The sequence below is a fragment of the Spinacia oleracea genome, chromosome 3 (genome assembly GCF_020520425.1).
Source record: "Spinacia oleracea cultivar Varoflay chromosome 3, BTI_SOV_V1, whole genome shotgun sequence".
NCBI classification, from domain to species: Eukaryota; Viridiplantae; Streptophyta; class Magnoliopsida; order Caryophyllales; family Amaranthaceae; genus Spinacia; species Spinacia oleracea.
In genome coordinates, this window is record NC_079489.1 from 65358453 (window position 1) to 65430541 (window position 72089).

General features: G+C 39.1%; 1 protein-coding gene across 6 annotated transcripts; it reads right to left on the reverse strand.

Moving 5' to 3' along the window:
* Nucleotides 1–10995: 10995 nt before the first annotated feature.
* LOC110783566 (uncharacterized) lies at nt 10996–28760 on the reverse strand. Of its 6 annotated transcripts, none has more exons than XM_056840401.1 (11): nt 28380–28760; nt 23880–23945; nt 23382–23484; nt 17453–17506; nt 16781–17341; nt 16442–16701; nt 14508–14726; nt 14332–14433; nt 14140–14238; nt 11524–11574; nt 10996–11438 (listed from the first exon to the last, which is right to left on the reverse strand). In XM_056840401.1, the coding sequence occupies exons 5-8, from the start codon at nt 17334–17336 to the stop codon at nt 14395–14397; spliced, it is 1074 nt and encodes a 357-aa protein (XP_056696379.1). In that variant the 5' UTR covers nt 17337–17341; nt 17453–17506; nt 23382–23484; nt 23880–23945; nt 28380–28760; the 3' UTR covers nt 10996–11438; nt 11524–11574; nt 14140–14238; nt 14332–14394. The 6 variants fall into 6 exon arrangements, with proteins under 6 accessions (XP_056696379.1, XP_056696373.1, XP_056696375.1 ...); XM_056840395.1 differs by having other exon boundaries at nt 16442–16707; nt 28380–28758; XM_056840397.1 differs by lacking the exon at nt 28380–28760 and adding an exon at nt 24233–24896 and having other exon boundaries at nt 16442–16707.
* Between the last annotated feature and the right edge of the window lie 43329 nt (nt 28761–72089).

Here is a 72089-nt window from a genome sequence, read left to right on the forward strand (position 1 = left end):
ATATTTATTTTAGGAAACACACTTGACGTCCATTTGGTACAACTTAATTTCTGTAAAGGCTACAAAAACAATTAAAGTTCTTATAGTTTCTAATCTAGCAACAGGAGAAAAAGTTTCTTCGAAATTAGTACCTTCATGTTGATCGTAGCCTTTAACAACTAACCTTGCTCTGTTCCTGCATATTGTTCCATGTTTATCAAGCTTGATCCTGTACATCCATTTGAGTCCTATCCCCTTTTGGTTATTTGGCTTGATTATGGAGAGGAACGCATGGAAAGTACAGAAGTTCCTGAGTTGAGATCTTGTGTGAATTCCTCTTTCAATGTCGTTGACTATCAGATCCATTGGAGGGGAACACTGATGTTTCCATGGCTTAGGGTGAAATTCATCCACAAGAATATTTAAACTTTTCTCAGTTCCTTATGCTTCTTGAGTTCCTTGAGATCCTCGAGTTCCTTGTTCCTGTTGAATAATAGGGTGATCCTCAGGAATCGGAACTTCTGGATCAGAAACTCTAAGATCTTGTTCCTCTTGAACAGGAACTCCCTGATTCACTTTGATTTCTTGAACTCCTGATTCAGCCGTCTCTTTATGTTGTCTAGCTAGAGAAGTTTTCTCATTGTTATCTGTAAAGTGAATCAAACCATTTACGAAATCCTTCTGTTCCTGAACTTCATTAATGTCATTAGTTTCATTGAGAATAATATGTACATTTTTAACTCTTTCAAAGGAGTCTTTAAGAGAGGTGTTCCTGTCAGGAAATTCAAAGAACTTACCATGTACATCAGATTTAACATTATCAAGGTAGGTTATGTGTTCTTTGCTAAGTTCCATTGCCTTATCACTTTGAGCCTTTATTACGATAAGCTTTTTAAAATTGTCTAGAGTTTCTATCAATAATTCCACTAATTTAATTTTAGACAGAGATTGAAGAGTTGAGGAACTTACTTCACTTGAATGGATCTTGGGTTGATTCATTGATCTTTGCCATAAGACAAAGGTTTGCTGTTTCTTCTGGTTGATCCTCATCTTCTCCCGAGTCAGTGGCTTCTTCCCAAGCTTCGATCATTGCCTTCTTGAAGTTGGGTTTGGCAAAGGTAGATTTGTTGAATCCTTCCTTGTATTGATCATTTCCCTTGCCTTTCCCTTTTTAATTTTCCCACTGAGGGCAGTTTTTGATTTGATGGTTAGAATCTCCGCACTTGAAACATCCTTGGTCAGACCTGGAACCACTTGATTTTCTCAATGAGTTCCTTCCTTTTAGATTTCCAGGTTTAGAGTTCCTGTAAAATCTTCTTATTCTTCTGACCAACGTGGCAACCTCATCTTCATCAGGTTCTGAGTCCTCCTGTTCGTCAGCCTTGAGAGCAAGGCCTCGGTTCTTAGGAACAGTTGCTCCTAGATGTAATTCGTGAGTCATCAAGGATCCCGCCAATTGTTCAATGTTGAATTTGGTGAAGTCCTTTGTTTCAAACAGTGCCGTGACCTTGGTTCTCCATCTATCATCCCGTGGCATGCTCCTTAGGATCTTCCTAACCTGTTCATCAGAGGGAATAATTCTTCCAAGAGAAACTAGTTCATTAGTAATGTTAGTGAAACGAGTAAACATTTCCTGTATTGTTTCTCTTGGTTGCATTTCGAAACTTTCATACTTAGACATTAACAAATCAATTTTTGAACGTTTGACCTCATTAGTTCCTTCATGAGTTATTTGAAGGAGATCCCAGATTTGCTTTGCGCTCTTGCACCCCATAACTCTATTATGTTCGTGAAGTCCAAGGCCGCAATGCAAGATTTTCACAGCCATTGCGTTGATTTCAAATTTCTCAAAATCTTCCTTAGTAAATTCAGACATGGGTTTAGGAACTACCTCATTTTGAGCATTGGTCATTGTTACCTCGAAATCACCGACTTCTATGACTCGCTAGACTTGATAGTTCTCTGCCTTGATATATATCTCCATCTTGTTCTTCCAGTAGGTGTAGAATTTTCCGTTGAACATTGGAGGTCTTTGAGTGGAATAACCTTCCTCGAGTTTCTCGTAAGCGTTCATACTTTCCAGGAACTTTTTCTCAACAGGGTTTCTTGTATTTTTGTGAGATCCTGCTCTGATACCAACTGATAGTTCAGTAGGAACACTTGACAAGGGGGGGGTGAATTGTTTCTTGGGAACTTGAGTAAGTTTCTTGCGGAATTTAAACAATAAAGAGACTGAGAATAATGAACGAAAAAAGATATAAAACTGAGGAACCTTCTTGATCCTAATCAAGAAGAACCTCACAACTCTTTTGTATTAATGCAATAACTCTATTACAAATACACTCTTTAACTCGAGTTCCTCTCGAACACGAATTCCCCACAGCAATCCCCTTCGATTACTGTGCTACTCTTTCTCTCTCTGACTTAACTCTAAGTCGCTCCTTTTCTCTTTGACTTAACTCTAAGTCGCTCTTTCTCTCTTTGACTAAACTCTTAGTCGCTCTTTCTCTCTTTGACTTAACTCTAAGTCACTCAAGGATCACTCAACCCTTAAACCTAAAATACAATATGATAGATAGATTCTAGTACATAATAAAGCTTATAGTAATAAGGAACTCAAGGAACACTCTATTTTGCAAACTGATTCTTTTAAAACGTTTAAGCTCTTTAAGATAGATTTTGTAGAAATCAGTTTTAGTTTGAAAAGCCAAAACTCTTCTCCTTTTATAGAGGAGTTTTACCTAAGGTTGGATACCCATGTTCTCCTCAACTACCCACTAACTGTTACTGCTCAGTAACATGGGCATAGTTGGAGAGAAACAGGGAGACCAAATCAAAACACTACTTGCACGTTTAAACAGAAATATGTGGGATAGTTTTAAGGATCATGGAAAATCTTTTGCTTGAGAAACAAGGAGAATGAAAACAGAATCCTATGTTTACATTTATTAATTAAATTCATTTTATTTATTAACATAGATTTTCCAACTTAAAACTCTTTTATAATTACAGTTAATATATTTCAATTTAAAACGTATCAAAATACTTAGGTTCCTTTCGTTCCAAATTACGTATAAACAATATTAAATGCTTACAGAAATCCTAAACATAAACTCATATGTTGTAGTCTTCATGTTGCACCTTTAGAAGCTTCACTCGAAGTCTTCCCGATTTGTTCCTTCTCTGGAACATCAAGGATCCACATAATATATGAGGATCTCGCCTTAGGAACTCGCCTAAGGATCTCGCCTTGTAAACTTTCTAGATGATGAATTCTTCAACGTAGTGTCTGACATGGATCAAGTGTCTTGCACATATTCCACTTTGCTTAGTTTATCCAACTCAGGATCTCCCTAACTTAGGATTATCCCTCTAAGGATCTCAGAACCTATTATGCAACATAACTTAACCAATAGTCAGGAGTTTGCTTTGTCATCATCAAAACTTTAGGGTCAACAGGTTCAAACCTATATCTTGTTCTTTCATAGCAAGGATGGTACACTTAGTAAGGAGTTGGAAAGGTTTGTGGGTATGCTTTGGGGACTATGGGTAACCAGGAATGCTAGAGTGTTTAGAGAGGTGGGAGGCCATGCAAGAATGGTTCTTTCTCAAGCTAATGATGGGATGAAGCAGCTACATGTGTTTCAACAAATCCCCCCCTTCTATTGCTCGATATCAAGAGCAAAGGAACAGTGATCCTCAAGCACCTCCGCGGTTCCATCTAGTCCAATTGGGGAGAACAAAAAATCTTTTCACTAACTGTGTTTTGTAGGTGGATGGATCGTGGGAAAAAGAAAACAAAGAGAGCAGGGTGGGGATGGGCTTTCAAGCTAGAAGACCACAACCATTTTCAGGAAGGAGGTAGGGGCTCTGGTCGAACAACAACGCCTCTACAAGAGAAAACTGGAGCTTGCCTTTATGGCCATAAATGGGCGAGAGATCATCATATCCTGGATATATGGTGTTCACCGACTCAATGAACTTGGTGACAGCGCTGAAGCAGAGGTCAAGACAAGATATCTACATCATTTGGGATGCGCAGGAAATTAAGTCAATCGCTTCAACATTCAACGTCTGTATGATCATTAAAACCGACAGTACAAAGTAGATAAATCTCATATCATCGCCAACAGATGCAGGAAGGAATGCTTATCGTTTCTTAATAGTTTTTAGCTAGTTCCTTTTGTCAATGTGAAAAAAATAAAACAAAAATATGAGTACACTTATTTCAAGGAATATAAGGTTTATATAAATTTAGTTAACTTAAGATTTTGTTCTATTCAACTTATTTTGTCTGAACTTATTTTATCTGAAAAAAACTTATTTGATTGAAATAAACTTATTTGTGTGTTAAATGTCTGAAAAAAACTTATTTTTACGGACTTATATTATCTGAACTTAACTGAACTTATCTGAACTTAACTGGACTTATCTGAACTTAACTAAACTTATCTGAACTTATTTTGTCTGAAATAAGTCAAAATAAGTCGAACAGAACATAGCCAAAGATAGGTTTTTTTTTAAAAAAAAAAAGTAGCTATCAAAGTACATATTATATTTTTAAAAAAAAAGTATTACTAAGTTCAGATATAATTTTAGATAAGATAAGCTAATAAAATAAGTGAAAAATCAAGGGAATAAGAAACACCCTAAATTAATTTAAAACTGATTGCAAAATCAATTTCTTTGATTTTGTGAACAATATGATTTTTCATTCCAAAATTATTTAGGTGATCGATTTTGTAAGGAAAATATTAGGCCGAAAAAAATGAGATAAATTGAAGGAACTAAAATAGGAATTTAACATAAAAATATTGAGTTATTTTTGTGGAAAATACTACACAGATATTGTTGTGGAAGTTTTTCCTTTAGTCCATGACGATGAGGTATTCCGTTCCACGTAGAGCTTAGTCCGAGTCACGACCGGTTACGTCACCTGCAAAACAAGAATATTTCCGTAGGAATATTCCCTCTGATGCCTAAGTAAGATTATGTTTTTATGAGAGAGAAAGAGTATTAAATTTAGAGAGAAGAGAGAGCAATCAATGTCATGAATAGTGACGTATTCAATGCATCGACAATCCCACCCCTTTTCCTAGGGAAACGGGGATATTTATACCATTTACCTTTAAGGGGAAACCCTAAAGTGGAAGGCCTATGATTGGCTAATTGCTGTCAAGAGGACATGTGTCCTTTGATGAGATGTATAATGAACCTTTCTTGGGCCTTGGGCCATACGAATTAAGGAGTATAATATTTATCCTTCAACCCAATGGGAAAAGGCTGGTTAGACTGATCAATGACATAATCGACAAGTGGCGAATTACGTGCCAGGCCAAGACACGTGGCGTACCTCGATTGGCCCACGTAGGTCGGGTAGCTTTACCCACATCATTTTCCCCTTAAGGAGGGTAATAGGTTAAAGTCACTTACGTAGTACCATACTTGATTGTTCGTTTTTTGAAACATAATTCTACGTGCCGTAGATAGAGTGTCGCGTGGAAAACCTTTCCACTTTTGCCCCCTTTATATATACATGCAGGGTTAAATATATTTTTACTTATTTTACCCGTATTAGTAAATTTGTAGAGAGAGAAAGTTCCAGAGAAAATTCTGAGCTTATCCCTTGTTTGCAGTAAAAAAGAGGTTGAATACCCCTCTTTTACCGCCGGCCGGTCCTTTTTCTTGCCTTCCAGATTCGCAGTCATCTTTTCTGTCATTTTTAAGGTAAACTTTACTTTTCATTTTTCCCTTGAATTCCATTCTTTTATTCTATGTACATTTTCTTACAGGCCCTGGAGAGACATCCTGCGCGTTGAATTTAGTGTCGTTACTTATGGTGACGGTACGTGGGATCGGGGGCCAAAAGTTTTACAACTTTTGGATATGGTGGTCTGATCTGCGCCGCACCAATATCCCCCTTTTCTAGCCTTTCGTTAAGTTCGGCCACCCATGATGCCTCTTATGCAGGATACGATGCCGAGGACGAAAAAGACAACAAACATAGCTGATTTAAGGCTAAGGGGTCAACCGATGGATCCCTCTTTTTCAAGAGGGAGATACATCCGGGTGCCGGCTGGAGAGTTAAGCCATACTCCTACAGGCGAAGCTCAAAGCTCTCGTCATGAAACTACCTACTTTGATGAGTTTTGGATGGAGGAGAGGGATGATATAGGTCCGTTGCCAACTCGCTCGAGGAGTCGGAGCAAGAGGAGAGTAAGGATGAGGCTGAACCGGAGGCCGAATATGAGGCCGTAGAGGAGCCTCGAGCTGCAGCGGCCGAGAGGATAGGGGAGAATGCTGACTTCCCGCCGGCCCAAATTCAAGTACATCCCAAGTGGATGAAGTGGCTTGAAAAACATGGCGAGGATTATGTCGAACGTATGAATAGCGGCTCTGGCTATGAGATGAGGTTGCTAGTCGGCGAAGCCTCCACCATTCATGATGTTGGCCCTTGTGATTTTTTTGTATATAGCGGTGCTTTTAAGAGCGGCCTGCTCTTCCCTGTCCATCCCTTCGTGGAGAAGGTTTTGGAGGGATTTGGCTTTGGCTTAACCGAACTGAATCTTGATTCTTGGTCGAGCGTAGTAGGGTACGTGGCTAAGTATGAGATAAAAGGTCTGAAACCATCTTTTAATGCCTTTCTTAGATTGGTGAGGCTTTAGAAGACCAAGGGAGCCGAAGGATGGTTTCAGCTTGCCAATAGAGGCAAGTATATGACTACTTTTGAACAACCGTCCAAACATCACTTCTTGAGGTTAAGGTGGGTGGTTATGTGGACAAATGATGAGGAGATGGAGCTGAAATTTAGACGGTGGCAGATGACACCACGGTTTATGGGAGGAAGTGAGGATTTGTCGGCCCTAACTGGACAAGAGTGGGACCAGATTGCGGCCTATTTCCAGGCCGAGTCGTTGAATGTAAGGGGTAAAACACTTAATATTCCCAAGTTCTGGCTTCCGTTCTGCTCTTAGTTCAAGGATCTGGTGTTTCTTGCGGCTACTGGTCTAGATCATGGGCTAGACCAAGGTATTTTGGGACGATCTATATTTTGATCGTCTAATTTATTTGTTATTATGCTCACTACTTGTTTGTGCAGCCCTTGCTATGCCGAAGATTTTGGCCTAGGAGAAGGGTGAGATCAGCACTAAGGAATGGTGACTCAAATAATGGAGCAGAAGCTGAAGGGAATCTTCGGTGGTCAGCCGACAAAAGTGAGTTTCCAGCTTTCGTCCTTAGTGTAACTACTTATTTCTTTGGTATTTCTTTTGTCTTAATTTCTTTTTACCTTATTTTCTAGAAGGGTGAAAAGGGTCAAGCCGGTCCCAAGCGCAAGGCGGGTGATAGGCCACCTTCTGCAGTTGGGAAGCGGCCAAAAGTGAAGGCGGGAGTGAAGCGACCCGAAAAGGAGGACGTCCCATAGGAGTCGGAAGAGACTCTAGTGGAAGTGGTCCCAATGGAGGTAACTCCCTTGAGACGGCATCCTCCGGAGGGTTCGTCAAAGCAGACCGAGGCCAAGAGGGATGCAACCCCTAAGAGGGGTGTCGCCTCACCTTCCTCCGTGGAGATTTTAGACGGAGCAGGTGAGACGGGCAAGACCCTTGCTCCAGAGTCCTCCCGCTCCAGAGCCAGAGAGAATGCCGGTAATGTTTGCACAAACCTATTATTTTGCCGCTGAATCGTTAGTCGTTTAATCTCTTTTTTGTTTTCTCAGCTTTTGACAAGCAGGCCATGACTTACGAGGAGGTTCGTCATATTCCTCCTTCGAAGATTTTTTCTTCGAGGGATAAAGCCACTTCGAGGGATAAAGCCAAAATCATTTCTTCCGTCATCAAGGCTATCCCCAAGGAATATATGGACCAATTTTCACCGGCGGCCGAGGCTCCGTTCGGGGCTATGCAGGCATCTCTTTTGGACGTAAGCGTCGGAGTTAGCATACTACTTTATATTTTAGAGTTCGGTTTTTCTTTACCTAACACTATTTATATTTACACAGTTGCTGATCAAGGCGGAGGAATGAAAACACTGGCACACCGATGTGACCCATCAACTGCAGAAGCAAGTACATCAGGCAACTAAGGATGGAGACTATGCCATGTTGACGGTTGAGAAGATTCGGCTGGAAATGCAGGAGACGATAAAGGCTCAAAGCAAAGAGCTAGCCATCATGCGGATTGATAACAAGAAGTCCTTGATCAAAATCCATGAAGAAACACTTGCTATCGATACTCTAGCGGCCGAAGCCCTTTCGTCTCAATCGTTCCTCAAGGAGGCAGAGGCCAAGGTCCAGGATTTTGCGTCACTATGGTTGGAGAAGCCTTCCTTGGAGGAGCGACTGTCTGCTTGCCTTTCCGAGCTAGACCAAGTTAAATCTTAGGCAAAGGAAACATATGCTCTGGCCGTGGATTAGACCGGGGAGAAGACTCGTCGAGCCTGGGATGAGTGCATAGATGAGTTCCCCTTCTCTTGGTTTGAGAAGCGGATTGAGCGGAAGGGAGATATACTTGTAGCTGAGAAGTTGGGCCTTCCTCCTCCCGCTTTTGAAGATTCTGATCTGAGAGCGAAGAAGTCAACTTGCCAGTCTAGGAAGGGGAGATGTCCGCTCAGCCTGAAGGAAATGTGTCCTTCACCCAATGTGCACTAGTCTAATACCAAGGTTCAGATTAATTACGAACAATTAATTCAGTGGGATCAAGTGATCGGAACAACTGGCTGGAGAAATGCTTCTGATCAGTGAGTTCTAATTTATATTAGGCTCACAACTTACTCTTGACTGAACATATAAGGTCACACCATTGGCATGTAACAGATCACCGGATTAAATGAATCAGAAATTCATTTAATAGCTTTACGGGAATATAGTTCGAAAAAAAATACGATATGACGTTGGATCGGAATCGTGTATCGTATTGCGTATATTCGTAAGCTAGGCAAAACAAATAATCGTATCGTACGATGGTGGATCGTCAAGTACTATACGATAAACAATCGCCGTAAGGCATTGGACGCAAATACGAGAAGGCAACGCTGTCGGCCGGACGAGCCAAGCGCGCAAGGCCTATCAGGTGCAGCAGCGCACCAGCGCCACGAGCAAGGCCCAAGCCTTTGGCTGGGTGCGCGCGGATCGGCAGCAGAAGCAGTGCACACAACGCGACCCAAGGCCCAACGCCTGTGTGGCTGTGCACGTATGGGCTTGCGAGTAAGTGTTGGCCAGTCTTGGCCTTGTTCCTTGGCCGGTTGGTTTTATAACCGAAAGGTTATAACACTAATCAACAACTTATGTTTTTACACACAACTTAACTAATCAGTTTCTAACCTAAGTACAGAGAAAGCCTAAAATCTCTTTGTTCCTCCGTTAGAAGTGTTCTTCCCAAAAGGCAAACAATCTTGAGTGACTTCTAATCCATCGATCTCAAGAAGGATCTGAACGTGTCGGTGAACCAAGTAGAGGAACGACATCTGGAGTTCTTGTTCGTGTTCGTGATTCGTTGAACTAGGGAAAACACCCTATAAACGTAAGTATTGCTTAATCTGTATTTTATACATGCTTCACGGCTTTGAGGTTATTCCGCTATCATGTTATGTATTTAACTGTAATTCTCTACAGTGGTATCAGAGCTACATGTATTCAAAATACTTATTATCATGTTTTATATGTTTGTGATTATTGTCGAATTTTCTGAATATTTTCGTGAATTTTTCGAATTTTTCAGGATTATTGGATAAGTCTTAGAAATTAATTCTGAATTCGTAATATGTCGGAAATTAGATTTTTCTGACCCTAATCTGATTGGAAATAGCGTTTTAAGATCAATTAATGAGAACAGAATCTCAAAAACAGGCCCCGAAGTTTGAGTTTTTGGGCATTTTTGTTAATTAATGAATTAAACCGTTAAATTTGGAAACTTTTTCAATTAATTTCTCGACCTAATGAACCTGGAATAAATTGAAATTTTGCCCTACTGTTCTTGGGAATATTATGGACTTTTTGTAATTTTTTCTTCCATGAATATTAAGTATGAACCCTAATTTTATTTTAACCTAATTTAATGAATTTTAGATCAAAAATTAATTTTATTAATTTGGTTAGATCTAAAAATTTATTTAGGTGAGAAGGGGAATATGATTTCATGTTTAAATGGAAGATATAAAAATTCATGGATTAAAATTTGATTGGATTCGTTAATTTTAATCACCTAAACCAAATTTGATAAAAATCTAATTTTTAAATGTTTCTAACGATTTAAAGTTTTGGATTTGATTATCAAAATCATTCAAATTTTTGTTGATGTTCATCGTACGTTAAATTTGAATTTTTGTTAGCCAAGATTTATAAATTTCTCAAATTGGATTGTTGGAAATTTAATAAAATCACCCACTTTATTATTTTTCGTGATAAAAACGATTAAATTTGTTAAATTTACGAAAAATAATACACTACTAGAAAAACGACATTTAACGACGAACAATTTCGTTGTTAAAAGCCTTAATTTTCGTCGTTAAAACCTTTAACGACGACCATGATGTTCGTTGTAACAGGTTCCGTCGTTATTGGCTTTAACGACGATGTTCGTCGTTAATAATTAATGTTTCTTAACGACGAATTACCGTTTCGTCGTTAAGTATTAACGACGGATTATCGGTTCGTAGTTAACAATTAACGACGGATTATTGTTTCGTCGTTAACTTTTAACGATGAAATCATAATTCGTCGTTAATAATTAACGACAAAGTTAAAACTTCATTGTTAAAAGTTAACGACGAAACAATAATCCGTCGTTAATACTTAACAACGAAACTGTATTTCGTCTTTAATTGCTTATTTACTATGATTAATTAAGCAATAACGACCAACATATCCCTTGTAAAATGTCCTTTCCAACGGGCCACAAATTTTAATTTTGGCAATAACGACCAACTATTCTGTCGTTAATATTGCAATAATAATAATATTATTTGCGCTTTTCAAAGCACCTACATTTTCCCTGTCCAACAATATAGATAACTATAAATCAATTAAAAAAATTAAAATTTCATTACTCAAAATATTTTTGACAATAGAATTTCAAGTTATGTTAAATCAAAAATCACATCCCTTGTCTTTAAATTCCAATAAAGATAAGTAATTCTTGTTCAATCTAAAAGAACAAAATAAAAATTTAACTAGTTGAAGCATTCTGTCTTGGAGTGCCATCTTTTGAAAAGCGTTGTAAGAGTACTTCTTTAAATGCATTAAGCTCTTCTTCAACTAAACTCATGCGACTCTTAAGTGCATTGTTTTCTTCCTGTACCGTATCCACACGATTGGTAAGAACATAATTTTGTTTTTTTGCCTCATTCAACTTAGATTGAAGTTCCGCCCTACTAGGTTGTGGTCCTGATAATTCTTTAAGTGTTATTCCTCCTCCAAAACCCAAAACCCGATCACGAGACTTCGACTTAAACACCTTTTGTGCTACCTATATTAAGAAGCAAAAAAGTTAAATATCATGGCATGGGAAAGTAAAAATAAAACCAAAAAACATATAAATGAAGAAAAAGTACCTGTACATGGGAAAGTGTTGGTTCTTCTTCCATTATTTACTGAATTTCCTCCTACAACATATGTAACCATCTCAATTAGTATCATACACGGGTGGCTCTAATTAAAGGCCAATTGTCAAAGTTCTAATCTACTAGTTAAATTTCAAGATCCAACAATATTCTTTTAATTTAGTTCATTACTTTTGATGAGTCTGAGTGAAAATTTCAGGGTCATTATTTACCAACATGTTCTTATAAGTTGTCTCGTTGTATAACAAAACAAAAATTTACCGAGTTACACCACTGAACATATGATTCCGATCCGTCTAATTTTCTCGCTAAGTTTGTGCTTTGACATTTGTGGAATAAACTCAGTATCGTTCTCCTAAATCTTTTGTTTTTTATTCATCTCTGCAGTTTTTCTCTCTTAGGGTCTGTGAAAGTCACATGTCATTATCATTTGTAACAACGACAAAGTGTTGTGGTCTTTATGGAATCAATTCGATCTTGGGAGATAGTATATCCAACATCAACAACAATGGGACACCTGAACCTGCAACAGCTCTCCTGGAGCGGTTGTTTGCACAGACACAGAAGTTGGAAGAACACTTGAATGGGAATTCTCCTTTTTTTCAAGATGTTGATCTAGACTTTAACCTTGAAAATCTCAAGTCTGGTATTGAGGCTGCTCTAACAGCCTTGAGGAAGAAGGAGGAGGATCTACAAGAAGCAGAAAGAATGGTGATGTTGGAACATGCTGAATTGAATCAAGCAAAGGAGGAATTAGAGCGTCGAGAGAAGGAAATTGCAGCAGCTTCTTCCAAGCAGGAGAAATTGGAGGAGGAGTTAAGACAGGCTAATTTGAAGTTGATTTCACAGGCTGACATGTAGAAGATATGAAATTTCTATTGAAGGAAAGAGAATAGGAGATTGCTGCATCACATTCCGTATTGCTGTTGAAACAAGATGAAATGAATTTTGTGAATTGACACGAAAGAATGAAGAAGCTGCCAAGAATGCAATGTAGCTTATATCCAAAGCTCAGCTCTTGGACGAAGCCAACGACGTTGTGAAAAAGCAAGATATTGAAATTCAGGAACTTGGAAATGTCCTCCACGGAAAACAACAAGAGATGGAAGAATTGTTATGTACGCAACAGCTTAAAGGAGAGAAGTTAAAGGTTGCGGAGACCAAGTTGGAGAAACAGACAATGGAGTGGTTGCAAGCACATGAAGACCTCAAAAAGCTTGGTGAGGAGGCATCCAAGCACGTAGATGAGAGCAAGGAAACTATGAAAGATTTTCGGAGAGTTAAAAGGCTTCTTGCTGATGTAAGATCTGAGTTGGTCTCATCCCAAAAGTCACGGGTTACCTCAAAACAGAAAATGGAGGAACAAGAGCTGGTTCTTGAGAAGCAACAACTAGAACTGGATGATCAACAAGAAACAATTGTGTCTTACATGAGTAGTCTGAAAAGTGCCCAACTAGAAATAGAAATTGAAAGAGGAAAGCTCAGAGTTGCAGAGGCTCTGAATAAGGAATTTGAGCTTGATCTATCATTGAAGAGGGGTCTATTGCAGAATCTACTGGGGGAATTGGATGAGGAGAAGTGTTCTTTGCAAAAAGTAACCAGTGAAGTGTCTGCTCTTCGAGAGGAGCTGAATATGAAGAACAGTGAATTTGAAGAAAACAACAATCTTCTGGAAGTGAAGGAAAAAGAATTGGTAGAGGCTAAACTAGAAATTCAGCACTTAATATCTGAACATAAGTCTCTATTAGACCTATTAAGCAATAACTGATATGTTACAGTTGGGATGATTAGACCTATTAAGGTTTCTTTATTGCAAAGTCGCATAACAGCAACCAATACTGGGAAATAGATGAGCAGATAATAGGTCTAGTCCTGCTTTTACTAACTTCTGCTCAATTGTTTTCGTTGTGTAAATACCTGTTGTAAGCTGACTGTAATTCCAGTATTTAGATAAGGGGATTAGTGGTAGTGAGCTATGTACATTGTTAAGAACTAGGTTTATTCTTTCAGGTCAATGCAACTCTAGCGCCCGACTAATTTCATTTTGCTCATGTATTCATATCTGTAAGCTAACTGTTACTGAACTATAGGTTAAAAAATCAACTCGTTTACCGGTTTAATATAACATGAATGATGAGAAAGATAAAAAACAACTGAATGAAACTTTAAATACCAACCAGAAAGAAAGAAGGCAGCATTGTTAGATAATTACAATTCTCTTCAAGAAATACAGTACCTTGTTCAATATTATACTCCAACAATAGTATATAAATGATTGTTAACCCACTATAATAGCAGTTTTATGTAAACCACATTCAATATTGATCAGGAATACCTTTAAAGCATCGTCAGTGAATATATAGCTTAAGGCTTTCATAACTACTCATTCCATTTAGCTCATGCTATTTTGATACAAAATTTTCAGTTATAATGTTGTAGCATGTAATCCACTAACCAGTCTACGGAATATATCTAACTATTAGCAGTTTGCAAAGCTTGGAAATCAATAATCACATTATATCTAACTATTAGCAGTTTGCAAAGTTTATTCTAATGAAAACATAGTTTATTTCACCATAAAGCTAACATAGGTGAGAAAAGACATACGTATTTTTGTGTCGTTTCTGCATTTGGGAGGTTAGTGCCTTTCTTGCGAGTTGCGTGGAATACATCTACCAAAGTTGGTTTTTTGCCCTTATTCGCTCCCTTCCATAAAACAACAAAGCACCAATAGTCAAATATACTTTATCCACATATATCTCAAAAAACACAAAATAATACTTTAATTATCATTCTCACCAATTCATCCCAAATGCCTTGTCTAGTAGGCTTGCTCCCTGTTCGATGCATTAGCTCTTTTGCCTAACTGCGCCTATTTTCAGAGTTCCTTGCACTCTTTTCCTGTAATTTATTTAAATATTATCATCATTGCATATATAAGAAAAAAAGCATATCATGTAGTTAAGTGAATTTACCTTAAACTTTTCGTCAGAATAAACCTCCTTTATAAGCCACTTCCAATCCTTACCGTCAAGTCCACTAGGTGGCTCACCTTTGTATGCAGCTTCTAAGGTGATTCCCTTTTTAGTGACATTATTCCTTAACAAGTCTGACCTCCAGTTTGTCCATAACTCTCTCATATGGCCAAGGACATGTTGCGTGTAAATGTCCATGCTTTCATTAGTGAAGGCATCCTAATGTAAAAGAAGTTTCATCATCATCATCATCAGTAAAGAAACAAAAGAACAAGAAGAAGAACAAATAAATCTTTGGCTCCATCAGAAATGGACATTCTAAAGTATGAAAAAAAAAATCTTTTTCTTTCCAATTTCCTATTTGGACCTTGGCATACTCCAAAGGGTAGGTTTCACGAAAAATAAGCTCTAATTTATCAGAAATTAAGTTAGTTTAGCAAAAATAATTTTAATTCAGTATAAAGTATAAACAATTTGAAATAACAATCTCTGATAACTGTTAAGTCACTGCACTCAGCTCATCACAGGCAGCTTCCACTGAAACTTAGTCAGTTAGCTTATTCCACATCACCAGAGTAATAGGTCGAGTATACAGAAGTAGGTTGTTAGCTTGGTATAATGAGATTTGCGTAGAAGCTAATTAGGAACAAGATTAATATTTGTCTACATTTGCTAATGCGGCCAACCTATAGAAGATGGGTAGTTTAGAAATAAGATTTCAGTTAGCAGTAACTAGAAAATTTTCTCCTGCTGTATCTCCATATAATTACTCATTTAGTTCATCTTTGAGTGCATCTTGTAACAAACACTGAACTCTATGAATAATGGAAAACCCCAGCTAAAAGATGAAGCAAGAATGAAGTTTCAACAAATGTCCTTCAACAAGTACTGTAACTGAAAAATTATAAAATTTATTCGAATCTTTAGAAACTTTGACAGGCTAACTATAACTAAATGAATTTTTGGTATCTCTAGGTCTATGAATGGATGAGTAACAGAATAGAGAGGTTCAGAATAACCAGCAGTGACACAACTATCCAACTAGACCTAATTGCCAAAGTTCATGGAGTTTCGAGTGCGGAAGATTATTTTGTGAGGTTACCTGACACACTTAAAGACAACCAAATATTTACCTGACCAAGTTGAGAAGCTGGTTTATGAAATGAAGCAGAAAAGAATCCGGCTTGATTTATACTCCTATAATATTTGGCTATCTGCACGAGGCTCTTACGGTTCTGCTGAAAATATGGAGCAAGTTTTTGAAGAAATGAAGTTGGAACCAACAATTGTTCCTAATTGGCATAGTTTCAGCACTGTAGCTTCTGTTTATATCAAGATAGGGATGCTTGAAAAAGAAAAGAATCCCTTAAAGACCTTCAGATGCGAATCACCGGGCGGGACAAGATGCCATATCATTATCTTATAAGTCTTTATACACAAACCAGCAGATGACCAAAAACCGATACCAAAGTTACACCTCCATGGATGTAAGCTTCTAATATAAGCCATTTTTATTTTTTAATTTCATATAGTTTACAGCTTTGAAACATATATTTCTGCCAGGAAAAAACAAAAAACTGATTCATGTTATTCTTTTTGAATGAATATCAGGAATTGATGGGATTGGAGATTTGTGGGAATGGAGATGAAGAGTGCTTGAAGAGAAGACTGGTTTCAGAAGTTCACTTGGACTACATTTACACACAGCATCAAAACCCTTAATTTAAACCAGAACACCTTATTTCAAATGAAGAAAACAAAGTCTGATCTCAAACCTGAATAGGAATATTTAATATAAGAACCAAGTGATATAAATACTCTCAGTCGCTAACAAAAGATTTGACACCACTCTAGGCCAACAAGTTAAGAACAATAATTCACATGATTTATAAGCAGGCCAAAACTGAAAGTTACATATCTAATTAAATTCTTACCGTGACGGCACTCCACATGTGTTCCTTTTCTTTATCTCCAATATCATCCCATTTGCGCACTTTCACCGGGCAGATATTCGTATCTCGCACTATGATCCCCAAATGTCGTACAAATACTTTATGATTTGTAACAACAACTCTATTGTTGTAGAAAGTAATCTCCAACTTCTCATCGGGTTTAAGCTTGGCAATTTCCTTGCATTTGTTTCTTCCCTTCTTTTTCTGATTCACGTTCTTCTCAGCGAAAGAAGAGCCCCCACCTTCAACTAAAACAATTAATCAATAGAAGTATTAAGTATGTAGGATAATCAAGGAAATTTTATAAAGATAAACCATTACCGTTCACATCTTGAATTGTTTGAGATATCTCTATCTCATCGACATGAACATTTTCAAGTATGTCTTCACAAGCCTCGTTATCATGGTTATCAAAATTCTCGTTTCCATTTTGAATGTGCATATCCTCATCTTCTGATGAGAGCTCATCATCCATGTTTTCCTCATGAACTGGCTCAGGTGATAACTCCCAGCCTTCTATGTTATTCCTTGTGGCAGAAGGGTAAGTAAATAATGGATCGAAGGAAGCTCCATCAACGTTAACATCAAAATCATCCCCAGTAAGAAGCCCTTTGGAATTATTCTTTTGACCTTGAATGGGCTTTAATACCTCACTGCCTACTCCAGCGGATGTTTTAGCCCCAACTCCAATTCCGATTAAAGAACCGGTTGTAGCTTGTTTTTTGAAAGTATACATATCCGCTAACCTTTGTCCACGTCCCCTAGCCAACAATTGCGGTGGGACATAGTTCCTTTTAGATCCCAGCAAAGAGGTTTTATGTGATGGCTGAACCGTTTTCTCATGTAGACGGACTACTTCCTCCTTTGAACGAACCATTTTCCCTACAATAAATGAATAAATATTTGAAGTATTCATAAACAATAGTATTATCTCAATAGCATGATAAATAAACCTAGTAATGTATAAAGGAAATAACAAATCGAGTATCTTACCGCTAACATTCTGTATTATGTGCACGAACAGGAAGAATATCAGAAAGTGCAAGTCTGCACGAACAACATTCAAAACACACATTAAAAAAAAGGAACACAGGGGAGAATGATCAAAAGGCATATTATTAATCTGATGTCAGCCTATGTGAGCATGCATTACAGTTGTGTGAGCATGTATTTTGTCCCTTCTTCACTATACTTTGCTGAAAACAACCATGTAACCAAACTAGAAAACCTCACTTATGATATTATACAAACCCCTGACATTTGAAATATCAGATGAGGTGCAAATGGAGCAAGGTACCAAGGCAAATCAGAAGCAGTAAGTACCACCAAGCAAAAAACATAACTATTTAGAAATGAGCAGCAAAATAACAATAATTATGACAATAAGAGTCATAATAACAATAACCAGTTGAACAAAGTCGTGGCCAAGCTTAAATGTGAAAAAAATTCAGAAACTATAAAATCAAAAAAATAAGAATTAAAAATAACTCAAAAGTTTAAAACAAATCCTAAAAGAAAATCTTCAAAGAAAAAATAAGTAATTTCACTATTCTGATCTTAGCCTCTTCATGGGTCCTTGCTCTCCACTTATTATATCATCTTTCACAATAATTGGATCCACGCCATCCCTGCTTCTACAAACTTCAGCACTAGCGCTTGTCAAAGAGGATGCTACATATGTAGGTTTGAATAATTCATCGTGGTGATACGCATCACCTTCCTCATTATCATCATTTTCATCATAGTTGCGCGGTTGAGTCTTTGAAACGAGCTTCCAACTCTTATTTAGGTTGTCAACGGCATAGAAAGCTTGCCTGGCTTGACTAGCCAAAATAAATAGTTCATTAGTTTTTAATTGCTTATTGCAATTAACACTAACAACTCCATATTAATCAACTTTTACTCCCTTTACCTTATCATAAACATACCACCATTTGCAACGGAATAACACAACTCGGTTTCGCCCAAGATACTGGATCTCTATTATATCTGTTACTACTGCATAATAATCAATGTTCTCATCTCCATCCCATGTGTTTCCTATAACAACCACCCCACTGTTTTGTGTTCTCAAAGACATTTCACGACTTTCTATGTGAAACCTATATCCATTAACAATATAACCAGTAAAAGAAGTAACATATCGTGTTGGCCCACGTGATAATGCAAGCAAATTTTCCATTTCCATGCTTTTATTATTCTCATATAACCACGCAACCTACTAAAAAGAAATATTTAAGAATTTATTTATTAATTTATAAAGATAGTTCAGGTTTGTTCGTTCAGAACTTATCAATTCTGTTCTAATCAGATCAGAACTATTCAGAACTGTTCTGTTCTGTTCTAAACAGTTCTGATCAGATCAGAACAGTTCAGTTCTTGATTAGTTCAGTTTTGTTCGTTCAGAACTTATCAGTTCTGTTCTGATCAGATCAGAACTAATTAGAACTGTTCTGTTCTGTTCTGAATAGTTCTGATCAGATCAGAACAATTCAGTTCTTGAACAGTTCAGTACTTACTTCCATCTTGAACCAACTTTTAAAGTTTTTGCACCATTCCTCTTCAGAGATTCCAGGATTCGTCAATGCTTGTATTTCAGAATACTCTCTGTGAATATATTAATAAAAATTCATTTGAAGTGACAAACTTTATAAAATAAAGGAAAGGAAGTTATTAAGAAAAGTGAAATTAACTTAATAAAACTCGTTCTCTTACCTAAGAAAAGGCTGAACCTCATCACAATTCTTCAAAATATAAATGTGAGTGTCATCCAATTCCCCCTTCTCAAGATCTCTAACACTTGCAGCCCCTAGGCTTCGACCAGAATGACTAAAAATAGGCAGGGTATCATCATGACCTTGGCTATTTTCATAATTTTAATCAAGTCGATTAAATCGGGTCTCTATACTCTGCATATACCTAGATCAACGATTCATGCACTCTTCTGCTACATAGCCCTCCGCAATCGAAGCCTCCGGATGAGCCCTATTCCTTATGTAAGACTTCAGCTTATACATGTATTGTTCTATTGGATACATCCATCTGAACTGAACTGGCCCTCCCATTAAGCTTCGTTAGCTAAGTGGATAGGTAAATGCATCATCACATCAAAGAAGGAAGGAGGAAAAACCTTCTCCAATTTGCAGAGAGTTATAGGAATTTGGGACTATAGTTGCTTCAAATCATCCACATTAAGTACTTTCGCACATAATAAAGTAAAGAACAATGACAACTCAATTAATGCTTCACGTATATGTGGAGTGAGAAGACCATGTATTGCTAAAGGAAGAAGATGCTCAAGTATTACATGACAATCGTGGCTCTTCAAACCCGAAATCTTAGCTTCCTTCGAGTTTACACAATAAGATATATTTGATGAAAAACCATCTGGGACTTTTAGCTCTTTCAAAAAGTTACAGAATGTTTGTTTTTCGGAGGAGGAAAAAGTATATGGAGCTGGAGGCATCTTCCATTTGTCCCCTACTTTGATAGGGTGCAATGTAGGCCGCAACCCCAAATCTTTCAAGTCATGACGTGATTTTAAAGTGTCTTTTGTCTTCCCTTGAATATTCATTATTTTCCCAAGAACACTATCACATATGTTCCTCTCAATGTGCATCACGTCTAAATTGTGTCGTAAGAGATTTGTCTTCCAGTATGGAAGTTCAAATAAAATACTTTTCTTATTCCAATTGTCACCCCTAACTTCATGAGATATTTTTGTCTTCACACTTGGATCCTTAGACAATATAATGTTCTCTAGATCCTTAAGTTTATTAAGAATATCATCTATTGAAGAAGGTTGTGGAGGTCCTTCACGCTCGACTGTTCCATCAAATGATTTCTTATCCTTTCTCCATCTTTCATTGGCAAATAGCAGCGATGACGCATATAGAATTCCTTACCTCCGTGAGGTAGCCTCATTGACCGAGTATCCCTAAGACAACAAGGGCATGCTAGATACCCCTAAGTGCTCCAACCAGATAACATCGCATAGGTTGGAAAATCATTAATGGCCCACATTAAAGCTGCACGTAGCTGAAAATGACGTTACGTTGCTGCATCAAAGGTCTCCACACCAACTTCCCACAGATCTTTCAATTCCTCAATTAGAGGCTGCAAATATACGTCAATTGCATCACCAGGACCATTAGGACCAGGAATAAGCATTGACAAAGTCATATTAGACTGCTTCATACAAAGTTCGGGAGGCACATTATACGGAATAAGGATAACAGGCCATATACTATATGATGTTTTTGAATTTGCAAAGGGTTGAAAACCATCACTAGCAAGCCCGAGCCTGACATTTCGAGGGTCTGATGCAAAATTAGGATGCTCTGTGTCAAATGACTCCCAAGTCGTTCCGTCAACTAGATGTCTCATTGTACCATCTTTCTTCTTTTTCCCATGATGCCATGTCATCAAAGAAGCAGTCTTAGAGCACATAAATAGTCTTTGCAACCTCGATTTTAATGGAAAGTATCGTAGTGTCTTCTGAGGTATTCTCTTACCATTCGATTTACACTTCTCTTCCCCATTGTGTTTGTTACGTACTCTTCCATCTTGATGCACCACATATGTCACAGGCATTCAACTTCTCATTCTCCTTCCAATAAAGCATGCAATCATTGACACATGCATCAATTTTTTGATATGACAAACCAAGGTCTTTCATTACCTTCTTAGACTTATTATAAGACTTGCAAATTTGATCCCTTGGGAAGAAGATCCTCCTTTAAGAAATCTAAGAGCATAGTAAATGATTCGTTGGTCCAACGACCCAAAGTCTTATTATGAAGAAGTTTTAAGAGGGCAGACATTCTAGAACTCTTGCAACCTTCATAAACCGGATCTTGAGATCCTTCAACAAGTTATAGAACCTTTTGGCTCTTGCTCCAACCTTTCCCCATGATGAAACCAAAAGGTGTACCTTTTGACTACTCCATAAACTAGAAGATGTTGTCTCACTTTTTCTCGGTCCCCAAACTCACCATTCACACATTCGCTACAAGGACAACGAATATTATCGGTTCCCAACTTTTGAAATGCATAGTCTAAAAAACTATTAACTCCCACTTCAAATGATGGGTCATTAACGTAATCTTCAATCGCCATCCAATCCTTACTAGGAGTCATTTTCCCAAAGCGAAAACAAAAAAGAAGGAAAACAGATAAAGGACCTAACTCAGCTGCAAAGAAGAAAAAAGAACCCAAATACTAATTAAGTAAACCTTAAGTGGGGATAAACCATAAGTATCTATATAAAACACCTATATCAAATGCCATAAAAAATATTAGTGACACCAGAATACAAACTATAGAACACGCAAGTCTCTACTACCCATTATTCACACACAGAAGAAACAACTTAGAAACTTTTAACTTAAAACCGATCAAAGAACACTGAACATAAATACTAAGAGAAACTAGAATTAGGACACGACAATGAATTAAACATTGATTTTTAAGGAGATAATAAGTTCTTAAGGAGATAAAAGAAAAGATCTATATGCTCTTTTATACACAAAGGTCTAATCACATAAACCCCAACAATCATATCTCGATAAATAGGCGTAGATCTTGCCTAGTTCTCCAGTGTTAATTCAAGCACCATTAATCTAGACATATATTTTTCTTTTTATTATTCTTTTTATTATTCAAAGTTTCTAAAGTTCTGGGATAGATATTTGTTGTCAATTAAATTAGTTAGTGGCAAGTTATTAAGAAGTCAGTTTATTTGTTTAGTTGTGTTAGTGGGCTGTTAGTGGAATATCAAACATGTAGGTTCTTAAGTTTTAGTTAGTCAATAATGCACTTAGCCTAAATAAAGCTTTCTAATTCAGATTCCGTCTTATAGGACATACATATTGGTTCTATCTTTCTAATTATTGGGTAATCTGCTATTTTTTGACTTAATAAGTTTAGGAAATAACAACATAATGGAAAGGTTTGGGAAAATGATAGTGGGCATTAGGAAATGAATAATAGATTTTCAGCATAAGCTAGTTGTGTATAGTGTTCTCAATTAGTGTCTGCTTAACTCATGGTAAAGCAATATACAAGTATCTGCTTGTAATTATCCATAATATGGTAAAGCAATATTTAATTTTGTTTTAAATATAAGCTCCAGGTTCACTAGCTTTTCACTATTTAAAATAGAGCCGCAAACGGTACTTTTATTCAACACTTTATATAGAAATTATGGTACATGAAAAATTAACTTAGTTTGGCATTTGTACTATGTATCTAACAAATATATTTAGCATCAAGATTCAAGAGTAGTCTTTATTGGGAGTTACGGCTAATAGTTCAACTTAAGTCACCCTTGCTTACACCCTTTGGTTTTCTTAGTCGGTATATATAAGCCTATAGTATGGATTTTTTTTACCCTGCATATTCTTAATGGATAAAGTAGTGGACTTTTACACTAAACTAATACTATTGCTTTGTTTTCATTTCCCCATCTTAGTTTCTTATTTAAAGGTGCTTAAGTCAGACCTATTTTTTTGTAGCTGTTTGCAAATGCTTTCTTCAGAGTTTAGATGTATGGTTTGCAGCTGTTTGTGAAATTCTACAAAGCGAATGGCGTGTGAACAGAACCTTGCAAACCAACTGATGTATGGTTTTGGACTACAATGTTGAGCATATTTATCTGACATTACAGGTGCAATTTCATTTACTTTGTGAAATATGGTGATATGAAATATTGTAAGACACTGGTTCACAGCTGAGAATTAAGGAGACAAAAATGCAATTAATTCATTATTACTAGAATCTACATAGATGAACACATTGCAAAGACATATCCATTTAGAAAGAAATAGAGAAACACATGAATGATCCAACAGTATCCTTAAAATGAATTGAATAAGGAACTTACAAACAGACCAGCTTAGAATGAATTGAATAAGGCACTTACAAGTAATGCCTTCTCTATTCCAAGAATTAGAGATCCAATTTGGTCAGCTAAGCTTTCTAACAGAACAACGACGAGTTCTTTTTAACACAGAAAAGACAACAACCTGCCAAGATCAGGAACAAGATCAAGAAACCTTAATACAGAATAAATTAAAATATAGTCAGAGGGATAGTAAAAGGCCAAGAATTAAAAAAAAAAAAATCATTATCCAGATCTCATAATCACTGTCAAAACCATGTATCCCATTCTCATCATTCAAGAATGTTATGAATGTTTTACTGAACAACAATCAACAAAAAAGTTCTAACACCTCATGAATTATCTGCACAAATATTCCTAGTCAGACAATTAGCGGCAAGCTGTTTATTTTAGTGACCAACTTCTAACCGTCAGAGGCAGTACATGACCGCCTCCTCCCGGTAACATCTACGTAGTAAGAGGCAGATAAAAGAAGAAATAAAGTTACTTTTGGGATAGTAAAAGGCCAAGAATTTTGACCTGAAGCAAACCAGAAGGCACGCGGGCAGAAGGCACACAAGAGCAGCAAAATTCCAAATGCGTAACCTGGAGAGTTGAATTTACATTATCATCATCCTCAAACAAACTGATAATGAAAATTAAAGTATGCGATTCAAATAAAAATCACGTTATTTGAATTGAATTGTCATCAACTATAACAAAACCAAAAATCAAGAAACCGTAAATTTAGAAATAGGGGATTTCATGGCCAAAAAAAATTCACCCAAAATTGAAATTTAAAACAAAGATTATCTTTATTATTAATGAAATCAGAATTTTCGAAAAGGAAAGGGAGACATACTCAAGAAACAATAGAGAAAAGGAAACCATACCAATCGAATTCAAGAAAATTCTTCAACCTTCGAATCCAATAATCGTCAAATCTTCAATCGATATGGCTAAGGATTGAAGATTCAGTTTTCCCAATTCAATTTCTAGGAGGAATTGAAATTGAGAAGGAGAAATAGTCCGACTTTTCTGAGTTTTGGTATTGACGCTTGCGAATAGGGTTCTGAGTTTTGGTATCTTTCTGAGGTTTTTTGAGTTTTGGTATCTTCCGAGTGTTTTTGAGTCTTTGGTGAAAATCACCCGCTATCAAATCCCGCTTCCCATTTTGTAGGAATAACGACGACAAGTTATATTTTTATTAAAATTTATTTTTTGCTGAACGCATTAACGATGACGTTGGAATTAAAAAACAATATGTTTATAGTTTTAGGCTTATTCATTAACGACCTACGTACAGTATGCTTCTTGTTAATAAGGAGAAAATAATAGTTTGAACGACAGATATTTTAGTTCGTCGTTATTAATTTGTTGTTAAAGATGCTAATTCTAGTAGTGATAGTCATGAAATTAATGTTTCGTGAAATTAATATTTTTTTGATGGTTGGCTCGTGTGGTACGAGCCAAAGGCACGGGACAAAGGAGGTGTGCGACATGTATGGCTCGACGTAGCCCGTGCGTGCTGCACTCCGTAGCTTGGCGCAGCGACGCGAGGCCCCAACGAGCGAGCTGGGCGTGCCAGCGCGCGCTGGCTGTGGCGAGCAAGCAAAGCAGCAGCAGCAGCTCATGTTGCATGGCTGTACGCTGCGCTGTGCGAGGAGAGGGGCGCTGCTCCTTGTCTTCGTGTGGCACGCAATGCACAAGGCAGCGATGGGTTGGGTGCAAGCCTAGTCCATGTTGCACAACTTTTTCTATTTTGCTTCGTTTTTCAGTCAAGGCCTAATTTTGGGCTTTGGGATTAATTTTGCATGAAGGGGCTAACGGTGGGCTTTTTTGTTTATTTTATTTTATTTAACTTGGGTTGGGCCGTGAGTTTAAATATTTAAAATTAAAAGGTCCAAAATTAAATGTTGGTTTAAGTGGGAGCCGTTTAAATGAAATTATTTAAAATAATTAATTTTAATTATTTTCGTAGGGCACCATTATTTTAATTAAATTAATTTGATTAGAATAATTTTAAGGATTAATTATTTGGAATTGATTAGTCTTTTAGAACGCGTTTACATGAATGTGATTTTTTATTAAATCATGTAAATACTTGCATATTTTACTTAGGCCATTTGTTTTAGGACACGAATGGGTGAATGCATAGATATTATTTTATGTATTGCAGGTGTTGAAGGTGACTAGTATGGCCAATCTAGGATAGTTAAAATACGGTCTGCGTACCGTTCTATATTTGAATGTAATGTTTTAAATATGGTCTGTGTACCATTAATTGAAGTTTTGATGTAATAATTAGATTATTATTATTTCAAGTTCTTCTAGATTATTTAGAATTTTAAGTTAGCTTTTGAATGGAGTTCAAGACGATGCTAGGCTAACAAGGTGAAAGGAAGATTGGATGCTTCAAGACCAAGTTTTTTGGGCCATACTAGTTCACCAATGTTATTATATATATATATATATATATATATATATATATATATATATATATATATATATATATATATATATATATATATATATATATATTGAATGAAGACCAGAAGAGGCCGAGTGCTATCTAGAAGAAATATTTCTTTAGATTATTTGCATTTCAAGTCCGTAGAATAGGCCGACCCTGCGTATCTTCAATGCGATAGGTTCCGTCCCTGACTTCATCATATATTTCATATGGTCCTTCCCAGGTAGGAGTTAGCTTGCCTTGCTCATTGGCCCGTCCTATTGATTCCATCTTCCGGAGAAAAAAATCTCCAACCTTGAGCACCCTTTTTGAGACCTTTTTGTTGTATTCCCTCGGCATCCTTAACTTTTACAATTGTTGTCTTAGTGCTGCATTCCCCCTGACCTCAGGTAAAATGTCCAGAGTAGCCTTCATCATTTCCCAGTTAGCATTCTCATCATAGAGCATGACTCGGAGGGTCGGCTCACACATTTCGGTGGGGAGGACAACCTCAACACCGTAAGCTAGCAAGAACGGAGTCTTTTCAGTAGAATTCTTAGCCATGTGCGAATCGACCATAAGACTGTAGGGGAATACAGTTAAACATAATAACATGTGCGGAAACGATCCCCAAAGCCAGGAAGCATGTATAAAGCACAGATTAAGTATACTTACGTTTGAAGCGTGTTTTCCTCAACGAACACGAACTTAGAACTCCACTTGTCGTTCCTCTACTTGGTTCACCGACACGATCAGATCCGTCTTGATAATCGTAGCTTAGACAATCGATCAAGAGTTTGTGCTTTTGGTAAGAACACATCCATGGAGGCTAAGAGAGAATTAGGGTTTCTCTCTCCTCCTTAGGGTTTGATGTGTGTGACTGATTTGTTGCATTAGGATTAGGAAAAACATAATAGACTAGGTTATATCAATAACCTATTAAGTGAGCCAAGCCAACCAGCTAAGCATAGAGCCCGACCGGCTAGCAAGGCCCACGACCAAACCTCTGCCCAAGCGCGCAGCACACAACACGTAGTGGGCTGGGCCACGCTGCTGTTGTGGCTGTTGCTTCTCCGTGCGTGCACAACCAAGGCAGCAAGGCCACGGGCCTTTGCTCCTTGCGCTTTGCTCGTGGGCTTGCATTCGTGTTTGCTTTAATTAATTATCATTCAATAATTCATTTATCATTTCGTACTTGACGATCCATTGTCATACGATACGATTATTCGTTTCGCCTAGCTTACGAATATATGCAATCACGATATACGATTTCACCATCTAATGTTAAATCGTATAATTATGTTTTCCGAACTAATTTCCTGAAAAGCTATTAAATGAATTTCCGATTCATTTAATCCGGTGATCTGTTACATGCCATTGGTGTGACCTTGTAGGTTCAGTCAAGAGTAAATTGTGAACTTAATATTCATTAGAACACACTGATCGGAAGCATTGCTCCAGCTAGTTGTTCCGATCACTTGATCTCACTGAATTAATTGTTCGCAATTAATCTGAACCTTGGTATTAGACTAAATGCACCTTGGTTGAAGGACATATTTCCTTTAGTCTCCCACTGGTAATTTAGACAAGTGTGCATTCACATTCCTTTGTCACTTAGTGTTTTTTACTGACGGTGGCGGAGCCAGGATTTCACGGATGGTGGGTCACCATTCTACGCCGCTCACCATACAATCATAAATCAATGTTTAAATTAAAAAAATATTAATACTTAAAAAGAATCTTGATTTTGAGAGGAATTATGTGATGGAGAAGATTGTTGCTCACTTGCTTGATGTGGAGGAATATTTTGTTCACTTGCTTGAGGCGAGGGAGGATTTTGTGGAGGAGGAGGGGGATTTTGTGGAAGAAGATGATCTTGTGTAGGAGGATGATCTTGTTGAGGAGGCGTTTTTTTAAGAAAAAAACTAGAAATATCTTGTGTTTTCTTCTTTTTCTTTCTGAAAATTAAGTCACAAATACAATCAAGTACTTAACATTGAAACAATATATAAATCCTAAATCAACAAATTCCTAAATCAACAAATTCCTAATTCAACTATTTAAATATCAAAATCAACAAATTCCTAATTCCTCAACAATTCAATTCAACTCAATAATTCAACAATTCCTCATAAATTCAATTCAATTCAACAATTCAATTCCTCACAAATTCAATTCCTCACAAATTCAATTCAATTCTTAATTCCTCAACAATTCAATTCCTAATTCCTCAACAATTTAATTCAATTCCTAATTCCTCAAAAATTCAATTCAATTCAACAATTCAATTCAATTCCTAATTCCTCAACAATTCAATTCAATTCAAAAATTCAATTCAATTCAATAATTCAATTCAACACAAATTCCCAAATATCACAATTCACAAATATCACAATATACAAACAATATGTAAATAATCCAAATTCACAAATTCACAAATATCACAATTTACAAATTATCAACGTATTACAATTCACAAATTCACAAATCAAAATTCAATTATTATCAATAGTTTAAAATTTATAGGTTTAGTAATTAAAAATTTAATGTTTATAATAATTAAAATTATATATTTTATATGGTTATACCTCAAAATCGGTCCTCGCCTCCTCCGCTCCTCGACGGCAGCAGTGCTTGACGGCTCCTCCTCCTCGAGTCCTCGCCTCCTCCGCTCCTCGAGTCCTCGGTGGCTCGGCTAATCGCTGCTCCTCCTCTTCCTCGGTGCTCGACGCTGCTCGAGTGCTCGGTTCCTCTTCCCTGTGAGTCCGCGACCACGGTGGCTCCGACTCGGTTCTGCTGCGGATTACGGGATCTGGGTTCGGTCACTTCGGTGGTCGGATGACCTGGTGGGCCGGTGGGCTGTGGCTGCGGCCTGCGTGACTGCGTCGAAGAGAGAGGGAGGCAGGGAGAAGTTTTAGGTTTTGTGTTTTGATTTGGATGCTGCTACACTGCTTGCTTGCTTTCCGCTTTCCTGGGTTTTCAAAATTAATTTTTTTTTTTTAAAAAAAATAAATATTAGTGGGTCATGTGACCTAGGTTGCCCAAGCCTAGGTCCGCCACTGCTTACTGAACATAAGGTAAGATCCAAGCCATCCTTATTAGGTCCAGAAGTGTTTCTCGGATTACAGAGCTCAACTGTTAAACTTTTACAGAAGGTTAAGCCTTAACCATTCTGAGCGCGGCCATGCATTTTACAATATCTAACTCTCCGGGAGGCCTTGTTACACAACAACACCATATCCTATCAAAGATAGGAGGACAATCCATTCTTGCAATCTATGAACACTCACTTTGATTCATAGTACGCCCAATAACTGCTTTTATAGCCTCCTTTTACGGTGCGACGTTTAGCTAGCATCAAAGCGAACTAATTCTCAAACGAGCAGACATAATCGCTCATGTTCTGAGGAATGGTTCTAATCACCATTAATGAGAACTACTTATGACATGACTTTAATCTCTTAAAGTGTTCTCATGGTCAATCCGATACAAGATCCAATAAGTATCTATGCAAATGGTTTCTTGACAAATACTTTCAAATCTAACCATTTAGAATCTGAATGTCATTTTCAATAGAGAGATATGTATCTCATATATAGAACCAATAAACTTGACTTATCTCCCACTAAACTCCTGATCTATAAGATGATCCATATTTTCATAAAGTTATGATTGCTCAATAGCCTTTTAGACAAATATGGTCTAATTCCTACTTGCATGCTTTAATCTACGAATAGATTTCTTAAGCTTGCTCTTTTATCTAGCATCCAAAACTTTTACATTGTGTGATGTACACAATTCCTTTCTACAAGTCCAATTGAGTAAGGTGTTTCGTTTTCCAATTTCCATATTACCATATGCAATGATTGCTAGATTCATCCAAAATAGCTCAAGCATTCCGACTTGGTGAAAACGATTTCAACATTATCAACGACGTGAAGTTGTTTACAATCTTTAACCACCAATCTAGCTTTTCTTTTGTATGTGTATACAATATCATCTTTGTATGTTTTGAAAACATGTTTGCAACCAATTGGAGTAAACCCTTTATGTAAATCAACGTTGTATGTTTAGAAAACATGTTTGCAACCAATGGGAGTGAACCCTTTATGCAAATCAACGTTCTATGTTTAGAAAACATGTTTGCAACTAATGGGAGTGTACCCTTTATGAAAATCAACCAAATCATAGATTTGATTCTTTTAGATGAAGGTACTTTGGATGAAATGGCCTCAAACCATTTTGTATGGCCTCAAACCATACTTTTGTTTCTGATGGCCTCAAACCATACTTGTTGTTTCTGATGGACTCAAACCATACTTGAGAATTTTTAATTCGTCGTAGCTAACCTGTAAGTCGTATGTTCTTGAAGCACTTTCCAAAGTCTTCACAATTTTCATTCCTCAAGGTATCTATGTATCTATCTTGGTTGAATTCTATTCCTTATACGATTTACCTAGGTATTGAACATCAAACGTTAGTGTCTATGAAGAAATTACTCAAGTCCTTTGAGTATTAGGATTCTCATGAAGCACTTCTAAAGGCTTCCTGAAGATCTTCCAAAGGTCTCTAAGTACGGAGCCTTTCCAAAGACTCCTAAGTATCCTACTGTAGACACCTACTTTTGTCCCCATTCCCGAAAGGGAAAGGTTCGATGATGAAAACGTAAATCTCCACTTGACAACGCATCTCCTATAAAATAACGATTCTCAATTCCCCTTTTCATTTCACCCAAAACCTGCTATTTATGGAAACCTGCTAAAAATAGTAACTGCCGTAATGGGTAGTTGTTAAAAGTGGCAAGTCATAAAAGATAGAAACCTGTCAGAATTAGGTGTTGCACTCCAACATAAATCCTAAATGAGATAGAAATTGCGAGAGAATCCTATTCCTAATATGATTCGAAAATAAGAGTCACGTATTAATTAAAATCCTAACGAGCCTAGAGTTCGTAACGGGCCCAGACGCATCCCGTCGCAAGGTTAATACGCACTAAAGGACTCAATTAAATATCAAATACTCCGGATTCTAGGAATCCGAATCTGACTAAGAAAAACAGCCCAGACCCTATTTTCAACGCCTGGCTCTTCGGCGCCCAGGCCTGGGCGCTGAAAATACCTGGTACGTGTTTTTTCCTAATTCCTCGTGGATTAGAGTTCTGCAATTCTATCTTTCCACGAACTCTTTCCTATAAATAGACCCTTAAGTTCGACGTGAAAAGGACACAACAACACACAATTATATTCTGAGTATTGACTCTAAACCCCTAAGCCTAAGCCTCACGCTGCAAAACTGATCACGCGTTCTGTCGCAATCGATCCATAAATCGAACAGAACGTATCCCGTCCCATAATTTGAGATTCGTTAAATAAAAGGAGAAATAGCAAAGTCAAAGTGGTTAGTTTTCTGAGAACCGTGACGCACCTCTCAAGGGTGCGTCGTAATGTGTCCCTTTTCCATGGTTTAATTACTTTCCTCGCCCTTTTATGAACTGTTAAACTAACTAAAATCTGATTGTTCGATCACGCTTAATAAATATGATATTTTTGGGAAATTGGATTATTATGCTAGGTCCCTTAAAACAATCTAAATCAGATAATCGCGTTCGATCTAGTACTATATGTTGCATATTGTTAAAATCAACTCAGATTAGTTTAATAGTTAACGCATGTCCCTTCAATTATTTATGCTTAGCTAGTAAGGATATCCTGCCTCTGGAGTTATCGAAGAGCGAGTACTCCTCTCGGTAGTTACAGTCCCCCGAACCCTCAATCTCTACCCTGCGGGTGTACGTTGAGCGATCCCCACCACCAGGCATCACAAGGGAACCTACGGCCGTCGTGGTCAAACATAATTGCACTCCCTTTATGTCACGATAACCGGGTTTTGTCAGTTTTTCTCATTGTCGTTAAAAACTGAATGGCGAATCCTATATTACTAGTCAATTGGGTGTAAACTCACAGGAAATCCAATTACACTTGATTTGACAAAAAGAAGCGTCACACCCACGAGGACGAGGTCACGCATTAGCCTCGTGCTTTTTCGACCCCCTCACAGTGGCGACTCCACTGGGGATAGTGAAGGAAATACTCGTGCTTGTAGGTAATCAAAATAGCCGAAGGGTGAAACGATCCTACCCCGCGTTTATTTCCCCATCAAGTTGGGACGACCTGAAAATCAGCATATTAATGTGAACGGAAAGAACCGCATAACGAATCTTGGCTCCCTTGGTGTTTCATCTTGGGAGTTGGGACTAAGGATACCCATCGCCAACCAGGGGGTGCATACGCTTCGAATGTTGTCCACTCGGCACTTTCGCTAGTAGTACACCCGTCCCAAACCCAATCGCTCGCCCATTAGGTCCCTCTCGCCTGCATGCCCCATTGGCTTGCACTTGCGGGTTGGCCTCTTGAGCGAAATTCGTCTGTTGAAGACACTACCTCGACCGGGGCATGTGTTGGATCTACGATAGAAGCGGTACCAAGCCAGGCGCAAATACTACCCATCGAAGCCTATCATAAACTACGTGACATATTTAATTTTCAAATCCATGTTTGTAATGTAGTTATGTGTAGCGAACTATGTGACTATGTTATGATTGTGCGTACGAATAATGCTAGACAAATAATGCTAGAAAACCAACGACCTTAAAAATTGCCCAAACATTCATGAACTAATTGGCCAAAGAGTTATACCAAAATACGTGTTCCGCAAACCCGAACTATCGCCACAAAAATAAGCGACGCTCAGGATGGCCTGTAACGAATCCCACGAACGCCGCACAACGGGTAAAGGACGTTATTAGGCAAGCACGCAAAATCGAAGTTGCATAAACAAAAGTAGACGCAAACAGAAAACGAGAATCAGCCAGGGACGCATTTTCAACGCCCCGGGCTGGGCGCCAGAATTTCTCACGCCCTACGCTGGGCGCTGAAGTTGCTGCTTGGCCTTCTGGTCAGGCGTAGCAGCCTCGGTGCCCACGCATGAAGAAAATATGTAGCAAAAAGAAAAACTTTTCGTGAAAAAAAAATTGCTACGAGGGCATATGAAAAAGCACTCGATTCTAAAAGCGACTTATAAAAAATAAATAACTCTTTGTGTCGTTGTTAGGCCTCCTACGACGACAATGCTCGGCATCAAAACCGAACATGCCAATAATTATGAATGTCACATGGGCAAAGTATTCAAAAATAATGTTCAAATGAAGTTTTTAAGGAAAAATAATGTTCGAATAGAAAGTAAATCCGAGTCTAGATTAGGCTATGCCAAAAGTACAATCTAAATCCTAAGTCTTAGTTGTCTTATCCATAGAATCGGTCCTAATGCTTGGTGTCGTTCTGCAAGTCAAAAGGTTAAACCATATTGAGTCTCCCTTCCTAACATTTAAATCAATAAGCACCCATATGTAATTGTCATCCCTTGCTAAGAGTCTACGGCCTCAATACTCTCTCTCACCCATAAAAAGAATATGTTATGTATTTGCAAAATGGAAACGGTCACATTCTGAAAATCATTCCCCCATAGTCGCACAACCCCCAAAGTGAACCTAAGGTGTCAATACCATTGGCAAAGAAAAAAATTAATGGCCTCAAGGCTTATAATTACGTTGGGTCACGACTATCATAGTCCTCTTGAGCCACTCGCTCCTTGAAGTACCCCTAAGTACGGACTAAAAAGATTTTCCATGAATACAACATGACAAACCATGAAAATACCCAAATCGGCATACCATAAGGCTACCATTGGGGTAAAGCAATACACACTAAGAGGGAAGCCGCACTAATGATTCTAGTCTTGCAAAAATAAAACTTCGATCTCCCCAACTAACTACCTTGCCAACATTAAGCAAAATGACGCATGACAAATGAACACCCAAGGGTTAAAATCTAAAGTGTCAACCAACGAAAGTTATGGTCCAATTAGCCTAAGTCTGAGAGTTTCTTGGTCAAGTATTATAGGCTTACGCCACGTCATTATTTTGAGTCTAGGCCACCTCCTTGTATTCATACACGGGTTATAATCAGAAAAATTAATGAAAGTTCGAGTCTGAATCACAACTTCCAATTAAATCCCGAACATTAGAGTCTGAAAAGAAGCAAAAAAAGTTATTTTCGATGTAATTCTTTCGTTAAATTTCAATAAGGTAAAAACAACATTTTGAATCTACGCTATTTGCACATTTTAAGAAACGACTAAATATGCTTGCAAAGTAAGATAATTTAAAGGTCCACCCTAGGCCAACTAAAATTAAAGGTCCACCCTAGGCCTACTAAAATTAAAGGTCCACTATAGGCCTACCAAACGAGGCTCACTCAGTCTCGCCTCGTGACTCAAAGACCACAACCATCTACCTTTTAGCCTAAATAAAAAGGGGAGGGAAATCTCGAGCGAAAAAGAAAAAAGAGAAAAAGAAAAGGGAGAGCGAAAAGAGCGAGCCATGAAATACTTAGCCCGTACCTCCCAAAGTGCGAAATTTACCCAAGTAAACGAAGGAAAAGAATTGAGTCAACCAATCCAAATCATACCACATAAAATCCTACGATGTCTACCCTTTCCAATCCTTACGATCTTAGACGCCTTCGCTCCGGGGCCCCTGTTCAGCTCATTTAACCCATCCATGTTCTCATTGCCATAACCCAAGAAACCATTACCTCGACTCTTGTTCCTGAACTTGTTGTCAACTGCAAACCACGCACGGTCATTGACACGTGCGTCATACCCATTATTTACAAAGCACAAACCTGCTCTTGCACAACCATTAGCATAATGACCATATAACTTGTGTGGATACATCCTGTTGATATACCCTTGAGCCGTCTCCATGCTACTCATTGACCTTGGTTGATTTAAACTCATGACACTAGCTTGAGGCTGCAAATTGTGAGTCCTAGAAGATGTAATCCTTATGCTTGACCAATACCTATACAACTTAACTTATCCTATCTCATTCAAACCATCTTTCAAGCCGTCTTGAGTCACAAATAAACAAGAGACAAATGAAGAGTACATTCTACGCTCAACGTAAAAATAAAAAGAATAAAAAAATGTGAATAGTAAAAAAGAAACTTTGCAAAGCGCCTCTAAAGTTAGTCTTAAAAAAAAAAGCATTTAGCGCACCAAAAAAGATCCGCCCAGAAATAATTTTCAGCGCCCACAGCTGGGCGCCGAAATCTTTATCGCCCCAGCCTGGGCGCTGATTCTCTCTGCTTGCCAAATTTTGTCCAGAAGTGCTCGTCATTTTATCCGCACATGCACGGAAAAATAACGAACACTTGGAGGGGTACAACACGTATACGTACCAAAAAAAACACATGAAAAGAAAATACATGTACTTAAAAAAATAAAACAAATTTTTTTTCGTGCGTGACCTCGTATTAAGATAAACAAAATTAAGATAAAAAAATGTACTTAAAAAAATGAACTAAGTAAATCTAAGACAAAATTTTGGCTTACGGCAAAGCAGCAGATTAAAATAATAATGAACTTCACTTATCTCATCCTATTTCAAACATTACGGTTCCACCTCATAACGTACTTGTTTAAAATCAGCATTCTAAGAAACCATTTTCTAGGCTAAGAACTACGCAAGACCTGATTCCAAATTAAATCTATTTAAGGCGGATACGTAGGCAATCCATGATTCGGTCCAACCAATTTGCAAAAATATTAAAGCCTATAGAAAAACAAGAATAAAGAATAGAAGTCCCTTATTGAAATTTAATTACTTGCAACCCAAGTCGAAAGAAAAGTCAAAGGAAGAATCCAAGTCACCAAGATGCCAAAACGAGCACACATCGGAAAATAATAAGGGCACGTACCCTTGCCAGAAGGAGCACTCACACTCCTAGGCACCTAGCCAAGACTCAAAAAGATCGCTTTGCCTCAATTGAATGGGGGCTAGCGCAAGCGTCCATGACCTCTAATGTACTCGACTTGACCCTCCCTAAAAGCGAACTAACTCACTTAAAGACTTTCTTTCACCACTAGACATAGTCGTTCGCTTAAAGACCTTCTTTCACCACTAGACACAGTCATAATCGCCAATAAGTAGTAAAGGCAGTAAGCTTGCAATAAAGAGGATTGTTCCACGGCGTCGCCCCATCGTTCCTTCGAGCTCAGGGCACCCATTCATGGTAACTCAAATTCTCACGAATCCCCTTTTTAAAAAAAATCAGACATTGTCAATAGGACTTGGCACTTAACCAAGGCTCACCCTACTCAGACATATGACACGGGCATCTAAAATCGAAATCTGAAACATCATTAATGGGAAGACATAACAGCAACTGGGGGCTAAAAAATTGAAATGAAAGAGCTAGGGAAAGAACTAAGTATACCTTGACCTTTTGTGCAGACATACACCAAGTAAATCTAAGTCAATTTGAAAACGGTTTATATTCCCGCAATTCTGGAAAAGATGTCATTAAAAGCCTAAAGCATATGCCAAACGGGCACAAGTATATCTTGACGCCTGCACCCTGGCTTCCAGCAAATCCTTAGACAGCATTCCAAAAATCGTAACAGTATTTCGATTCATTCATGTAATCCTGTACGAACCCTTCTATAAGTCAACTTACTTAGGACACCTCGGACTGTACATAGTAGGATTCGGATTTTAAATAATTTCCAAATAATTTTCAAAGACTTCTTCGAACATAATAAAGAGTCGTTGGTTTAATCTAAGTATGCGTTTATCCCGATGTTGCAAGTGAGTCAAAAAGATTTCTAAATATCATCATGGGTAAAGAAAAGCACCTAACTTTTGGTCAAGGCACACTTCCACATGTTACTACCTTGACCATGGCGATGTCGCATAATACGACATTTACAAGAGAAGTAGCAGGTCACTACTCGAACGTACCTCGCACTAAACGAGTCTGGTTCAAACTATTCATGATCCATGTCACCATGAATGCATAAAGACGTATGCAAAGCATTATAGCACCAAGCCAATCCCGTAGCTACAATTGGGGGCTTGAGAAAAACACTCTAAAAATGCTCGAAATGACGATTTTATCGCAAATTCTCGACGCTAATGCTATACACACGTCCTAGGGGCACAATCCTAAGGTCAATCGTGTAAAACGAACCTTAGAATGGCTACAACCCCTCCCAAATTCTAAGCACCACTTAGAATATATAAAGTCACCCCACTAACAAGGGTAACTGAAAATCGCGAGTCACCAAAACTCCGATCAAACTACTGCACATAACGCTCGCCCTACAAGCGCCCGTTACACAGTCTACCTCGTTCCAAAGCAAAAGTGAAAGAAAAAAATCAAGGATAAGAACTGTCAAAATATACCCAGAAATCAATTTCAACGCCCAGAGCTGGGCACCGATATCTTTAACGCCCCAGCCTGGGCGCTGAATCTTTCTGCTAGCCGAGTTTTGCCTAGATATAAAAATAAGAAAGAAACACCTATGAATCCTCGCATCGAACGAAGTAATAAGCCGTGCAAAACCACGCAGAAGGTGCTACACTTGTTCGAGCACCTGAACGAGGCGTGATGAAGTACTCCAATGCAAAAAATAATAATGATATCCCAACACCTGGAGAAATGTTCTAATACATGCGGTTAGGCCACACAAGCCTACGTCGCACCATAAATTCAGCTATCCCACGGTACAAGTCTAAAAAAGAGAGTAAGGCATATTGCGCTAATGCGGGCACGACCAAAGAGCATGTGTAAAAGAGGCAAAGACTACTTATCGCCCAAATTCAAAATGAAAGCCGCACGACTTCTACATTAAGGATTAAAGGTAGCAAAACATTACCTACCAAGGAAGGGATAGCTCGCACCTACACGAGCGGAACCCCAAGGCATCTTTCTCAAAAGAACCTACAAAAATCGTACGCCAAAGGGAAGCATCCCAATGTGCATACTTGGGGGCTCCAAGCTACGAAACGACCATAGCAAAATAAAAAATCTCGAAGCAAATGTTTGAACAAACGAAAGGGCACGATGTTTGAGCCCACTTCATGAATGGGCCTGAACCCTATCAAGCTTCTAAGCAAACTATTCAAAATCAGTCATTGCTAAAAAAAAAATGGTTCAAGCAAACTGATTAATGGACCTTACGCAACGGCCATTCTATGAACGCTCGTTCGCACATACATATCATCATTCTAAGTATCGAACATTCACGAAAGCGTTCAAAAGGAAAAATATACAACAACAAGAGCGGTCAAAGTCTTACGCCTCAAGGTATGTTCCTCGGGCCATATAGACTCGCCAAACTATCACAATAACTGTACGCCTTAAGAGCAACAGTTCCTTAAAATAATCGCCCCAAAGCGACAAGCACCGTAGTCCACCAATCGGCTACGGCTTCTCAAGGAAATCATCACGTTCTAAAAACAAAGAAAAAACAAAAGAAAAGAGAATACATAGAACTTCCAAGTGAAATAAACGAATGAACAAAAGGCCAACTGTGTCATCAAAAGACCAGCCCAAACAACACTTTCAACGCCCCACCTGGGCGTGAATTATTTCAAACGCCCAGGCCTGGGCGCCGAAAATGTACCCAGGCTCAAAAAAGGCCCTAACTTCTAGTGGGCCCTGCCATACTCATTCGACTTGAAAATTGCCGAAAGTCGCACCTCACGACTTTGTCAAAGTAGCACACCACTACAAAGATCGCTCGCACTTACGAGCACGATCCCAAACACGGTCAAAGACATTACAAAATGCGTAGGAACGTCTTTGACAAAAAATGACCGTCAAGCACGAGAGCTTGGGGGCTCGAAAGAAAATATATATTTCAAAAGAGAGTATGCAAAGTTAAAACAATATTCCCAGACTACGCTGTACGAAGTCCCGTGTTTGGATAACCTCAAAAGATAAAACCGGATTACGACCTCAAGACAAAGGTCGTCGTTGATACTTATGCATAGTCCCCTAATTAAGGACCCCAGGTAATGGAAAAATTGAGCCGAAAAGACTAGCTCAAAACCATGAAAAGGTGATGACCACGAGACTATGGTCCATCTAAACACATTGTCAACCCACATTCAGGTTCCAACTAAACCCGAGCATCCCTCGGAAGAATTCGCTCCTACAAGAATAAATAAAAAGAAATTCTCAAAAGAAATCACAAGAAAAAATGAAATAGGGACTTGCCCACCTCAATCGGGCAAGATCGCGACACGCGAATCCCAAATCGAAAAAACGAATTCAGGGACTTCCACCCTCAGCGGACAAGGCTCGTCGACCCTCAGCGGGCGGGGTCTACGTCACAAACCACGTAGGTCCTTATTTTCAAAAAGCGCAAACAAATTTCAAAATAGATTCGTCCACTTCTATCGGACGGGGTGTCCACCCTTAGCGGACAGGCTCGCCATCTTTAGCCGGCGGGGTCTGCGCCACTAACCGCGCAGGTCCTTAGTCGCTGCAGCGATAACTTTTCGGGTTTTCCCTTTTTCCAAAAATTAAAGGATCGATTTTCCCTTTTTCCAAAAATTAAAGGATCGGCTTTCCCTTTTTCCAAAAGTTAAAGGATCGGTTTTCCCTTTTTCCAAAAATTAAAGGATCGGTTTTCCCTTTTTCCAAAAATTAAAGGATCGGTTTTCCCTTTTTCCAAAAATTAAAGGATTGGTTTTCCGTTTTTCCAAAAAAGAACGATGTGCTGGATTTTCCTTCGTTTTACGTCCCATAAAAACAAGGGGGTTTTTCTCGTTTAGCTAGCCCTGAAAATGAGAATCTTTAAAAACATTTTTACCTCGTGGTTGGGCTTGGCCAGGCCCAATTACACTTTATAGCTTTGATTTCGAAAACATCTGTAGCTACTCCCAATGACAAAGTGAGGGAGTTTCTACGCCTCTTTAGATACTTCCAATGACAAAGTGAGGGAGTATTCTATACTATCCGTTGACAAATCCCAATGACACGTGAGGAATATGTCGACATTTCAAATGATGACCCTTAAGTCAAATGTTATCACTCGGGGGCTCGTGAGACCCTCGCAAAACAGGTCACATACACCATGGCTTGTGTGGCGCACTCCGTCCAGTACTTTGACCATCGTCTCATCCCGAGACTCAGTCAAAGTAGGGGCTAACTGTAGACACCTACTTTTGTCCCCATTCCCGAAAGGGAAAGGTTCGATGATGAAAACGTAAATCTCCACTTGACAACGCATCTCCTATAAAATAACAAATCTCAATTCCCCTTTTCATTTCACCCAAAACCTGCTATTTATGGAAACCTGCTAAAAATAGTAACTGCCGTAATGGGTAGTTGTTAAAAGTGGCAAGTCATAAAAGATAGAAACCTGTCAGAATTAGGTGTTGCACTCCAACATAAATCCTAAATGAGATAGAAATTGCGAGAGAATCCTATTCCTAATATGATTCGAAAGTAAGAGTCACGTATTAATTAAAATCCTAACGAGCCTAGAGTTCGTAACGGGCCCAGACGCATCCCGTCGCAAGGTTAATACGCACTAAAGGACTCAATTAAATCTCAAATACTCCGGATTCTAGGAATCCGAATCTGACTAAGAAAAACGGCCCAGACCCTATTTTCAACGCCTGGCTCTGGGCGCCGAAATCTTCGGCGCCCAGGCCTGGGCGATGAAAATACCTGGTACGTGTTTTTTCCTAATTCCTCGTGGATTAGAGTTCTGCAATTCTATCTTTCCACGAACTCTTTCCTATAAATAGACCCTTAAGTTCGACGTGAAAAGGACACAACAACACACAATTATATTCTGAGTATTGACTCTAAACCCCTAAGCCTAAGCCTCACCCTGCAAAACTGATCACGCGTTCTGTCGCAATCGATCCATAAATCGAACAGAACGTATCCCGTCCCATAATTTGAGATTCGTTAAATAAAAGGAGAAATAGCAAAGTCAAAGTGGTTAGTTTTCTGAGAACCGTGACGCACCTCTCAAGGGTGCGTCGTAATGTGTCCCTTTTCCATGGTTTAATTGCTTTCCTCGCCCTTTTATGAACTGTGAAACTAACTAAAATCTGATTGTTCGATCACGCTTAATAAATATGATATTTTTGGGAAATTGGATTATTATGCTAGGTCCCTTAAAACAATCTAAATCAGATAATCGCGTTCGATCTAGTACTATATGTTGCATATTGTTAAAATAAACTCAGATTAGTTTAATAGTTAACGCATGTCCCTTCAATTATTTATGCTGAGCTAGTAAGGATATCCTGCCTCTGGAGATATCGAAGAGCGGGTACTCCTCTCGGTAGTTACAGTCCCCCGAACCCTCAATCTCTACCCTGCGGGTGTACGTTGAGCGATCCCCACCACCAGGGATCACAAGGGAACCTACGGCCGTCGTGGTCAAACATAATTGCACTCCCTTTATGTCACTATAACCGGGTTTTGTCAGTTTTTCTCATTGTCGTTAAAAACTGAATGGCAACTCCTATATTACTAGTCAATTGGGTGTAAACTCACAGGAAATCCAATTACACTTGATTTGACAAAAAGAAGCGTCACACCCACGAGGACGAGGTCACGCATTAGCCTCGTGCTTTTTCGACCCCCTCACACCTACATTTGTTTGTTGCTTGACTAGAAGTTCATTCGAGGTCATTTTTCTCCCACTTGCCTTTTTGGAAATATGATGGTTTCCTAAAAGACATTATCTAGAGCAACAACCATATGTTCTCATATTCGTGGTATAATCAATACCTTTTGTTTCTATGAGTCGCTCATAAAGAAACATATATCTATCCTTGAGTTTGTTTGATGTAAACACTAACTCCCACTGGGTTTGACAACCCTAGATATATATGTACTGAAAAGATGTACTGAACCGAAGTTCAATCCTTATGACATCTTATCCTTAGCTTTGACAACTTTGTTTAGTGTGATAGTCATTTGAGAGTATCATCTAGAAATTACATAGGAAAATAGTCGTGATTATCGTTAATCGAATAGATTCCGATTTCTCCATTTGGACATACCATATTCTTATGGAGTTTCGATTGTTATAATGCCATATAAACAATCTAGATAATCTTTCTTGGCTCATGAAAACATCACCTTGACCCAGCCTAGATGTTCCAAAATTCTTGCCAAGTTGATTTTATACCCTTTTGTGAATTGCATTGAAGCATTTCACATATTTCACTTTGAGTAAATATAGCCATATTTTCTCAAATTCTTGTGAAATAGGTAAGTCATAAAATCCATCTTTGGCATGAACTTTATTGTCTAGAAACTTCTAACAATAGTCCATTTCTATATCATGTTCAACAAGCAAGACCCACGTGTCTTAAATTAACCAACTTTCAGAAATCCATGCCATGGAATCTTAGAATGTTGCCTTGTTGATATGGTCGTATGAAATTGCCAAAGATATGTTGAACACAAATCAAAATGTTTGATTTGAACCTTTTGAAGTTTGAGTGTGAAGAGATTCGTTTGTTTATTAATCAATCATATGACACAACCCTTAAATGACCATTTCATTCAAATAAACTCAACGAATGTTTTTGTTTACTTTGAATGTGAGTCTTTCCGTTGTCCAAACAAAAATTGATTATGATGATTAATGGAACATAATACCATTAAGTTCCAGACTTTAGAAGGACTTTAAAACAAACATGATGACCCTACAATTAATGTAGCACAACTTTGCTTCATTTTCCACTTGTAGGTCAATAACCAGACTTAGCTCCAGGAATTTGAGTTCTTAACAAGAGTTAGAACCTGAAGCGGTAATCTAATACCATGGGAGTTTATTTGCTAAGTCGTTTCTTTTTAACATAAACTTCAAGGTAGAAATAGAATATCTAATTCATTTCTTTTTTTCCCCTTTCTTATCCTTTCTAGCACGTTTTCTTATAGTCCAAAAGATTTTACTCTTTGCTTGATCTTCTTACTTTGTTATGCTTACAAAGTCCCTTTCTTTTATTCACTTTGAATGACAACATCCAATGAGTCTAGTTCATTTATCGAATCAAAAGAAAATTGGTTGTTAACCATTGGTTATACATGAGTCTTTAACTCAATACTTCATTATTCCAAAACTACCCAGTATTCTGAATATATGAGGTCCAATTGGTTTACCATTCAAATTCTAGTTTTAAAACAACCATGAAGATCACTATAATAAAATAGCATTTAAGATGCGCTCTCACTCTCCTTTTCTTTGAGAATCTCTCTCAAAATTAGTTACCAATCGATCAAGGAAATATTGCAGTTCTATTATCTGAGCGCAATAAAGTTGAAGATTTACGATTCTACAAAATAAACTAGCAAAGAAAAGATTCATCATACTTTAATAACTTGAAATAAAAGCATTCATGCAATCATCAAAGCTATTAAACATTTTATTCATGCAAAAGCAAAAACATGGTCCAAAATGAATGAAACGATTCCAAGACCCTAAAAGTCCTAAATCCTTAAGCAGCTTTGGCATGTCTTAACTAGTTTAAGATTCTAGGTAAGCAAAACCTATTGCTAGTAATCTCCAAATTACTCTTGGTTAATAAATTAATACCATAATTTATCCCATTGCCACAACATAATGCCATTGTTGTTTGAGTTGAAACCACAATCAACGTGCTCCTTTGGGACGCCTTACCACCTAAGTCAACTAAAATAGCACCTCGCTTTGGCGGAAACCTACTACCTTAGATCCTTAGATTTTTGTAAGTGCTTGATTTGGAAGGCAATTTTTAAACTCAATATTACTTTGGACCTAGTTGTTTCTATGTTGTTTCGATTATTAAGTGAACTTAATCTAATCGAGTCATATGAAATAACCTATTCATGCAAAGTATACATACATACAATCATGCATAATATATATATATATATATATATATATATATATATATATATATATATATATATATATATATATATATATATATCAAATGCAAAAATAAAATGGTGAACTAGTATGGCCCAAAACATTTGTCTTGAAGCATCCAATCTTCATCACCATCTTGTTAGCTTGGCATCGTCTTGAATCTTTGTTCAATTTCTAACTTAAAGTTCTAAACTTAGAAATACTTGAAATATAATAAATTAAATCAAAATTTCCATGGTACGCAGACCATATTTAAAACTTTACATTCAAAGATAGAACGGTTCGCATACCGTATTTAACTATCCTAAATGGCCATACTAGTTACTTGGAGTACCTGCATTAAATAAAATATACATTCTACGCATTCACCCATTCGTATGCTAAAACGAATGGCCCATGATAATAATGCAAGTATTTACGTGAATTAATTAAAATTCACGTTCACATAAACGCGTCCTAAAAGATTAATCAATTTCCAAATTATTAATCCTTATACTTTATTCTAATTAAAATTGAATTTAATTAAAATAATGCGACCTACGAAAATAATTAAAATAATTATTTAATTTTAATTTCATTTTAGTGGCTCCCACTCAAACCAATAATTATTCCGGATAATTAATTATAAAAATATTAAATTAAAACTCGCGGCCCGGCCCAAGTAAATAAAATATTAAATTAAATATCCCGTTAGCCCAAATTAATGCAAACATGTTAAGCCCAACGAAATAAACAATTTTCAAAGAAAAAAGTCCAAATGCATGGTTGGGCTAGGCTTGCGCCCAGCCCATTGCTGCGCCTGTGTGGCCTACGAGGCACACGAGCAAGCTCGCATACCCCGCAGCCTATGCGCGCGCGTGCCCACAGCTCGTCGCTGCCCTGGGCGCTTCGTCGTGCTCGTCCCTGCGCTGCACGTCGCAGGCTTCGTGCCTTGCTTCGTCGCAGCACTCGCAAACCAAGGCGCTGCCTTGCTTGCCCTTTCCTCGCCCAGCGCGCGCGCGGCACGCAGCTCGCTTGCTGCTGCCCGCGTAGCTGCGGCTCGGCACTGGCATGGCAGCCCGCATGGCTCGTCGAGCCATACGTCCACCCTACCCTTGTGTTCGTGCCTTTGGTTCGTGCCACGGACCAACTTAATGAAAAAAAAATTAATTTCATGAACTTTGCATTAATGTTATTGTTCATAAAAAAATTTACGATTTTTATTTTCGAAAAACAATGGTTTTTACGATTTAATAAACTTAACGACAATCCAATTTCGTAAAATATTAAATTAAGGCTAACATTATTCAAATTTTAAGAACGAACGAACAAATCAACTACAAATTTGAACTTTTAAATAATAAAATCCAAAACTTTAAATCGTTCTTTAAGCATTTAAATTTCAGATTTTAATAATTAGGTTTAAGTGCGATTAAAATTAACGAAACCATCAAAATTTTAATCCAATAATTTTTAAAATTAGCCACTGACCCATGATATTATATTCCCTTTCCCAATTAACCGAATTATTAGATCTAAATTATTTTAAAAATCAATTAAGGATCTAAATTTAACGAATTGGGGAAAAGAAAAATTAGGGTTTATACTTATCGGAAAACTCTAAAAATTTTACCATAGATCAAAAATATAACCAGTGACATCGTGTCAAAATTTCAAGCAATTCCGAGTTGTTTAGGTCAACCTTTTAATTGAATTACATTCCTGCACTTTAAATTTTTATTAAAAAATTAACAAAAACGCCCAAAAAACGACACTTCGAGGCCTGTTTTTGCAATTCCGTTCTCATGAGTTGATCTTAGAGAATTGTTTTCAATCATATTATGGTTTATAAAGTCCAAAAACCGATTCTTTTGAAATCAGACCTTATTACGCAATTCATCCAATAATCCATAATAAATCCGAAAATTCAACAAAAATTCTGAAAATTTCCACAACAGAACAAATAAATCATGCTAAAAATGCTTTGAATACATAAGGCTCATGATAACACTGTAGGGGAATACGGTTAAGCATAATAACATGTGCGGAAACGATCCCCAAAGCCAGGAAGCATGTATAAAGCACAAATTAAGCATACTTACGTTTGAAGCGTGTTTTCCTCAGTAATCTGTCAACGAACACGAACTTAGAACTCCAATTGTCGTTCCTCTACTTGGTTCACCGACACGATCAAATCCGTCTTGATAATCGTAGCTTAGACAATCGATCAAGAGTTTGTGCTTTTGGGAAGAACACATCCATGGAGGCTAAGAGAGAATTAGGGTTTCTCTCTCCTCCTTAGGGTTTGATTTGTTGCATTAGGATTAGGAAAAACATAATAGACTAGGTTATATCAATAACCTATTAAGTGAGCCAAGCCAACCGGCCAAGCATAGAGCCCGACCGGCCAGCAAGGCCCACGACCAAACCTCTGCACAAGCGCGCAGCACACAGCACGCAGTGGGCTGGACCACGCTGCTGCTGTTGTTGTTGCTTCTCCGTGCATGCACAGCCAAGGTAGCAAGGCCATGGGCCTTTGCTCCTTGCGCTTTGCTCGCGGGCTTGCATTCGTGTTTGCTTTAATTAATTATCATTCGACAATTCATTTATCGTTTCGTACTTGACGATCCATTGTCATACGATACGATTATTCGTTTCGCCTAGCTTACGAATATATGCAATCACGATATACGATTTCACCATCTAATGTTAAATCGTATAATTATGTTTTCCAAACTAATTTCCCGAAAAGCTATTAAATGAATTTCCGATTCATTTAATCCGGTGATCTGTTACATTCCATTGGTGTGACCTTGTAGGTTCAGTCAAGAGTAAGTTGTGAGCTTAATATTCATTAGAACACACTGATCGGAAGCATTGCTCTAGCTAGCTGTTCTGATCACTTGATCTCACTGAATTAATTATTCGCAATTAATCTGAACCTTGGTATTAGACTAACTTCACCTTGGTTGAAGGACATATTTCCTTCAAAGACATCTGATAGCTCATCAGCCCATAGTCCATTAGCCTCATCTAATTTCGTCTTCATGTCTTCACAGATAATCTTGTTGAATGCTTCGACCTGGCCGTTGGCTTGTGGCCGTCCCACAGAAGAAAAACAGCCTTGGATCCCATGCTTCGCCAACTACTCTTTCAACTTAGGCGTCTCAGATTGTGGTCCGTTATCAAAGAAAATAGACTGCGGTACTCCAAACCTGGTTATACCATTTCTCCAGATGAATGTGTTTATATCATAAGTTTGATGTTTTTGAGGGCTTCGGCTTCGATCCATTTGGTAAAGTAATCAACTTCCACAATTACATAACATCTGCCACCATGGGCGGTCGTGTATGGTCCTAGAAAATCCTTCCCCCACTTAGCAAATGGAATAGGACTCGAAATGGGTGTCAGTGGCTGAGCTGGCCTGTGAATGAGATGGGCAAATCGTTGGCATTTGTCACATTTCTGAATCATGGTCCGCGCATCTTCCCTCAGAGTAGGCCAATAATACCCGATTCTCAATGCCTTTTCAGTAAAAGCTCGTCCTCCAATATGAGAACTGCATAACCCCTGATTCAAGTCGTCTAGGATCTCGTGCCCCTTCTCAGGTGTAACACATCGCAAGAGAGGACGGGAGAAAGATTTCTTGTATAGGACACCATTCCACGGCTCAAACCAAGAACTTCTCTTTTGTAACTTGTCCGTAAGACGTTGATCCTCGGGAAGTATCCCGCTGGTTTTGTAGGAAACAATGAAAAATTAAAAAATAGACAGAGATTGGAAATCCTTCCCTTTCTGTCAATAGTACAACACATAAAGACCATTCAGAGATTGTCAAATAGACGTACAGGGTTTCGCCTTGAAGGGGACTGACGAGCCGTGGCAGTTGTTTTGGACAAATTCTGCTTAGAATCGAACTTGTCTTGAGGATGGTGCTAACAATCGATTGAGCTAGATAATGCAAAGTGACAAGAGTAAGTCGTAGGAGCATAAGTGAGAGTATTATTAGCAAGAGGAGCTTCTATGTATAGAAAGAGCCATCTAGGCCATTTTATAGGCCTTACATGATGAGTGTAACGTTCACAAATTAATACACATAATTAGACTTAATGAAAGCAGTTAATGCCATACTCTATTTAATCATGTAACCGCTGTTATCTTCTTTCAACCGTTGAGAGCAAGTTGACAGCCGTAACGTTCTGCCTTGCGGGCTTCCACGTGTGCTCCATGGTGGCACATTTGGACATGTCACTAAAAGGGTATTTTCACCCCTTACAATTGTCCCCAAACCCATTTTGAATTTATTCCGGGAAGTTCAAAGGAGAAATGGATTCCCTTGGTTCCGATAAAAGGGAGGAAATGACCTCTTATTCCCCCAATAACTAACGGCGTCATGTAATGATGAACTTCGGTAAACCAACCGCCCAAGCCTTCCATAAATATGCCACTCCTCCTTACCCACTTCTTCTCACTTCCTCTTTATCTCCCTTCTCCACTACAAAAAAGAAGCCGGTGGTTTTCTCTTTCCCATTTCCTGGTAACCGCCTTCTCTTCTTCTTCTTCCTTCTTTCCTTTTCATTCCTTATGTCTCAAAGAATGGGGACGAAATCGACCCGTGCAAAAAATAAGAAAGTGGTGGTGGAGTGTGATCTGGACGAGGGTCCTGTGTTCAGTTCGAGCAACATTTTGGACAAGAAAAATGCTCAAGCGGCCACTTGGGGGAACCAGGGCACGGCGCTCAAGGCTGAGTGTGGCTTTCCTCTGTCGGCGGTAATTCATCTGCCGCAGCCCGATGAATGGGCCGATTGGGTATCGGACGGTTAGGTGTGCTTCTACGAGTACCCCTTCAAAATTGGGTACACTTACCCTTTCACGCCGCTGGTCAGGGGGTTTTGAAAACCCTAAAGGTGCCTCCGCCGCAACTGATGCCGCAGGTTTGGCGAGTCATGCACCTCGTCGGTCACCTGGCCGAAAAACTAGGAATGCAATTCCGGGTGGAGGACTTAGTGTATACCTACAAAGTCTGAAATTACGGAGTCGGCCGGTGTCTTCTGCACGTGAAGGATGACAGGGAAGCCCTCTTGGGTTCGGACCAATCGAACGACCGAGGGTGGATGTGTCGTTTCTTTTTTGTGGAGTTAGCTAGTGTGGGGCCCGACTCCGACTTCTTGACTGGGGAACGGATTGCTAGAGGTATATTTTAATTTCGTTTTGTGTTTTGGGATACTTGTTGATTAACTTTGTCTCACTTTTTTGTTTTTGTAGGGGCATCATTCGACACCGTCGGGGTCGGCGCTGAAGCGGTCGATAACACTGTTGTTCTCTTGGGGATATCTCTTAAGGACAGAGCTTTTTGGGGCACAAGGTTCGAGCGTGAAGAACTTTCACAGGAAGAGGAACACTCAGAACTTGCAAACATGTCGAATTCAACAGGTAAACGGGTTAGCTTTAGTTTTTACAAGTTGGGTTCGTTGCCCTTAAAAGAAGATTACAAGTTTGTTTGACGAGACTTAGTCGTGTACATAATGTTGTTTCGCAGGGACTGGTCCGTCGACATGTTCTGGTAAGGCCCAGTCTGCGGAGGAGTTGCTGAAGAAGAGGCTGGAAACACTGGGGAGTGTAGCCCGACCCAAACCCATCACAGTGGTGTCACCTCGAAAGTTGCCAAAAATTTCTCACGACATTACTGTGACTGGGGAGACGGGAACGTCTTCGGCTGCAGAATTCAAAATGCCGCCTCCATCTCGGAAGAGAAAATTCTCTGTCGAGTTTCCTGACGACTACGGGTCGGCTGACACTCCTCTGCACCAGCTGTCGCCAGAAGTGGACCGCATGTGGATGTCGTCCAGCCGCAGACGTCAAGAGACCCCGTCCCCAGTTGTTGCAACTGTCGAGAGCGTCTCGGACGCTTGGAAGGTATTTCCTATCTTCGTGATTTTATTCTTGTTTGTCTTGCCGTCTTTGGGTTGGCAGTAATGCTTGAAGTGTTTGTGCTTTTCTTCTTGTAAAGGCCCTGCAATCTTCTTTGGCTAATCGCCATCATGTCATAGCCCTGGAGGATAAGTTAGTAAAAATGAAAAATGACATGAAAAAAGCAAAGCAGGAGGTCGGTCGACTTGGTGACGTTGCCAATGAGGCAACGGCTAAAGCCGAGATGCTGGAGGCAGAGCAAGTGAAGGGGGTTGTTGAGATCGCTGCGTTGAATACCGACAAGGAGGTGCTGACTGCTGAAGTCGACAAGCTGAAGACGTCCCTCGCCAAGGTCAAGGCAAGGATTTTTGAGTGTGCTGGTTATTACACTTGGAATGCTCGGGCTGAAATGATTGAGGACTTCATTGGGGGCAGGCATGCGGACTGGACTCCAGAGAAAGACATTGCTCAATTCAACGCTGCATTCCCCGAGGAGTATGCCCCCCTGGTGTCATCAGTGATGAAGAGGACGTTGAGGAGGGTGCAACTGCAACCAGCCCCAACGCCGAGACGGTGTCGGCACCAGGCAATGGTGAGCTAGAGGAGAATGTGGGTCAAGCAGACCCCTTGGAGTAGTCCTTTCCCTACCCCCTTTAATAATATATAACTCTTGGTTACTTTTTAGACAATGTTTTTTGGTTGGCCTTAGTGAGGTCAAAAAATATTGTGGCTGTGTTTCGCCTTCAAGGCGGCAGATTTTTGTGGTTTTTGGCTTGTCCATGGGGACAAGTCTTGTAAATATTTGTGGATTTTCTTGGTTTAATCTTTGTGCTTGGTTTGTGTGAACTGTTTTGTTCGGAAAATGTGTTTGGAAAATGTGTTTGGTTTTTCTTTGTTTTTTGTGTGCATGGAACTTTGGTGTACGTACCTTGCGTTTGACCTGGAGACGCCATCAGCTTGTCAGGGGTGGAGCTGCAAAGTAAGAAGTGTAAAAACTGGAAAAAATATGTAGATTAGTATTCCCGTTCGTGTGTAATGTACATTGTAAAGTGTCAGGCGTTTTGTATGGCCTAAATTGTAGTTTTGTAAAATGTAAAAGTTGTAATATGTAATTCTTACAAGTAGTTTGTAACATTCGAAAATACTTAATAAAATGACAAAGTTGTTTTACATTTGTCTTTATAAATGTGTCCTCTTTGTGTTGCATTTGATATTTTCCATCCTGCCTTCTTCTTGTCGAATTCGTCATCATGTTGAAAACATACTGTAAACATAGCAGAGCGTGAGTATTGGCCGTTGGTGTAGCCAACGGCCCTCCGATGCTTAAGTCAGTATATGGCTACATGAAATAAAACGAAATTACGACAAGAAGGAAAAAGGAAGGGGTTTTAGGGAGTACTAGTCCAGATCGTGTTGTACGTATGTGATTGTTGAGCTTCATCATGGTGTATGTAATTGTTTCAAGTCGTGATCTGCAAAACGAGATGATCGCGTTAGGGTTGGCCGTTGGTGTAGCCAACGACCCTCCGATGCCTAAGTCAGTAATGGTAGTGAGGAAAAACCATAGGTAATGAAAAAAAGAAAAAGATGAGGAACTTAGCTTTGTTCGCTATCGTCGAGGTTGCTATCATGTCTGAGTACAGCCGAGTTGTCATGACTCGAGATCGTGTCGCGTTGTCCCCAGTTTGGGGATGTCGCCATGATGGCACAGACATCTATCTTTCCTGGATGTTAGTGAAAAGAAAGACTAAAAAAGGACATATTTGAAGGTGCTTAGAAAGGATACAACTTCAAGTGCGTCGCGTTCCAACATCTTGGGATGGGATTTCCATCTCTGTCGACCAGCTCGTATGCGCCATGACCTGTTCGTCTTACGATATGATAAGGCCTTTCCCAAGTTGGGGCTAGTTTCCCATGTCGTGGATCTTTCTTGTTTGGAAATACCTTTCGCAGAACCCAATATCCTTGTTTGAAAAATCGAGCTCGGACGTTCTTGTTGTAACTGTTAGCAATTGCCTGTTGGTAGGATGCCATCCTAACCAGTGTTGCTTCTCTGAGCTCGTCAACAGTGTCGATGTCTTACGACAAGACTGATTTGTTCATTCTGAAGGAAATAATGCCCTTGGTCCAAGTATGCATATAATGTTAAGTCTAATAAATGCGGTTCATTATTCATTAACAAGTCCCTGGTCGGAGTTTTCTATAAAGATGGACGCATAGAAAACGTTAGACGACTAGAATGCAAGATGACTAGTACTTCTGTTTCTTGAACTATGTGGACATGGCAATGTCGTAATCATTTGCATAGATACTTACTTTGGGAAGACTAGTATCGGACAGACCTATGAAACTTTACTGTAAGAGATGAAAATCTGTCATAAGTAAATTTCATTAAAATTATTAGACACTAAATCCTCAATACCTGAGTGATTTGAGATTACTTGTTTGAGAACTGCTTACTTTGACGTTGACCAACCATCGCACCGTAAAAGGAGGCTATAAAGGCAACGCTCAGGTAATCACCTATCAAACGAAGTCTACTCTCAAGATCGCAAGATTGGGATTGTCCTCCCATAAATCGGGATGAGATGTTGAAAGTTGTACAAGGCCACTCGGAGACCTAGAAACTGTAAAATGCATGGCCGTGCTCGGATGAATCATAGGCTATGATTATCTGTTTATTTGATCAGTTGAAATCTGAAACCGAGAAACACCTCTGGACACAATAAGGATGACAACTCTTACCTTATGTTCAAGAGCAAGCATCGAGCGACAAAGGAATTAGGAAATGCACACTTGTCCCTAAGGACAAGTGGGAGACTGAAGGAAATAATGCCCTTGGTCCAAGTATGCATATAATGTTAAGTCTAATAAATGCGGTTCAGTATTAATTAACAAGTTAATAATTCAGTGAGATCAAGTGAGCTGAATGCCTAGCTAGAGGCCGCTTCAGTTCAAGTGGAATTAATGATATTAATCCACAGCTTACTCTTGACTGAACCCGTAGGGTCACACAAATAGTACGTAAATGGATCAAGTATTTAATGGCATTAAATACTCCATCTATGGATATTCGGAATCGACGGATCTTGGTTTCAGTGGGAGCTGAGATCGTCAAAGGCAAGCAAGTGAATACTCCGGAAACGATGATATCGCCGGAAACGGAAATATGGATCGTATCGGAAATATAAATATTATCCAAGTCGTAGATGTTGCCGGAAACGGAAACATGGTACGTATCGGAAAATATTATTGGAAATGGAAATATTGCCGGAATCGGAAATATTGCCGGAACCGGAAATATTGTCAGAATCGGAAATATTATCGAAATCGGAAAATAATTCCGGAAGCGGAAATATTAAATATTTGTTCGAAACGGAAATTAATTCCGGAATCGGAAATATTAAATATTGTTCGTATCGGAAATAAATTCAGGAATCGAGAATTTAATCGGAAGCGTATCGTACGAATGAGCATCGGACGAGGCCTGCCAGACGAAGGCCCAGCACGAGCCGGGCCATCGCCCAGCACGAGCCGGGCCATCGCCCAGCAAGCCAAAGCGCAAATACACGCCAAAGCCAAGACCAGGTCCAGCGCGAAGGCCAGACCCAGCCAAGGCCTTGGGCGCGCGCGCATGCTGAGCAAGGGGCTGCGACGAGTGGGTCGTGCGCTGTGCGTGGGCCGTAAGGCCTGCGTGCGGTGCATTGCCACTCGTGTGTGTTACTCGGAATCCTAAGGCTACCGGGATTCGTGATATGATTAAATCTAATCCTAAAAGATAAAGTTTGTTTAATTAGAGTCCTAGTAGGATTATAATTAAATACATTTGAATTCTAATAGGATTATAATTCCTTTCCATAAACTCTATGAATAGGTGCCTAGGGTCACATATTTACATCGAGAATTGAAGTATTCAAAGGTAAGATTTTGGAACAAAATCAGCCAAACACTTGTAGCCTATTAGCTGAAAATTATTAGAACCTTAAGGGCGATTCTAGTTGGTCAAGCTTAAGGCGGATCCGGACGTGCTGTGGACTATCTACGGAGGGACGACACTTTTAGTCCTAAAGACTTGTTCTTGTTCGGTTCGGGCGCAGCTAGGGAGGGCACGCTACAAAGTGTATGCATCTGAATTATGCTAAATGATTATGTGTAAATAATATGTTTCCTGGCATTAAGGTTTTCCGCATGATTTATGTTTTGTCATATGTATCATAACCTAAGAGTGGTATCACGAGCCTCTTATTATTTTCATAATCTAAATTGCATGAACATGGTTAAATTTTACAAATTTGCAAGGAATTAAAGGGGTGATTAGTTTTCGTAATTAATTGCAAATTGCGTTTATTTAATTATATGTACGCAGTTTTTCGGCAGAATATTCGTTACTCAACCAAATCGAGTGATTTTTTTGTGAATTTCGCATGTAAAAGGCATTCTAAAATTTGACCGAACCCAGAATTGCATTTTTTGGACGAACCCAGAATTCCCAAATTCGAAGCCTAACTATGACGTTTCAGAGGTTTAAGTTTTTCGAACGCAAAAGTTTGTAAATTTAAGATTTTAAATTGAATATTTGCGATTCTTGTAGATAAATCTTGAGTTTTTGATTGACCTACAGTATATGTTTAACAATTAAGAATACCTAGACTTGTTAATTATACAACCTAATTTGTAATTATGATTAATTTGTTGAAATTCGAATAATTTAGAATTGATTTGTTTTTCATAATTAATTAATAATTTAATTAGGTATCCATGATTAAAATCCACCATAAAAAGTTTTAATTTATGTTACATTTTAAATTTTTATGACCTAGATTTGAATCCATGTTAATCGGAAATTAATTGATTAACAAATTTTCGATTTATCGCCTTAAAATTATGAAATTAATATGATTTATTAATTTGTCATTAATTTTAAATTGAAAATTTTAAATTTTAATGAAAACGCCCATAAATGTTGCACGCACAAAGCAATGGAAGCTACGTGTTACCCTTAAGGGGTGTTGTATAGTGCGGGCACGCGACGACGAGCAAGGGAGCTCGTCGCCCGTGCGGTACAAATGCAGCGAGCAACGAGCTATATATGCGGCACGCAAGGCCCTGCGCCTAGGCGTGTGTGCAGGGCGATGGGCGAGGGCATGGGCACACAGCACGAGCACGATGCGTGTGGGCAGCAGTGCGCTGCGCCACGACGCACGAAGCTCGCCCAGGGGCAGCAGCCACGACGCAACACGAAGCTGCGCGCAGCGTAGCCCGCAAGGCTGCGTGTGTGCGTGGCATGGGGCGTGTGTGCGTATGGCTGTGCGGGTCGTGTGCTACGATCAATGGCGCGGGGCATGGGCATTGTAGCTTGATGGGGCTTGGGCGCAAGCCCAAGTGCCTCGTATTGCAAACTATTGATGCGTTTCGTTTTAATTTTGAAATTTTCAGTTCGGAAATAATTTTAATTAATTTTAAAATTAATAATTTAAATTGTTTTCTCGGATTTCAATTTTGAATATTATAATTATTATAAATTTCATTTATACTAATTATTTTACTAAAATTAAACCTTGAATTAATTTAAATTCATTTAATTCAACTGAAAAATAAAGTAAATAAATGGATTCAATTATAATTTTATATGAGCTTTAAATTTTAATTAAACTTGTATGTTTCCGGTTAGACTAGAAATACATTTTTATGTTTAAAATTAGTAAAGCATATAAAGTTATATGTTTAAGTGGGAGCAATTTTAGTCATAAACTCTTGATTAGGTCTACAAATCTTTTAAGGTTAAACAACTTGATTAGAATTAATAAGGACTGAATAATTGGTAGATTATTGGTGCCCTTGATTAATTGCTGCAAATATTTATATGATGCATACAATGTGTTTTACTAACCAGCTATGTGGGCCATTCATGATAATGAATGGATGAATGGTATATATTGTATATGTACTGTTTTGCAGGTTATGAAGTGACTAGTATGGCCCAAATAGGATAGAAAATATGGTCTGCGTACCATTAATTTGAATGTAATTGGTCTAATGCACCAAATTTGTTTTTCAATTCAAATATGGTCTGCGTACCATCAAATAGTTGTAATTAGTTTAATTATAGCTGATCCTGTTTGAAGAAAATGGAGCCTCCCACGGTGAAATTCAAGACGAAGTTTCCAATCCATTTTCAAGACGGACTTTGAAGTTGAAGCTTCAAGATGAAGTCGGGCCATACTAGATCACATTTATCTTATGCATGCTTTAAGTTATTTATTGCTTTTAAATATGTCTTAAATATGCATGAGATTGTGGCTTGATTATGTTGCATGATTAAGGGTTTTAGTTCACTTAAAATCTAACCAACATAGTAAGAGCCTTAAGTTCCAAACTTAAAAATTGAGTTAAAAGGTGCCATGCCAAAATAACACTTACTTGGAGAACCTTTACATCAATCTAGTAATAGTTTTACGCTCAGTGAGGTGTTACTTATTGATCCTAAAGGGGTAAGGTACACAAATAATTGTGAGTACATGTTAGTTTTGGTGAAACTTAACGATATACGTAAGGAGTCCTTTTATGTCGTGGCAAAATCGATAGGTTTACCTAATAAGTTCTTAGACGTACCTATCAACCAAGAATAGTTTCTAGACTATTAGAAAAAGGCTTTTGCTTACCTAAAAGATTTTAGAATTGAGTATAAATACATAATGTGCTTAATTCTTCAATGGTTTTAGGGTCTTGGAATCATTTTATTTACACCTGCCAGAACAATAAAATCGAATAAAATGCCAATAACTTGTTTGAATTGCATGATTGCTTTAATTTTCAAGTTATTATTCATGATAAATGTTTAGACTTTGCATGCTTCAATGTATGTTTTAATTATTGTTTATAATAAATATCTTGCACTGTAGTAAATCCTTTTAGAAAGGTAACAGTAAATTTCCTCGATTGGTAGTGAATCTAAGAACGATTCACGGAAATGAGAGAAAATGAGCAATATAAAATGTACGTTTCTTTTAGCGACTTTTATGGTTGTTTTCGAGTATCAAAGTCGAATGGCGAACCGATTGGTGCTTGTGAATTCAAAATACAATGTAGTTTTGAGATCATAAAGCATTGAGTTTAAACGCTCAGCTTTACCAATGGTTAACAACCCAAAATCTTTTTCCATTTAATTCTCGAATGACTCTAGACCCTAGACATTCGAATAGATCGATGCTTAGAGAACTTTAGAAGCTTCTGGTAAGATCATCTAGTTGAAACAAAAATGTTCAACATAAACGGTAAGAACCTTGTTGGAGTGACATTGGACATGTCTAACAAAGTATAAAAGTCAACACTAAAGAATTCAATTCTTAAGACTATAAGAAAGGGTACAAGAAATAGGAAAACAAGGAACAAAGGAAAGGAATTTACGATTTCGTTTCTACCTAAAAGTTAATGTTTAAAGAGAAGTGACCTAGCAATCAAACTTCCTTGGTATCATATACCGCTTGAGGTTCTTACTTCGGTAATAACTCAAACAATGGAAGCTGTGAGGGGGTCGAAAAAGCGCGAGGCTAATGCGTGACCTTGTCCCTCGTGGGTGCGACGATTCTTTTTATTAAATCAAGTGTAATTGGATTTCCTGTGAGTATACACCCAATTGACTAGTAATATAGGAGTCGCCATTCAGTTTTTAACGACAATGAGAAAAACTGACAAAACCCGGTTATCGTGACATAAAGGCAGTGCAATTATGTTTGACCACGACGGCCGTAGGTTCCCTTGTGATCCCTGGTGTGGGGATCTCTCAATATACACCCGCAAGGTAGAGATTGAGGGTTCGGGGGACTGTAACTACCGAGAGGAGTAATTCGCTCGTCGATAACTCCAGAGGCAGGATATCCTTACTAGCTCAACATAAATAATTAAAGGGACATGCGTTAACTATTAAACTAATCTGAATTGATTTTGGCAATATGCAACATATAATACTAATTCGATTGTGATTATCTGATTTAAATAACATTAAGGGACCTAGCATGATAATCCAATTTCCCAAAAATATTATATTTGTTAGGCGTGATAGAACATTCAAATTAGGTTAGTTTAACAGTTCATAAAAAGGGCGAGGAAAGCGGTTAAATCATCGAAAAGGGACACATTACGACGCACCCTTGAGAGGTGCGTCACGGTTCTCAGAAAACTAACCACTTTGACTTTGCTATTTCTCCTTTTTATTTAACGAATCTCGATTATGGGACGGGATACGTTCTGTTCGATTTATGGATCGATTGCGACAGAACGCGTGAACAGTTTCGCAGCGAGAGGCTTAGGCTAAGGGGTTTAGAGTCAATACTCAGAATATATTATGTGCTGTTGTGTATCCTTTCACGTTGAAACTAGGGGCCTATTTATAGGGAAGAGTTCGTGGAAAGATAGAATTGCAGAGTTCTAATCCGCAAAGAGTTAGGAAAAGAGACGTACCCAGGTATTTTCAGCGCCCAGGCCTGGGCGCCGAAGATTTCGGCGCCCAGAGCCAGGCGTTAAAAATAGGGTCTGGGCAGTTTTGTTTAGTAAGATTCGGATTCCTAAAATCCGTAGAGTTTGAGATTAATTCGAGTCTTTTAGCGCGTATCAATTTTGTGACGGAATGCGTCTGGGCCCGTTACGAACTCTAGGCTCGTTAGGATTTTAATTAATACGTAAATCTTCTTTCCGAGTCCTATTAGGAATAGGATTCTCGCAGTTTTCTATCTCATTTAGGATTTATGTTGGAATGCAACACCTAATTCTGACAGGTTTCTATCTTTTATGATTTGCCACTTTTAGAAGTTACCTTTTACGGCAGCTACTATTTTTAGCATGCTTCCATAAATAGCAGGTTTCGGGTGAAATGAAATGGGGAATCGAGATTCGTTTATTTTATAGGAGATGCGTTGTCAAGTGGAGTTTTTATGCTTTCATCATCGAACCTTTCCCTTGCGGGAATGGGGACAAAAGTAGGTGTCTACAGTTAGCCCCCACTTTGACTGAGTCTTGGAGTAAGACGATGGTCAAAGTATTAGACGGAGTGCGTCACACAAGCCATGGTGTATGTGACCTGTTTTGCGAGGGTCTCACGAGCCCCGGAGTGATAACATTTGACTTAAGGGTCATCACTTGAAGTGTCGAAATATCCCTCACGTGTCATTGGGATTTGTCAACTGATAGTATAGAAACTTCCTCACTTTATCATTGGAAGGATCTAAAGACGCGTAGAAACTCCCTCACTTTGTCATTGGGAGTAACTACAGATGTTTTCGAAATTAAAGCTGTAAAGTGTAATTGGGCCTGGCCAAGCCCAATCACGAGGTAAAACGTTTTTAAAGATTCTCATTTTCAGGGCTAGCTAAACGAGAAAACCCCCTTGTTTTTATAGGATGTAAAACGAAGGAAAATCCAACAAACCAATCCTTTAATTTTTGGAAAAAGGGAAAACCAATAAAAGTTATCGCTGCAGCGACTAAGGACCTGCGCTGTTAGTGACGCAAACCCCGCCCGCTGAAGGTGGGCGAGCCTGTCTTCTGAGGGTGGACCCCCCGTCCGATAGAAGTGGACGAATCTGTTTGATGTTTTTGAAAATAAGGACCTACGCGGTTTGTGACGTAGACCCCGCCGGCTGAAGATGGCGAGCCTGTCCGCTGAGGGTGGACCCCCCGTCCGATAGAAGTGGACGAATCTGTTTTTTGAAAATAAGGACCTACGCGGTTTGTGACGTAGACCCCGCCGGCTGAAGATGGCGAGCCTGTCCGCTGAGGGTGATCCCCCCGTCCGATAGAAGTGGACGAATCTGTTTTTTGAAAATAAGGACCTACGCGGTTTGTGACGTAGACCCCGCCGGCTGAAGATGGCGAGCCTGTCCGCTGAGGGTGGACCCCCCATCCGATAGAAGTGGACGAATCTGTTTGAAATTTTATTTTGTTTTTTTTTTTGAAAATAAGGACCTACGTGGTTTGCGCCGTAGACCCCGCCGACTGAAGATGGCGAGCCTATTTTAAATTTGAAGACTTTATTCTTTGAAAAACTGAGGACCTGCGCGGCTAGTGACGCAGACCCCGCCCGCTGAGGGTGGGCGAGCCCATTTTGAATTTCTTATTTTGCCTATGTAGAAGAGCTTTTGGTGATTACAACCTGTTGGTGGGTCGTAATATTTCTTGATTAGATGTGTCCTATAAGTGGGTCCACACTGTGTATATTCAACAATATTTTTTTTTTGAGATATCCAAACATGATATGGTGCGTGGCGCAGTCTGGGAATGTGATTTTGATTGCGCGCTCTTTGTTGGAGTTCACTTTTCGCGAGCCCCCAACTGTTGGGGCTCGTCGGTTGTTTTTCGCGTCTTGTAGTCATGTTTGGGGTCACGCTCGTATGTGCGAGCGACCTCCTATAGTAGTGTGCTATTTTAGTGAAGCCGTGGAGTGCGAGTTTAGCTTTCAGGCGACATCCGGTTTTGGCTTGGCCCGGATTATCCCTTGACAGACAGACATTTTCTATTTGGAAAACCAATGACTTGACGACACATATTTTTGGTGTTTCGAAGAATGACCATGATATTTAACTTGCTTTTTTTTGAAAAGTGTACATGAGCGTTTTCTGAGATGAGTCTAAGTTTCGACCAAGTTTCAATGTTATTATTATTTTTTGCTTATTTGGGGAGCTAAAGGTGCTTTGGGCTTGATCTTACTTGTAATAGGGCCTCGTGTTTTAGCAACACGGTCTTAAGTTCTTTCATATTCCGTTTTTTTGTGAAATCTAGGCCTTGGGCTGCATTTTCAGCGCCCAAGCTCAGGCGTTAAAAATTTCGGCGCCCAGAGGTGGGCGCTGAAAGTTCTTTCCTGGTAATATTTGATTTTTGGATTTCTAAACACGTTTCCGAATGGGATCAGGATGTTTATTGGGTGCGTTCAGCTATATATAGGGGCTAGGTAAGTCCTTATTTTCCACCACTCTCAAATTCTTTCTCTTTTTTTTTGCTGTGCTCTAATTATTTACTGCTTTTGCCATGTCGATCCCTACTTTCTCACTCCAACGGACTGTTAGGCGTTGGCTACGAGGCCTTACTCCCACAGAAAAAGCTTTGTTAAAAGAATACCACTTAGAGGCACTTTTAGGCTTACAACAAATTAATATTGATTATAATTTTCTGCATGCTGCCCTAAACTTTTCGATCATCATGTTTTTTCCTTTCGGGGCAATGAAATATGTCCTTTGCCTGATGAATTTGCTGCGATCCTTGGTTATCCTACTAATGCTACTCCTGTTACCCCTGGCACTATTGAAGAGGGTAAAACAACGATAAGGGCTTTCCTAGGGCTAGATGATAACATGTTTGCTGAACTTGTTGTAGACGATAAGGTTAACTTGGCAAAACTCGTAAAACATCATTTTAGGCCTAGTAAGAATATGACCGAACAAAAATTGAACATTCGAGCTCTTGTATTTTGCTTGTTGAATCATTATTTGCTGTCGAATAATAATGGTGAGTTCGGTGACATAAGGCTGATCCCCTTGATTAGCCAGATGGAAAGTTGCTATTCTATTATGCCGTTGGTTGTTGCGGAGACTTTGCTGAGTGCGGATGAGCTGAAGAAGGATGCCAAATCCGAAATTTTTAAGGGAAGCCCCCTATTACTGCAGGTAATCTATTTTTTCTTTGCGCACACATACGCCACTTTTATATATTTCTTTTCGCCTGGGGCTGAGTTTCAGCGCCCAGGGCTGGGCGCTGGAATATTCGGCGCCTGGTCCTGGGCGTGGAAACTGCGCCCCAGGAACCTTTTTTCTTTCTTTTCATTCTTTTGATTCGATCGTACCTGTTTTTGCAGATTTGGCTTGCGGAACGGCTTAGACTTTTGGAAGCTCCTGCCGATCCTAAACATTATCGCCCTATAGCTTTGGGTAACCGAAAATACTTGCACCAAGGCCAGGACGAGGCCGAATGGACCTCCTTTTTTACTTATGGTATTTGTTCTATTAAGTGGGTGGTACCATGGTGGGGTCTGACTACTATGACAGGGGGGGTCTGATGTATCGGTTTATATTTCTTTGTTGGGGCTATCTTGTCCCATTTATATTTTCCCTTACCGAGTCATGCGTCAATATGGTTTAAGGCAGACTATCCCCTTTTCTGATACGGTACCACCTAAGGTAGCGACCTTTGCACAAACATGGGTCTTAGCGTGGGCTAGGTATTATGATGGTCTCCCGCGTTTGCCTGTAGCTATAAATGGGTTTGTGGGTCTTTCTGAAAACTATAAGTTGTGGATGAGTTCCGATGACAAGGATGTGAGGACCGAGGCTCGTAATGGGGAGCCGGCTGAGCTTTTGATACCTCGTATTCGTGTTAAGTATGAGGGTCCTGATTCTGCCAGACCTCGTACCTATAGTTTTAAGACTGTGAAAGCTCGTCCTGATCGAAAGCGAAAGGAAGTTCTTCCCCGTTCCAGTGTCGGGCCTAAAAAGATGCCTAACATGAAGGGGCCTGCTGTTGTTAAAAGAAATGCAAGCTCTCGCGGAGATCGTCGCCGGAACAATGTATGGGTTAGGAAGGCTCAGCCGCCTGTAGAAACAGTGGCTAGTCCAGTTGATGATAATAATCCTTCTCCCACCACTGTTTGTGCCCTTGAGGCTGAGCGGGCTATAACTGAGAATGTTTCTAAAGCTTTGGCATCTTTGGAAGTTAGTGTCCAGGAGCCAGTTCTTATGGAGATTAATATTGGGGCAGCGCAGAAGACTATGGGGGTGGATCCTGCGAACATTGCTCTCTTCAAGACTTTATTTGATGATCCGGAAGAACTAGAGTAGTGTAGTTCTTTGCTAGGGTGTAGGTGCCCTCTATTTATTTCAGTTGTGTTTGTTTTTTATTCCTAGCACTTTGTTTTCCTTCTTATTATATTTTAATAAAGGCGTATTTTTAGTTTCCATTCAATTTTGTTTATATGTCTAACACTTTTTTACACAAAGAATATAATTTTTTTATTATTATTTGGACCGAATCCTTGGTAAGGATTGCCTACGTATCTTGTCAGAATCAGGTCGCGCGTACTTCTTAGCTTTAGAATAAGTTCTAGTATGCCGGATTTCGGTAGATATGTCCTGAAGTGGAAACATATTACTTAATCGGTCAAATGAGTGAAGTATTTGCCATTATTTTCATCTGCCGTTTTCCATGGGTTGCGTAAAATTCGACCAATTTGTTGGTAAACCTATTTGGATACGTACTGTACCCCCCAAGTGTTCGTTATTTTTCCGTTGTGTGCGGATAAAATGACGAGCACTTTTCGAAAAAAGGAAAACTTTTGGCAGGCAGAGAGTTTCAACGCCCAGGCTGGGGTGTCATAAATTTCGGCGCCCAGCCCTGGGCGCTGAAAATAACTTAGGCGGTCAATTTTGACGTTTTTGCTTCACATGTTCTTGCGTTTATTTCTATTTCGTTTTTTGTGCCTCGATATTTTGCTTCGTAGTTAAAGTTAATTTTGAGGCTATTTTGGAGGCTTTTTTGACTGTTAGCGGGAAACGCATTTTTGTCCAGATTATTTTTTTCTATTGGTGACTCAAAACAGTTTTGAAAATGGAGTTAGGGTGCGGAACTTATGAAGATCTTTGTGGAGGGTATGATGGAATCTATGTGAAACCGCTGTTGGTGGATTCTATGTTTTATGAATTTATTTTTTTGGTAACATTTGCATTTGTTTTAAATTTTTGATTTCTTTTTGATTTTGGGTTGCATGGATTGGCTCTTATGATGGTTGGCTTTTTGAGGATGGGATAGTGTGGTTTATTTTGTGGGTTTCGGGAACTGGTTCATATGGCATTATTTCAAAACCGAGTGGGCTTTGTTTGTTGGGCCTATAGTGGGCCGCTTTTATTTTTTTATTTTTTTTTATTTTGCAAGTACATTTGGTGTTTATTTAGTGTGAGAATAAAATTTTTAGGAGAAACATTACGCCTTTATTGATTTGGAAAGTAAGGAAAACACACTGAAATAAAACTGACCCATATTCTAAAGGGCCTTAGGACCATCTAAAGTCTCTATTACTTTTTTCTATCAATCTAAAGAACTACTAATGGTGCTCTATATGGCTGAAGCCTGGGGTTTAGTCTCATAAAACTTCGGTCCTTCACCGGTACTCATCTTGAATCCTATTCCTTTTGCGTTGACCCACTGATATGTCTTCACCCATCCGTTCCCGACCTCTTCTAGTGTTGATGCAGGAGAGATTAACCGGGTTGGATCGAAACCTTCATCTTGTAAAGCTAGGGTAGTCATCACAGTCTCGTTCTCCATAGGCCTCGATTCGTTAAACAATGTCCATAGAGCCTGGTTGTCCAATATTTCAGCTGTTTTAGTCTTGGTGAGGTGGGGTGCCTCATCCAAGGTGTGGCAGTCATGGAAAATTTCAAATCCGGGTTTTAGCAAGCCATCCTGAACGAAGGGTTCAGGGAAATCACAGCATGGGTGTTCTTCTCCTTCCCGAACAAACATCCCGTTAAGGGTCCTTTGATATGGGGGAAGGAGGGTGGTTTGTTTGGCTTTGTTAAGGCGTAGCCTAGATAGGCGGTCAGCAATATCTTCCTCCGTTGGTTCATAACCTAAGCCAAAGGGAGTAGATTTGTCGGGAAAAGGATGGAATGTGCATTCCTTCTTCCTTATGCCCAATGGGGTTCCTGGGAAATAACCTTGAGCCAACAGCATTCTAGGGATGACTCGGGATGCATGCGGGTCTAGGAATGCTGGATCATAATCTTCGATGAACTGGATTTCTTCTTCCATTTGAAACCCATAAAGGTCATCTGCAGTTTCGGCCGTTCCAACCATAGTACAACTGATGTCGAGAGGAGGGGCGCGGATTTCTAGTATTACCCCGTTATGGTTAAGTTTAACCATTTGGTGCAAGGTTGAAGCCACACCTCCTAAGTCATGGAGCCAAGGTCGCCCCAAGAGGAGGTTGAAAGTGGGCTTGATGTCGATTATTTGAAACTCCGTGGTGCGTGCCACAGGCCCAGTTTGTATGGTAAGGTTGATTTTTCCCAACACAGGCCTTCGGGAGTTATCATAAGCTCGTACCCCTTGTGAGGAGGTTTGGAAGTCGTCGCTTCCTAGCCCCAAGCAATGGGCGGTTCGCAATGGGCAGACATTAACCGCCGAACCATTATCTACGAGCGCTAGGGGGATGTTTTGTCCTTTGCATCCAACCACTAAGTAAAGGGCTTTATTGTGAGCACCCCCCTCTTTGGGTAAGTCTTTATCAGTGAAAACTATGGCCTTTTCTCCGGCATCTCTCGTGACATGGCTAACCAATGAGTCAGGTGTGATATCTGTGGGTACGTAGATGAGGTCAAGTGAGCGAATAAGCTTTTCGCGATGTTCCTTTGAAGTACACATAAGATCCCAGATGGTAATCTCAGCCTTGGTTCTTTTCAGTTGTTTCAGGAGAGGATTTTCAATGACTTCCGCGACGGTGGCGTGCCGCCCGTTCTCAGGAGTTTGCCTAACCGGGATGTCGTCCATAGGAGGTGGGTGAATATCCGGTTGGTATATCCTTCCGGATCGGGTGAGGTTGTCGACCTCGGGCTCCTGAGGGGTGGTGTCAATGAGAGCATACCCGGGCCAAGTTTCAGTGAAGAGGTCCTGGCCCGAGACTTGAGATAGGTAAATATCTTCAGCATCATCGTTCCACACACCGTACACTTCCCCCTCGATTCGATCCATAGGTACCACAGCGAGTGGTTCACCTTGAGGTGTAATATACACCGTGGGGTCGAAATTTTCTGGTTGGTCGAGAGAGATGTGACAAGAGCCGAGTGGGCTCTTGTTGTTGTTGGGTTTGCCAACGTTAGGGAGAGGTATTACTTCATCCTCTATCATGTCCTGGATCGTATGTTTTAGATGCCAGCAGTTTTCAGTGTCGTGCCCATTTCCTTGATGGAATTTGCAGTAAGTACCTTCGACCCAATATTTGTTTTTGACAGGAGGGTCACGGGTGGGGCCTATAGGTCTCAACTTTCCTTGATTGGTTAGTCTTTCAAAGGCTTGTACCAAAGTTGACCCGAGTGGGGCAAACTTTCGGTCTCGGACCCATCTTACAGGGTATCTTCGGGCGGGAGCCTCTTCTACAGCATGGACTTCTTGGGCTTGGGGTGTGTTACCCCGATTATAGGTGTTGGTCTTATATGCAGGTTTGCTCTGTATGGTTTTGGCGAGGTCGTCCTCGATTTTTATTCCCACATCATAAACCCTTTTGAAAGTGTCGAGTCCCAGGTACCTAAGGTGTTGTCTGTAAGCCGGGTCTAAGTTGTCAATGAATTTTTGGACCAATTCTGTTTCGGGAGGCCTATTGATAGCTGGGCCGCCTGGTCCCTCCATCTAGCAAAGTAGGTTGTGAAACCCTCATTTTTCTTTTGGAAGAAAACTTCCAGCTCGCGCATGGTGACTTGGAAATCCATGTTCGACGAGTATTGCTTGATGAAGACATTGACAAAGTCTTCCCAGGTGGGGAAGAGCTTAGGGTCCTGGTGATAGTACCATTTGAGCGGCACAGGTTCCAAGGACAAAGGAAAGGCAGGTAGGTACATGGACTTGTCCACGCCTTTCAAGTTCATGGTATTCACAAAGCTCAGTAGATGATCACGGGGGTTGTCCGTGGCCTTGAACTTTGGTAAGTCAGATGAACTGAACTTTTCTGGTAATTTGCCAGAAAAAGGTTCAGGCTCGAGGGAGAAGTATTTGCTCCCCATGGTTTGCTGTAGGACCATTTTTTCGATCCTCTTCTCGTTTTCGAGGTCATTTTTGGCTTGCGCAGCCGCTAAGGCTTCGTTTTCCATTTTCAGTTGGCCCATGAGTTGGGTCATTTGGACCATCTGGTCTCGCAAATCTTCGATGGACATGTTTGGAGGTGCGAATCGAGGTTGGGGAAGCGGAGATCCTTGAAATGGGGGACGACGGACGGAGCTTGGAGTTGCTAGACCTGGTGTTGGTGATGTATCTTCGAGACGCACTAGCCGTTGATTCCCTGATCGGCACCAAGTGGCAGGACCAGTCCTAGGCATAAGATAAGCTAAAGTTTAGGTTCCCAAAGTTTCAGGCATTACTTAGTCTAGACTTCGACTCTCTAAATTGGTTTTTCACTTTTTCGCTCTTTCTTCTGTCGGTACACTTTTTTTTTTGGGGGGTTTTTTATTTATTTTGGTCATTCTTTGGATTTTCGAAATACTTGCCTGTGTGACATTCATAGTTGTTAGCATGTTCGGTTTTGGTGCCGAGCATTGCCGTCGTAGGAGGCCTAACGACGACACAAAGAGTTATTAATTTTTCGCGAGTCGCCTTTTTGAAATCGAGTGCTTTTCTTACGCCCCCGTAGCAATTCTTTTGATGAACATTTTTTGTGCTACGTACTTTCTTTTTGCTTGGGCACCGAGGCTGCTGCGCCTGACCAGAAAGTCAAGCAGCAACTTCAGCGCCCAGCAGTGGGCGTGAGAAACTTTGGCGCCCAGCCAGGGGCGTTGAAAATGCGACCCTGGCTGGTTCTCGTTTTCTGTTTTCTGTTTATGCGACTTCGATTTGCGTGCTTGCCTAATAACGTCCTTTACGCGTGACAGCGTTTGTGGGATTCGTTACAGGCCATCCCGAGCGTCGCTTATTTTGTGGCGATCATTCGGGTTTGCGGAACACGAGTTTCGGTATAACTCTTTGGCAAATTAGTCTATGAATGTTTGGGCAATTTTTAAGGTCATTGGTTTTCTAGGATAGTTTGTCACACACAATCACATATTTCGCTACACATAACTACATTACAAACATGGATTTGAAAATTAAATATGCCACGTAGTTTATGATAGGCTTCTATGGGTAGTTTATTTACGCCTGGCTTGGTACCGCTTCTATCGTAGATCCAACACATGCCCCGGTCGAGGTAGTGTCTTCAACAGACGAATTTCGCTCAAGAGGCCAACCAGCAAGTGCAAGCCAAGGGGGCATGCAGGCGAGAGGGACCTAATGAGCGAGCGATTGGGTTCGGGATGGGTGTACTACCTGCACAAGTACCGAGTGGGAAACATGCGCGGCGTATGCACCCCCCTATTGGTGAAAAAAGGTATCCTTAGTCCCAACTCCCGAGGGAGCCGAGATTCTTTTTGATGTTCTGCCCGTTCACATTAATATGCTGATTTTCAGGTCGTCCCAACTTGATGGAGAAATAAACGCGGGGTAGGATCGTTTCACCCTTCGTCTATTTTGATTACCTACAAGCATGAGTATTTCCTTCACTATCCCCAGTGGAGTCGCCACTGTGAGGGGGTCAAAAAAGCGCGAGGCTAATGCGTGACCTTGTCCCTCGTGGGTGCGACGATTCTTTTTATTCAATCAAGTGTAATTGGATTTCCTGTGAGTATACACCCAATTGACTAGTAATATAGGAGTCGCCATTCAGGTTTTAACGACAATGAGAAAAACTGACAAAACCCGGTTATCGTGACATAAAGGGAGTGCAATTATGTTTGACCACGACGGCCGTAGGTTCCCTTGTGATCCCTGGTGTGGGGATCTCTCAATATACACCCGCAAGGTAGAGATTGAGGGTTCGGGGGACTATAACTACCGAGAGGAGTAATTCGCTCGTCGATAACTCCAGAGGCAGGATATCCTTACTAGCTCAGCATAAATAATTGAAGGGACATGCGTTAACTGTTAAACTAATCTGAATTGATTTTAGCAATATGCAACATATAATACTAATTCGATCGTGATTACCTGATTTAAATAACATTAAGGGACCTAGCATGATAATCCGATTTCCCAAAAATATTATATTTGTTAGGCATGATAGAACATTCAAATTAGGTTAGTTTAACAGTTCATAAAAAGGGCGAGGAAAGCGGTTAAATCATCGAAAAGGGACACATTACGACGCACCCTTGAGAGGTGCGTCACGGTTCTCAGAAAACTAACCACTTTGACTTTGCTATTTCTCCTTTTTATTTAACGAATCTCGATTATGGGACGGGATACGTTCTGTTAGATTTATGGATCGATTGCGACAGAACGCGTGAACAGTTTCGCAGCGAGAGGCTAGGCTAAGGGGTTTAGAGTCAATACTCAGAATATATTATGTGTTGTTGTGTATCCTTTCACGTCGAAACTAGGGGCCTATTTATAGGGAAGAGTTCGTGGAAAGATAGAATTGCAGAGTTCTAATCCGCAAAGAGTTAGGAAAAGAGACGTACCCAGGTATTTTCAGCGCCCAGGCCTGGGCGCCGAAGATTTCGGCGCCCAGAGCCAGGCGTTGAAAATAGGGTCTGGGCAGTTTTGTTTAGTCAGATTCGGATTCCTAAAATCCGTAGAGTTTGAGATTAATTCGAGTCTTTTAGCGCATATCAATTTTGTGACGGAATGCGTCTGGGCCCGTTACGAACTCTAGGCTCGTTAGGATTTTAATTAATACGTAACTCTTATTTCCGAGTCCTATTAGGAATAGGATTCTCGCAGTTTTCTATCTCAATTAGGATTTATGTTGGAATGCAACACCTAATTCTGACAGGTTTCTATCTTTTATGATTTGCCACTTTTAGAAGTTACCTTTTACGGCAGCTACTATTTTTAGCAGGCTTCCATAAATAGCAGGTTTCGGTAGAAATGAAATGGGGAATCGAGATTCGTTTATTTTATAGGAGATGCGTTGTCAAGTGGAGTTTTTATGCTTTCATCATCGAACCTTTCCCTTGCGGGAATGGGGACAAAAGTAGGTGTCTACAGAAGCTAGGCTACACTAATGGCCTACAAGTGGGAAATGAAGCATGGAAATTCTACATTAGTTGTAGGGTCATCTAGTTTGTTTTAAATCCTTTCAAAGGCTGGAACTAAATGGCTATTTTGTTCCATAATCAGCATACCTAAATTTCTGCTTCAAACACAGAAAGACTCACATTCAGAAGAACAAAAACAATGCTTGTTTGTTTGTTTATTTGAATGAAATGGTCATTTACGGGTTGAATCAATATGCTTGATTAAAAAAAAACAACTCTTTAACAATAAAAACTTTACTAGGTTCAAATCAACCCCTTGATTTGAGTTCCACTAATCTTTGGCATTGTTGCTTAGACCATATCAACAAGTTAACATTCATAAGCTCTATTTCGATGGACTTTTGAAAGTTGATTGATTTCTAGATCAATTCAAGACAAGCTAGTCTTACTTGTTGAAAGTAACAAAAGATATGAACTATTGTTAGAACTCCTAGACAATAGATTTCAAAGCTAAAGAAAGATTTTATGACTTTATTATTTCACCTAGATTTGAGTGAATATTGGTTTATTTACTCAAAGTGATATAAGTTTGAATCCGTTTGGCTAGTTCAAAGATTCAGAAGTATAAAATCCACTTGGCAAGAAATCATAGAGATCTAGGTTAGATCATGACGATGATTACTTTAAGACCAAAAATGATCATCAATGATTGTGTGTAGTAATTTTCACGATCTAGCTCCATAAGATATGGCATATCTAAGTTGGAATGATCGAAGTCAATAGTACTTGATTCGATCAATGATGATTCATAAAGACTTTTCCTATAATTTCTAAACAAAATGCTCAACTACCACTAAACTAAACCAAATTCGTCAAAGCTATTGAAAAATAATTTCAGAATATCTTTTCGATAATATATATCTAGAGAGTTGCCAAACTCAGTGGGAGCTTAGTGTTTGTTATTCAACAAAATAAGGCCCAAGTATAGATATATGTTTCATTGTGATTTATTCAAATGAGACACAAGGGTATTGTTTTTACCACGAATTTTTGAGAACATAATGTTTGTTTGCTCGAAATAATGTCCTTTTGGAGATTCGTTTCCAAAATGACAAGTGGGAGAAAATAGACCTCGAAAGTCTTCGAGGCGAACAACAAACATAAACGGACATTCCGGAGGCTTTTCGAAGTGCTTCAGAAAATCCGAACTTATTCTTTAAGGACCTTAGAAGTGGCTTTAAAGAATAGACATCTCTTAGAAGACTTTACAAGTGCTTCAAGGAGAACAGAATATTCAAAGGACTTTCAAGTGGCTTTTGATATTCTATTTGTTTGATGTTCTATACCCAAGTAGGCATAGATTTCAAGTCACTGAAACTATGAGATTCTTCTATTAGATAGTGAAGAAACCTACAACTTGCAGTCAAACTATTATCAGTAATGAGTTTGTGACATGTAAGAAAGCTATGACGTAACCCAGATTCCCTAAAAATGGTTAGAGGCCATATATAGACTCAAATGTTTTAAATGGTTAGAGGCCATAAAACATACTCAATGTTTTGATGACAAAATTGATTGGTTGCAAATTGGTTTTAAGGATAAAAACCATCAAACATGGAATTGTGTTCACAACACAAAGCTAGATTAGTTGCTAAAGGTTACAAGCAAATTCATGGCATGGATTGTGTTGAAACGTCATGCATAATCGTAATTCAAGCAATGATTGCATATTGGTACATATGGCAATTGGATGACAAAACATGTTCCTCGGTCAAATGTTGGAAGAAACTATGTACATGACATGTCATAGGATTTGTGGATCCAAATAAATGCTTGAAAAGGAAAGCTAGCTTATGAAATCTAAGTACAGATTGAAGCAAGCAATTGGGAATTGGAACTGTATTTTAGTGAAGCTAATAAGTATTTTAGTTTCATAAAATGTACATGATTCTTATAGATATATAAGAAGTTTAGTGGGAGTACGTAAAACTTAATTGGTCCTATGTGTATCACACACATATCTCTCTATTGTGAAATAACATTCAAATGCTAATGAGTTAGATTTGAAATTATTCATCAATGATGGACCAAGGCGAAACTTAGTACATACTGGGCATTAAGATCTATTTACAAAGATCTTATAATATTGTTTTTGATTAAGTAATGGCATTTACTAAATCAAACACGAAAGACTCCATTGGAGACATTCGACCCATATGAATAAATCTAAGTAAAGGATGTTTGAACAATGTATAAGAATTTACTAAGTTAAACATCAAAGGATATAAGTGATATATGTCAAAGAATTTAGCTAGTATCTACTGAAACTAGATAAGCTAAAGTTACATGAATAGAATTCAATTGGGAATTATTCTGCAAAAGAATTTATCATGTATGATATAGTATAAGGATCGTCAAAAATGTATCGTATGACTTTAGGCATGACGAACATATACCAATCTCTATTGATCTAAGTAAAGATCAACTAGATTGAGATCAAGAAAAACTTATGGTACTTGAAAAGGTACATAGGAATAGTTCTTGATTCAAGGAAATAAAGATATGCTAAATATTGATGCTACACGCATAAACACTGGCAAAGGATCAAGAAAAATCCCTTTGGAGTTAACCATTGGCAAGGACGAGCTATAGAGCATCGTGTTTTGAAATGGCAACATGGATTGGAGACCATGAGTTGTTGCGTGGGAAATTAAATATTAATTTCTATATTCAAAGATACAGCTGAAAGTCTTCCACATATCTGTGAACTGCTTGGATAAGTAAATCCAAACAAAGCATCACTAGCAACCTAAACATTTGAAGTAAAAGTACTTATTGCCTAAGAAGCAATAAAATA

What these genes read in the sequence shown, in the direction of transcription:
- LOC110783566 (XM_056840396.1), bottom strand. Translation starts at nt 17,336, where the DNA reads ATGGTTCGTTCAAAGGAGGAAGTAGTCCGTCTACATGAGAAAACGGTT. An exon ending in AACAATTCAAGATGTGAACG is followed by an intron (nt 16,708 to 16,780) that starts GTAATGGTTTAT and finishes TAATTGTTTTAG; the next exon opens with TTGAAGGTGGGGGCTCTTCT. An exon ending in ATTCTGACGAAAAGTTTAAG is followed by an intron (nt 14,434 to 14,507) that starts GTAAATTCACTT and finishes AATAAATTACAG; the next exon opens with GAAAAGAGTGCAAGGAACTC.